This window comes from Marmota monax, unplaced genomic scaffold, assembly GCF_021218885.2.
Source record: "Marmota monax isolate L192 unplaced genomic scaffold, Marmota_monax_Labrador192_F-V1.1 WCK01_AAM20220418_F8-fsc00015, whole genome shotgun sequence".
Classification (NCBI taxonomy): Eukaryota; Metazoa; Chordata; class Mammalia; order Rodentia; family Sciuridae; genus Marmota; species Marmota monax.
Genome location: NW_026692194.1, coordinates 7,494,337 through 7,566,425, shown reverse-complemented (window position 1 = coordinate 7,566,425; position 72,089 = coordinate 7,494,337). Strand labels below are relative to the sequence as shown.

At 37.7% G+C, this 72,089-nt stretch overlaps 1 protein-coding gene across 1 annotated transcript; it reads left to right on the top strand.

Moving 5' to 3' along the window:
• The first annotated feature begins 25,206 nt into the window (after positions 1 to 25,206).
• Positions 25,207 to 62,424, top strand: Papolg (poly(A) polymerase gamma). Its single transcript, XM_046423493.2, has 22 exons — positions 25,207 to 25,453; positions 29,017 to 29,178; positions 30,558 to 30,624; positions 34,038 to 34,119; positions 35,068 to 35,177; positions 36,044 to 36,097; positions 38,146 to 38,257; positions 40,491 to 40,580; positions 44,278 to 44,416; positions 45,883 to 45,955; positions 46,870 to 46,990; positions 47,303 to 47,387; positions 47,794 to 47,847; positions 49,900 to 50,019; positions 51,058 to 51,167; positions 52,885 to 53,006; positions 53,251 to 53,426; positions 53,962 to 54,050; positions 54,129 to 54,349; positions 54,862 to 54,927; positions 55,252 to 55,308; positions 58,339 to 62,424. The coding sequence occupies exons 1-22, from the start codon at positions 25,437 to 25,439 to the stop codon at positions 58,435 to 58,437; spliced, it is 2,226 nt and encodes a 741-aa protein (XP_046279449.1). The 5' UTR covers positions 25,207 to 25,436; the 3' UTR covers positions 58,438 to 62,424.
• Positions 62,425 to 72,089: the final 9,665 nt, after the last annotated feature.

Below are 72,089 nucleotides of genomic sequence, written 5' to 3'. Positions count from 1 at the left end.
AATTCACTGATTGGGTTAAGACTCTTACAATCCAACCATTTCTCCTCTGAACCTTCTTACAATCCAATGAACTTTTACAATCCAATGAACTCCTCTGAACTCTTACAATCCAATCATTTCTCTTCTGAACCTTCTTACAATCCAATGAACTCTTACAATCCAATGAACTCCTCTGAACTCTTACAATCCAATCATTTCTCCTCTGAACTGTCTCATCCATGAACTTTTTGGGAACCCCTCACATCCAAAGCATAACACTGTATTACTTTTTAAAACTTCTTACATTTAGAGTTTTATTTTCCAGAGTTCTAATTTTTATATGACGTGGTGCAGAATTCAGATTTTTTTTTTCCTTAAGGGTATCTAGTCATACCAGTACTATTTATTAAAAAAAAGTAATCTTTCCCCACTGCCCTGAAGTGACCATATAAATCAAGTGTCCGTGTGTGTATCTGTTGCTAATTATTGTATTCTGTCCAACTTGTCTATGTCTCTAAACTTAAATATAGGGCTTTAAGCTTTGATATTCCTAGCAAGTCCTTCTATTTCCTTTTTTCCCCCAAGACTCTCATAACTATTTTTGATCATTTTCTTTTCCACAAAAAAATTCAAATAAACTTGTCAAAACCTACAAAAACAAGCAAACAGAAAGCTTTCTAAAATTTTTATTGGGGCTGCATTAGATGTACAGATCAATTTAAGGAGAATTGTATTCCAGTCCATGAGCATGGTATTTTCCTCCATTTAAACTTTTGGAGGAAATTGCAGACATAATGCTGTAACAGTGGTATACTTTATGCTTTGAATATAGTCCTTGCTGCCCACAACTTATTTTTAAAATGGACATGTTCCTTTCTCTTCCTCTCTCCCTGATCCTTGGAAACAGTATTACTTTTCTTCTCCATTATTAGGCAGATTACTCTGTCCTTGAGTACACACTCATCATAGGAACAAAGTAATCCATACTTTGGGGATGGCACCAGAAGATCTCAGAAATGACTATATCCCAAATTAACAAGTGAATTACAACTCCGGGGAACGTAGCCTTTGAGTCACCTCTTTAAAAGCCCCCTGTTCCTATCTAAGGGCAGAATCACAACCTTTGGGACAGGAGTCCCCTGTGTTTCTCCTTTGCTAAGACAGCAATAAATCTTCTTTTTCCTTTTCTCAAAGCTGTGTCCTCATTATTGGGTTGGCATTGGTAACTAGAACTGAGCTTTCAGCAACAGTGTCACTTTCCTTCTAAATATTTCTTTCTTTTTTTTTTGGAAAAGCAATGTTATGACCACAGTACACTTATTAAAACCAGGAAACTAACATTGATATAGTATGATGATCTAATTTGTACACCTTATTTAAATCTCATCTATTCCAATCCCATTAATTCAATCTCACTAACGTTCCCTGTGGCAAAAGGAAAAAAGTTTGTTTTTCTGGTTCAAGATCCAATCCAAAATCACATATTACATTTTCTTGTCAAATGTGAAAGGAAAAAACAAACAACTTTTTAATCTCACAATCAATATAGAATACCTTTGTGATCCTTGGATTTCTCCCCATCAAACAATCCTTCAGTGATTTTCTTAGCAGAGTGTCTTATAATTCAATTCTGATGCAATCTATCTGGAGATGGTGTTAGATCTCACAGGTTGTGAACTAATTTCTACAAAACTACCCACTTCCGATAAGAAACACAAACCCAGGCCACAGGTTCTTCTAAATGAATGGCTACAACCAGTTTCCTGCAGCCTCCTCTTTGAGTTCCAATCACTTGCTAGAATGACACAGAAATATTTACTTACATTTGTCAGTTTATTATAAAAGATATTATAGAAGATACAAACAACCCCAGGAAGAGACAGATTTTGTAAGGCACCAGGAACCCACGCCCTCTCTGGGACTGCCACCCCCCTAGCACCTCCACCTGTTCAACAAGCCAGAAGCTCATTCTTGTTTAACAATTTACAGAGCTTGATCATGCACCCCAGGCCCTGTCCAGCAGTTGGTGGTTGGTGCAGAAAGTTTCAACCCTCTTAAGTCTAATCACTTGGTCTTTCCAGTAGCTGGTCCTCTCCAGAGGCTTTGTAAGGGCCCCACCCTAAGTCATTCCATTAGCATAAAGGGACCATTGAAAGGGACCATTGTTATTAATAAAAAATGTTTAACACTCAGGAATTCCCAGGGTTTTTAAGAAACAGGACAAAAATCAAATATATTTCATATTAAACCTCATCATGACTTGTTTAGTCATCTTTAGTCCAGAATAGTTTTCCAGACTATCTTTTTTTTTTTAAAGAGAATTTTTTAATATTTATTTTTTAGTTTTTGGCGGACACAACATCTTTGTTTGTATGTGGTGCTGAGGATCGAACCTGGCCCGCACGCATGCCAGGCAGCGCGCTACCGCTTGAGTCACATCCCCAGCCCCAGACTTTCTTTATCTTGACATTCTTTTAAAATATAGGACAGCCAGTTCAGTTGCACAAACCTGTAATCCCAGGGACCCAGGAGGCTGAGGCAGGAGGTGTTGGCAGCAGGTCCACCCTGGCCCCTGGAGCCCTACCTCCACTAGTTTGTTCTGCATGCCAGTGTGGCCAGCTCACAAGGCCATGGCGAACTTGCGGTTTTTCTGTTCCTGCTTGTCCGTCTGAGACATATGTATCCCACGGGAATGCCTTGACCTTTTCTGGTCTGATGGACTTATTGTTAAGGGAGGTTTCGGTACCTGACAATAATAGATGTTGAAACTAAATTTCTCCCCCCTCCCTCCTGCTTTTGGGTAGTTTTCCACTTCTGCTGCTTGGGGTATAAAAAAAGGCATGTTAGCAATAAAGATTATTATTGACTCCTGGATGAAGAACCTTGGTGTCCTGTGTGTCTTTTAACCTCGCCGTCCCTCGCCGGACTCGGCTCCTTTGGCTGGACGCGGCAATTGGAGGTTCCCACCGAGATCCAGAAAGCAGGGGTAAGCGGACGGGGCTCACCTTCTAAGAAAGAAGGGGGAGGATTGGTTTAAAGATAATTTAAAGAGACAGGGTATGTACCATGGGTAACTCAATAGCGAAGGTTCGTCTGGCCAACGAACTGAAAGAGCTGTTAAATACACAAGGAACAGGAATAAAAACTAAGACTGCAACCGAATTCGTTGAAATTATTGCCCAGGCTTGTCCTTGGTTTCTGACAGGAGGATTTCTTAATAATAGTGACTGGGACCTGGTGAGGCATGACCTTCAGAAATTATTGAGGGACCGGGGCTCGGACAGTGTCCCAGTTGCCACCTTTTCCTTATGGAGGTTGGTAAAGGATGCTTTATTAACAGATAAAGTAAAGATCAAGGATCAGCTTGCTGAATGTGAACAGGCCCTTAATCAGGTGCAGGAAGAGCAAATGGCAGAATCCTTAAAGGATGAGGGTCCTCTTGAGGACTCGGGCTCAGGGGGTAAGAAACGCCTCCAGATTTCTAAGCCCAAAAATGATCCTGAGGACCTCAGTTCTCTCTCTGAGGAAGAGGAGGGATTAGAGAGGGAGATAGAGGAACTAGAACATCGCCTTAAAAGGGCAAATGTGAGGGTGCCTAGGGCCCCCTCAATTGCCGCACCTCCTCCCTATAATCCTGATTGGAATGAGGACGCCCCTACTAGACGGGCGGGGGTCCACTGGGGTTCTAGAGCGGCTCAGGTTTTTCCAATGATTGAAAACGCCGATGCTGATGGACAGCCGGCCAGAGCCCATGTGCCCCTAGCCTTCAAGGACATAAAACAGCTTAAGGAGGCGGTCATTAATTATGGACCTCATGCCCCTTTCACATTGACCCTCTTCGAGTCTTTCTCAGCCAGTCAACTAATACCCAATGATTGGCAGCAACTTTGCAGGGCTGTGTGTTATCTGGAGGGGATTTCTTATTGTGGAAAAGTGAATATCATGAAAGGTGCCGCGAGCTGGCTCAGATTAACCTGAATGCGGGCCATCAACAGCGAAATGCCGAAATGTTGACAGGAACTGGGCAGTATGCCACCATAGGCCAACAAATTAATTACGACCCAGGTGTTTATGCTCAAATAGCCTCAGCTGCAGTTCATGCCTGGAAAGCCCTGCCCGTTTCTAAGACTGAAGCAAAAATTTCCAAGATCTCTCAAGGACCCTCTGAACCTTATTCGGACTTTATAGCCCGCCTAATGCAGGCTGCTGGAAAAATATTCCCTAATCTAGAACAGGCTATGCCACTTATTAGACAACTGGCATATGAAAACGCTAACACTTACTGCCAAAATGCTATTAAGTCCTCCCGGGCCAAAAGTATAGATGACATGATTCGAGCATGCAAAGATATAGATGGGCCTCATATTACTGGTCAGGTTTTGGCTGCTGCCCTTAAGACTGGAATGCAAAAAGCTGATAACAGGGGAACCCGCTCTAAGGGGTGTTTTAAGTGTGGGAAAGAGGGACATATAAAGAGAAACTGCCAGGAAAGGAGTGAGGGTGCTGGCAGAGGGATGCCTGGAATTTGTCCTAGATGTCATAAAGGAAATCATTGGAGCAGTGAGTGCAGGTCAAAATTTGACATCCAGGGTAACCCAATACCGTCGGGAAACGGGAGCAGGGGCCCGCCCCGGGCCCCGGAAGCCAAAGTGTACGGGGCAGTGCAGGGACAGAACAGTGCCCCAGGGAGTGGGCATCTCCGCCGCCTCCCACTGACCAACCCCTTTCTATCTGGGAACTCCCCAGGGGAACACCAGGAAGCGCAGGACTGGACCTCAGTTCCACCTCCCGAGCGGTATTAACTCCCCAAATGGGACCCCGGACGCTGCCTACTGGGGTTTTTGGACCCCTGCCAGAGGGGACGGTGGGACTAGTGTTGGGACGAGGTAGCGCAACTCAGTGGGGCTTGAAGATTCTTACGGGGGTTGTTGATGCTGATTATCAGGGAGAAATAAAGATAGTAGTAGAAGCTACCCAAGGAATTGTTATTCTTCCCCCCGGGGAGCGTATAGCTCAATTGCTGCTGCTACCTTTAGCTTCCATTCCTGGGCACACCCTCCGTGGGTCCCGGGCAACGTCAGCTTTGGCTCCACTGGAACTCCCCAGGCCTTTTGTGTAGCTCATTTGGATTCGTGTCCCAACCTGACCATTGAGATACAGGACAAGGCTTTCAAGGGAATACTAGATACAGGGGCGGATGTCTCTGTCATTTCTGAAAAACAATGGCCACCTGCCTGGCCCCTCCAGAGTCCCTCAGCCATATTACAGGGGATAGGACAGACCCAACCAAAAAGAAGTGCCTCCTTTTTAAAATGGAGAGATGGTGAAGGACATAGTGGCCATTTCCAGCCCTATGTAGTGACTGGACTCCCCACGAACCTTTGGGGGAGGGACTTGCTTCATCAAATGGGGGCTATTCTCACTACCCAGACTTTGAAAGGAAATAATGACTTTGTTAATGATGCAATGCTAGACATGGGATGGATCCCTGGAAGGGGACTAGGAAAGAGACATGAGGGCAGAATATCACCCGTGGATCCAGCAGAACAGGTTACCTGGCGGGGAAGAGACCGGAGAGGACTGGGAAATTTATCCTAGGGGCCACTGAAGTGCGGCCACCTCCACTGTCCATTACTTGGTTATCAGATGACCCTGTGTGGGTAGAACAGTGGCCCCTAACTAAGGACAAATTACAGGCCGCTTCCCTATTAGTTCAAGACCAGCTTAAGTTAGGACACGTGGTGCCCTCTACCTCCCATTGGAATACCCCTATTTTTGTTATACAAAAGGGGTCTGGGAAGTGGAGACTTCTTCAGGACCTACGAGCTATTAATAAAACTATGCAACCCATGGGACCCTTACAACCAGGGCTACCCTTTCCTACTGCGATCCCAAAGGATTGGCATCTTATTGTCATAGATTTAAAAGATTGTTTCTTCTCTATCCCCTTAGACCCACGAGACCGAAAGCGTTTTGCTTTTTCCTTGCCTTCCACAAACTTTAGGGAACCTTACCAACGGTATGAATGGACCGTCCTACCTCAAGGGATGACTAATAGTCCTACAATGTGCCAATATTTTGTAGCTGAGGTTTTACGACCCTTTCGACAGCAGTTCCCACAGCTCTACCTCATTCATTATATGGATGACATCTTACTGGCAGGGCCCAAGAAAGAAAGGCTTCTTCAATCTTATGAAGTCCTCCAATCCCTTCTAAAAGGGGCAGGGCTGGTCATAGCACCCGAAAAGGTGCAGTTTCAACACCCTTACAATTATTTGGGATACATCATTAATAACATAGAAATCTTTCCCCAGAGACCCCAGTTCCAGATAAATCAGCTCAAAACTTTACATCAGTGGCAGACATTCCTCGGAGAAATACAGTGGCTGCGCCCGTCCTTTCATATTCCAACTGGAGAGCTCAAACCCCTGTATGACCTCTTGCGAGGAGATCCTTCTCCTACGTCGTATAGAGTACCTACACCAGAAGCCTTACGAGCACTGAGGCTAATAGAAGAGGCTCTACAGGACATGCAGATTACGCAGATAGATTATTCTCTGCCCTTGTCATTTATAGTTCTACCTTCTAAAATTACTCCCACAGGAGTGTTCTGGCAAACGGGTCCCATTTATTGGGTCCACTTGCCGGCTTCTAACCCCCGGGTATTGACTCCCTTTTATGAGCTAGTTATTAACTTAATTTGGAAGGCTAAATATTTGGGTGATGCATTGTTTGGAAAAACCTTTGACATACTTATTCAACCTTACACTCAAGATATGATACACAAGTTACAACAAAAACATGACCTTTGGTGTCTTTTCCTGTGCAACTTCAAGGGTCAGATTGATAATCACTTCCCTAAACATAGACTTTTGGAGGGCTTTAAAAGGTGTCCCATTATCTTCCCAAAGATTATGAAAAGGAAACCTATTCCAAAGGCCCAAACTGTATATACAGATGGGGCCAAAAATGGATTTGCCGTCATTTTTGATGGATCTCAAATTCTCCGACAACCTGTGTCAGGTCAGTCGGCCCAAAAGACAAAAGTTGAAGCTTTAATCATAGCTCTCAAAGTCTATAGTTCTATTCCTCTTAATGTATATACTGACAGCTTATATGTAGCCAATCTGGCTCTAGTCATAGAAACAACATCATATATTGGAAAGCAATCCACCATCACAGAACAACTACAGGTAGTTCAGCTTCTCATTTGGGCTAGACGAGATCCTTTATACATTGGCCACATCCGAAGCCATTCAGGGCTCCCTGGACCTTTGTCAGAGGGCAACGCAAAAGCAGACGCTGCTACTCATGCTGTTGGCCTTTCCTGTGTGACGACCAAATATGATAAGGCCTTACAATTCCATAACAAATTTCATTTAAATGCACAGTCTTTACGCTTCCACACAGGATGTTCACGAGACCAAGCTTTACAGATTGTCTCATTATGTCCAACCTGTGCACCATTTATTCATTCTCCTTCCCTTGGGGTTAATCCAAGAGGACTACAACCTAATGATGTCTGGCAAACTGATGTTACACACTTCCCTAGCTTTGGTAAGCTCTCCTTTATACATGTTTCCACTGACACATATTCTGGCTTCATTTTTGCCACCTTACATACTGGAGAGAAGGCTAAGGATGTAATCAGTCATCTTCTAAAAGCCTTTTCCTCCATGGGCACCCCACGATGCCTCAAAACCGATAATGGTCCCGCATATGTAAGCCAGGCGGTTCAACGGTTTTGCACCCAATGGGAAATTAATCATAAGACTGGAATCCCTTATAATCCACAGGGACAAGCTATCGTGGAACGAGCCCATCAACATTTAAAAACTTATTTACAAAAAACAGAAGAGGGGGAGATATACCGGAATTGTCAGGGACCACAAGCACTTCTAAGCATAACCCTATTTACTTTAAATTTTTTACTCACTGACACTGGAGGGCGCACGGCTGCACAACGCCACTTTTCCCCTCCCACTGTACAAGATGCTCAAATAAGGTGGAAAGATTTATCCACCGGAAAGTGGCAACCCCCGGCTCCACTCTTAGCTAGAGTGAGGGGAGCTGTATGTGTTTTTCCCCCAGGAACTGAGAAGCCCATTTGGATCCCGGAGCGCTGCACCAAACCGGTGAATGAAAATTCAAGACAAAATGAAGTTCCCAAGATGGCTGATCCTGCCGCTGTTGTTCTCACCCCTTCAAGTGAGTGCCGAGACACATCTCATGAGCTGGACCCCGCTTGTGGCATTCCTTCTGGACAGGTTTGCTGAAGGAGGGCTTGACCCCCCACCTGGGAATATTCATGAATATCTTTTTGGAGCCCCTTGTGAGTGTAAGGGAGGGCCCCGGCACTCGGCCCCCTCTGGTTATATCCAGAGCATTGATTGTGAGACTAAAGTAGCCTACATGGCGGCTGAACTCAATGAAAACATCGGAGGATTTAAGCAACCAAAATGGGTATGTGTTAATAAGCCCGGACTTGTTGTCCCTAATCCGACCGAGACTCTTGGAAGCTGTCCCGCCACTTGTCATTACACCCCGGCAATGCACATCTCCTGTTATACATCGGCCTCAATTTGTGTTAATAATCAAGGAAAACAGTATTTTGAGGCCATCCTAACTAACACCCGTGGAGAATGGGAGACCACTTATAATTATATTCCTTTTCTTGGTGACCGGGGAGGGGAAGGCATCACGACTCGGTTAATGGAGGCGGGATGTGAGGGCGTCGTGGGTAAACCTTCCTGCTGGCCCATGCAGGCCCCCATCAGAGTCTCTGATGGAGGGGGACCCACTGATGCTATCAAACACCTTCAGGTGATTAAGCTTTTAAAGCCGGAGATCCCTAAGCCTACATACCACCCCTTGATATTGCCCAAATCCCAGTTTCCTGATTTAGATGCCAATACATTAGATATCCTAGAAACTACCTTTTCTTTACTTAACAGTTCCAACCCTACCCTTGCTGGTGATTGCTGGCTCTGCATGATGGCAGGTGCAGTCATGCCATTGGCGGTTCCCATCAATTATACCATTGATGATGACAACACATGTCAATCTGGGCTACCCTTTAAGGTGCAGCCTCTAGGTGGTTTTATGTCATGCCTTCTGAGCATGATGCAAAATAATACCTATGATGTTGATGTTGGAATCTCTTCCTTTGGAAACTGCTCATTAGTAAAGAATTACTCCTCACCTACTCCGCCCATTTGTCCCCCTAATGGTACAGTTTTTATGTGTGGTGGAAATTTAGCTTTTCCCAGGCTCCCAGCAAATTGGACTGGTGGTTGCGTTCTGGCATTACTGCTTCCTGATATCACGATTATCTCAGGAGATGAACCCCTACCCATTCCTAGCCTAGACATCTTAGTTAGAAGACACAAGAGAGCTGTGCAGGCCTTACCACTCCTTGTTGGCCTTGGAATAACCGCTGCTGTGGGTACAGGCACGGCAGGATTGGGTACGGCTATACATTCTTACCGCCGCCTATCTCAACAGCTTATAGATGATGTGCAAACCCTGTCGGGAACCATTAAAGACTTACAAGACCAGATAGACTCTCTAGCAGAAGTAGTTCTTCAGAACAGGCGGGGTTTAGACTTGCTTACTGCCAATCAAGGGGGAATTTGTTTAGCCCTTGGGGAGAGGTGCTGTTTTTATGCTAACAAATCTGGCATAGTTCGCACAAAAATTAAACAACTCCAAGAAGACCTAGAAAAAAGGAGGAGGGAATTATTTGAGAACCGTCTCTGGACTGGACTTAATGGATTTTTGCCTTATCTTCTTCCCTTATTGGGACCATTGTTAGGCCTCCTTCTAGTAGTGGCAATAGGACCCTGCATTGTAAATAAGATAGTACAATTCATTAAGGATCAAATTAATATCTTAGCCTCTAAGCCAATACAGGTTCACTATCAACGCTTGAAGATGGATGATCACCCCTCTGAGATATACTTCAGACCTATCCGAAGATGAGTGTCCTCCTTAAAAGAAAAACTCCTGCCATATCTTTTCTCTATGCATACCTCTCCCTCTTGCCTTCCTGTACTAGGATCTTTGCTGTCTAATCTCTCGGTCCAATCACATCTGCCATTCGGCGGTGACGGTCATGGGTCCCGTAGGTGGAGACGGTTAAGCGTTTACCGCAATAGTGTCTTGATAGGTCATAACACCTTGAGCTGATCTTGTAGTACCCAGTGACGGGCAACTTTCACGCTTGCTGTGCGACCTAAGCCAGGGAATCGGGGCCTTCCCAGAGACGGGTAAGCATCGCAAGGGCTGTGAACGACCTAAGACAGGGGCTACTTGATTCCCACTGGCATGCAAAAAACAAAAGAGGGGGACTTGTTGGCAACAGGTCCACCCTGGCCCCTGGAGCCCTACCTCCACTAGTTTGTTCTGCATGCCAGTGTGGCCAGCTCACAAGGCCATGGCGAACTTGCGGTTTTTCTGTTCCTGCTTGTCCGTCTGAGACATATGTATCCCACGGGAATGCCTTGACCTTTTCTGGTCTGATGGACTTATTGTTAAGGGAGGTTTCGGTACCTGACAATAATAGATGTTGAAACTAAATTTCTCCCCCCTCCCTCCTGCTTTTGGGTAGTTTTCCACTTCTGCTGCTTGGGGTATAAAAAAAGGCATGTTAGCAATAAAGATTATTATTGACTCCTGGATGAAGAACCTTGGTGTCCTGTGTGTCTTTTAACCTCGCCGTCCCTCGCCGGACTCGGCTCCTTTGGCTGGACGCGGCAAGGAGGATCACAAATTCAAGGTGGGCCTCAGCAATTTAGCAAGACCCTGTCTCCAAATAAAATTATAAAGAGCTGGGCAGGGGGTTGGGGATTCAGTGACAGAGACTTGCCTAGCATGCACAAGGCCCTGAGTTTGGGCCTCAGCCCTGGGGGGAAAAAATTAGTTGGGCATGTGGCTCAGTGGTAAAGCACCCCTAGTTCAATCCCCAGTACCACAAAATAAATAAATACATACTAAAATTACAGGCCAGATATATCAAAGTATTCCTTGATTTGGGTTTATCTGACATTTTCTCATCATTAAATATAGTTTATGCAATTTGAACAGGAAAGAACTATAGAACTGACATTTTCCTTTTTTTAAACAGAAAATTTTTAATAATATTAAAAAAATTTTTTGTATTTGTAGATGGCAGAATACCTTTATTTTATTTGTTTATTTTTATGTGATGCTAAGGATCAAACCCAGTGACTCATACATACTAGGCAAGTGCTCTGCCACTGAGTTACAGCCCAGCCCTCTTTTTCCTGATGTACCATATTAGGATATACATAATGTCAATTATTCCCTTTACTGGTAATATTTGATAACTTGATTAAGGTAGGATTTTCCAGGTTTCTCAACTACAAAATTATTTTCCCAATATGAAATGGTTTGGGGTTTTTGTTGTTGTGGGTTTGTTTTTTGGTTTTGATGCTATTGATTAAGTTAAATTTTATAATTGTTAATGATGTGTAGAAATTCGGTTAATGACAGTAGACTAACCTGTTATCCAACAACTTTGCTAGATTCTAATTTCTCTATATTTTTAGTATTTTAACTATTTTAAAATTCTTGTCACTCAATAATTTATTTATAGATTATTTTGAATTTTCTGGTTATACATGTTAATTCTATATAACGAAAGCATTTCTTTTTAACTTCTGTTTTAAACCTGTTGCTTTTTAAGCTGGGGACATAGCTCAGTTGGTAGAGTGTTTGCCTTGCATGTACAAGGCCCTGGGTTCAATCCCCAGCACCCCCCCAAAAAAAAAAACGAAACCCAACCTGATACATTTTATTTATTTTGTTTTCTTGCCTTTTGTACTTTCTAAGACAGTATTAAATTGAAATGGTAACAGCAGAACTGGGTGTCAGTGGTAATCCCAAGTAGTTGTGAGGCTGAAGAAGTTGGATCACAGGGTTCAAGGGGCTGGGGTTGTAGCTCAGTGGTAGAGCGGTTGCCTCACATGCATGAAGTACTGGGTTTGATTCTCAGCACCGCATATAAATAAATGAAGGTCCATTAATAACTAGTAAAATATTTTTGAAAAAAGTTCAAGGCTAGGGTCACTTTGGAGACTCTGTCTCAAAATTTTAAAAAATAATAATAAATAAAAACTAAAAAGGGCTGGGGATATAGCTCAGTGGTCAAGTGGCCCTGGGTTCAAGCCCCAGTAATAAGAAGAAGGAGAAGGAGAAAAGGGAGGAGAGAAAGAGAGAAAAAAGAAAAAGGAAATAAAAAGGAAAATGAAATTATGATAGTGAATATCTTTCTCTTGTTCCCAACTTTAGTGGGGAAAAATTTGGTGGTAGGTGGGTACCAGGGATTGAACTCAGGGGTGCTTGACCACTGAGCAACATGCCCAGCCCTATTTTGTATTTTATTTAGAGACAGGGTCTCACTGAGTTGCTTAGCGCCTCACTGTTGCTGAAGCTGACTTTGATCTTGTGATCCTCCTGACTCCCAAGCCACTTTGCTTCCAGGCATGTGCCACCATGCCTGGCTTTAATGGGGAAATTTTTGATATTTTACTATTTAGTATGTATCTGATATAGATTTTTTTGTAGAACCATTTAGCAAGTTTGTGAAAATTTTTTCTTACCATTGACACTTGACTTTTTAAAATCATAGGTATATATAGAATTTTACTAAATATTTACTTAATTGTAAATATATTATAATACAAAATAAATATTTTATTTCTATTCTGTATATATAGTTAATTACATTAACTTTTTAATGTTAAACTAACCTTGCATTTCTGAAATAAACCCAACCTATTCATAAATAATTGCCTTGGTATTTTCTAGATTCATATTTTTAAGACTAAATTGCAGTTCCTACCAAATGATTTTTTTTAGTCCCAGCTATAATTTGATTTAATTTATGGCCCAGGATACTTTTCGGCCCTCTTTTCCCTTTTCCAGACACTATAACTGTTAGATATGGAAAATGATAAACCCCAAAATAGTGTGGCCTGGGAAGAGGGAGTGGGAAGAAGGCAACACATTGAAAACATTGATCCTTTCCCAATACATTCTTTCCCAATGACAAGCCAAGCCCCAGGGAGGAGATATTCATCACCCCTAGAATGACAATCTCTGGGAAGAAGTCACAGCATTGATCCTTCCCAAAACAAATCCTTTCCCAGATACTGAGTATTGACCCCAGACCTTCCATCTTTCTAGTAAAAGCAGATCTCAGATTCCTGAGTGCCCAAACTGACACGCTCTGTCATTAATTAAGTCACCTATCAGTGTAACCTATATAAGCACAGACTTCCCCTTTGGCTGGTGGCTCATTTTCTACCAGGAAAGTAGGTCCATCAGAGGGGTGACTTCACCACTGAATAAAGGCTCTGCTAATCCATGAAGTTTGTACCTAGCTGGGTACTTTTGTGCTAACTAACAATAACTATGAAACAAATAATGGTTTGGGACAACAATGATCATTTTTCTCTCATGGTTTCTATGTGATAAAAATTCCAAAGTTATTCAGCTAGGCAGTTCTACTCAAAGTCTCTCAAGAGGTTGCAGTCAGATAAGTTGGGGTTAGTTTATCTCAAAGGCTTCTTATATACCAGCTACCTAAACTAGAGAGATGCCAACAGCTGGGTGCTCCTCAAGCATTCCCACTCTAACTGTATAGTATTTCTAGCATGACAGCTTCAGGGTAGATGGATTGTGTAGCAGCTCAGGGTTCCAAAGGCAAGTGTCCCAAAAATGAAAGAATGGGGCAGAAACTGGATTACATTTTAAGACCTTAGAAGTCACATAGCAACATTCCACCATGATTCCACTCACCATTTTGGTTGAGACAGTTAAAAGCCTACTCAGGTTCCAGAATTGAGAACACAAACCTAGCTCTCAATGGAGGAGTATCACATCACGTTGTAAGGAGAATACATGGGATCAGAAGGATCAGTACTATAAAGCAATGCTTCAGTTAAAGATGGACTACACATGATGGTGGTTCCATAAGACCACATACAGTACTTAATGACATTGTAGCCATCTTAGTTTGTGTAAGTACATTCTATGATATTCACACATGGATTTGCTTAATGATTTATTTCTCAGAACACATCTAAGGTTTCAGTCCATGGTGGTTTGGCCCTGTTGCTTTGGGCCTGGGGCTGCACAGTATATCATGGTGGGATCACATGGTAGAGGAGGGTTGTTTACCTCAGGGCAGCCAGGGTGCAGAGAAAGAAGGGTGTTAGAGTCTGTAAACAAGTCAAAAATAACACCTGGCATTTTGCCAGGGGAATGTTAGAGTTCGTAAACAAGTCTGAATGGTGCCTGGCAAAATGCCAGAGGGAGTGGTTTGAGAAGTAACAAAAGCGAGCTATTAAGTGTGGAGATTCCTTATTGGTTGACTGATGTATCTAGTTTATGCTAATAAGATAAGCTGTGTGGAATGTATAAATACTGCTCCTGTCCTGCAATAAACGGCTCCTACTCCTGCTGTATCAACGTACACAAGTTATTCGTCACCCCCCGGTTATTTTGCTGCAGCCAGCCGGACTGCGGCAGATGGTGGCCCGTTACGGGGAGCCCCGGGACACTCGGGGGTAAGTGACGAAAAATGCTGCCCATCCATAGATAGGACGGGAGCAAATCTGCTCGTCCCTAGGCAGATAGGGCAAGAGGAAAAAATGACCATTTCGAGAAAATGGAGAAGATTGATACAGTATGTTTGTGTCTTGTTTTGTCTCAGTGTATTGTATTGTCTTTGTGATGAAAATATGGAAGGGGTGAAAAGTAAATTACTAAGGGAAGAAGGCACCCCAGTGGAACCAAGAATAGTTAGGGCATGTGTTGATAAGAGCCCAGGAACTCTAGTCAGAAAGAAAAAGAAAGTTCAGAAGAAGAAGGATTATCAGGAAAAAAGTTGCAGCAAAAGGCTATTACTAAATACTTTTCGTTACCGGAGGGTGCGTGAAGTGGAGAGGCGGCTGCCGAGTGTGCAAGCCGGTCACAGCGCAGCAAGGATTTTCCAAGAGGCGGCCGCGACTGGCCCTTCCCCGCCTCCTGGCCGGGGAGCTGGCTCTTCCACTGCCGCGAGCCCAAATCTAGACCTGACCTGGAGGCACAGGCTCTTGCTCCCTGTGCCCAGTAGCAGTTTGAGTCCGGGACACTCCCCAGGGCCATCTGGGGCTGCCCAGGACGCTACAGCTGATGTTTGGTCATTTTCAATGCCAATTAACTACAATGGTTCTCCCACACCTGGAAGCTAATGAGTAATAAGCACTATTAAGGCTTATTTCAAATGTAAAAATCTTGAGATAATGTACTAAATTGTTCAGAAGGTTGTTTTCTTAGCAGAATGCTATAGGATTTTCTTTAGCCATCCGGAGTTCCTGCCTTCGTCCCAGTGCCGGTAAAGACCAAGGTGGAAGAATTTCCAGTGTTGCTGAGAACCGGACTGAGATTTCAGCTGAGAACCGGACGAGACTTCGGATCAAGCTAGCTGCCTGCAGAACTTACCTGGACTGTGATTTAAGCTAGCTGCCTGCAGAACTTACCTGGACTGTGATTTAAGCTAGCTGCCTGCAGAACTTACCTGGACTGTGATTTACCGGGACTGTGAGTTAATCTATTGAGACACTGCTTTACCTGGACTGAGACAACAAACTGTAATCTATAACAAATTGTAATTCGGTATCTTTGCTAACAGTGTCATTGCTGGTATAATTTTTCCAAGGGCTTCTTGCATGGAGCCATCAATTGGCTTGGTATTGTGACATTTTGTATCCTCCCTTTCTGTTTGTAGCAGGTTACTTATGGTGTTTCTGTAAAAACCACTATGGTCGTTATTTAAATTAAACAAAAGGGGGAAATGTTAGAGTCTGTAAACAAGTCAAAAATAACACCTGGCATTTTGCCAGGGGAATGTTAGAGTTCGTAAACAAGTCTGAATGGTGCCTGGCAAAATGCCAGAGGGAGTGGTTTGAGAAGTAACAAAAGCGAGCTATTAAGTGTGGAGATTCCTTATTGGTTGACTGATGTATCTAGTTTATGCTAATAAGATAAGCTGTGTGGAATGTATAAATACTGCTCCTGTCCTGCAATAAACGGCTCCTACTCCTGCTGTATCAACGTACACAAGTTATTCGTCACCCCCCGGCTAGTTTGCTGCAGCCAGACTGCGGCAGAAGGGGCCAGGGTCTTAAGATCCTCTTTGAGGGTACACTCCCAATGACCTAATTTCTTTCCATCAGGCCTGACTTTCTAAAGGTTTTACTACCTTCTGACAGTGCTACAGGCTGGGGATCAAGCCTCCAATACCTGGGCCTCTGGCAACAGTCAAGATCCAAACTATAACAAATGTTAAAACAAGAAGTATCATGATCAGTTTTGTGCTTTAGAAAGACTGTGTTAAAGCAAAGTTCTCCTTGTCTCTTACATTCAGGAACAATGCATATTCAGTTGTAATATGTGTGTAAAATTTCTATTACAATGTATGAGACCTGAAGGGGATTTCTTTGATCTAAAGTCTCTTTTGAGAGAGAATCCCCATGGCCTTACTGGTTTATGTACAAACCCGAAGGCAAACACTGAAGTAACCCTGCTACGGAATGGAGTTTGTTTTCCTCACTTCAGAAGCATCAGGAGTTGATGTGGCAACAAATTCCTGCTTCCAAGGAATTTATTTCAAATTCTCAATTAATTTTCACCGTTGCAGCAGATATCGGCTAATTTGATTTCCTCAGTATGAAAAACAGGCATAGCAACATCCTTTATTAGATGCTTCAGATATGTTTATTTAGAATGCCAGGAGCCAGGCATGGTGGCTTACTTCCTGTGATCCCAACAATTTGGGAGCCAAAGGGGATGGTAAGTTCAAAGTTAGCCTCAGCAACTTAGTAAGACCCCGTCTTACTAATAAAAAAACAAAAAGGGCTGGAGATGTAACTCAGTGGTGGAGTGTCTCTGGGGTCAATCCCTACATAGCATGGCAAACAAACAAATTATGCCATCAACAAAGTCCTCCTATGAAAACCTGCAAAGGTGCCAAAGTATTTTCACAATCGCCTTCCACGGAATCCAGAGCAGCTGCAGTCATTCCTGGTAGGACTGTCTTTTCCCTGCACCATAACCTATATTGAACAAAGAAACTGTATACCTGATTGATTCAGGAAATCAAAGTAATAAAACTGCCAGCCACAATGCGGCCCAGCGATTAGAAGAAGCCTGGTTGAAAATTTAAACACCCTTTTTACTCAATAATCTCCAACTGCTAAAGACAAACAAAAAGCAAAATTAACATGATTGTAAACTAAGCACTTGTGTCCCGTGGCAACCATTTGGGGCCTGCTGAGAAAGAATGAGTTGATCAAAGCAAGTAAGTCTGTGAACTGTGGGACCAGCACTGCTTCAGGGAGCGCACAGCCAGGACCCATTACCTGGCCTGTTTCAGGAACAGGTGAATCTCGTAATTAATCTTGGCTTCAATTTGGAGGGAAGTAGAAAACTTACCTCCCTGTCCACTGAGTTTATATATTAATCCCCTGAGTTTTAGGGAAAAGTTTTAAATTGGTGTAAAGATTTTTTTTTTTCCCTTCTGAATGTGTAGAGAACAAACAGTTAGAAGGGAATGCTGAGTTCCCTAACTTCAGGCTGTCAAGACAACTCCTAGGAAAGCAGTTGATTGCTACCTTACTTGATTTGACACATCTCAGCACACAGGGCAAAGGCTCTTCCAATGAAGCTAGCAGGGTTTTAATGCAAGAAAACACTATGAGACCTAGGGAGCCTCATCCCACAATCACATACCATGAAAATCCACAGACTTGAAATTGTAAATGTTCTCAAAATCAAACTCTTTAAATCAATGGGCTTGTGAATTGTTCAAAGCATGTCCGGGGTTTCACATATTGTTCTAAATGTAGGAAAAATGAATAGGAACTTGGATTGCCCCTCTTTTGCACCAAATTAATATATATTTTTTTAAAAGTAACAAATTGTGCATATTAAACACAGTCATCCCTTGGTTTCCTTGGGAGGTTGGTTCTAGGATCCCCACCTCCCACCCCACAGATCCCAAACCTCACATATACTCAAATCCCTTCGACAAAATGGTGTAGTATCTGCACATAGCTTATGTAATCTTCTCATATACTTCAAATCATCTCTAGATTACTTATAATACATAATACAATGTGAATACTATGTACATAGTTTAGGAAATAATGATGAGGGAATATCTGTACATATATGTTCAGTACACAGTTTTATTTTGGATATTTTTGATTGATCTGAAGTTGGTTGAATCTGTGGATGTGGAGAGCCAACTGTATCTTCCCCAGCAACAGAAATTTCAAATTAGATACAGCAATTTCTACTAAATTCAAGGTTAAATTAACTAAGTAGCAAAATAAAACCAAATCACAGAAGGTACTCTTTCCTCTGTGAGGAGACAACAAATGATGGTGTAAATGGGAAATGCTAGACACTGAGTGGTCCAAGCCACCCTGTTGCGGGTGTTAAAAGAAGGTGGGTTGAAAAGCTTCTCAGAAACCACAACACTTGGGTGTTCCTCCCTCTTCTGACACCCTCAGTTGCAGGCTGAGGTCTCAACAAGGCAGAATTAACCATGCAAGCATAAAACCTCAAAGAGTAGGGTCCTTTTCCCTCTACCACATTAGGGCTTCAGCTATAACTCCACCTCCCTCATCCCATCTGCTCCTCCCCCACAATTTTATAGCAACATGTTATTATACTTTTTTTTCCATTTAAATTTGTATTTTTTTTACATTTTCATTGGCGCATTATAGTTGTACCTATTGATGGGATTTGTTGTTACATATTTTTACATGCACACAATTTAACAACATAATTTTGCCAGTATCATTCCCCAGCATTTCCCTCTCCCTCCCTATCTCTCACCCCTTGGTCCCTTTCCTCTACTGACCTTCCCTTTGATTTTTTTTTTTGGAAATCCACCCCAATTTTTGTTTTCCTTTTTCCTCTCTAGCTGCTACATATGAAAGGAACCATAAGACCCTTAACTTTATGATAACCTTATGAGTTTGACTTATTTCACTGAACATGATGGATTCTAGTTCCATCCGTTTTCCTGCAAATGCCATAATTTCATTTCTTTTTATGGCTCAATAAAACTCCATTGTGTACATATACCACATTTTCTTTATCCATTCATTCATTGATGGACACCTAGGCTGGTTTCATAGTTTGGCTATTGTGAATTGTGCTGCTATAAACATGGGTATGCACATATCACTACAGTATGATGAATTTAATTTATCATCAGGGTAAATAATGAGTAATGGTATAGCTGGATCGTGTTGTGGTTCCATTCCTAGTCTTTTGAGAAGCCTCCATATTGATTTCCATAGTGGTTGTACAGTCCCACCAACAACATATGTTACTATACTTCCAAAGCGTCTTTACTGTCAGCTTTTTTTCTGTCTTATTTCCTCTGATAATCTGTTAAAAATGTGGTTGGGGATCCAATCAATTTCTGACAACATTCAACTAGCTCCTATTTGTTCAAATCAACTAATCAAAACTAAATCCCATCCCCTGATGGGATTAACTGAGTGGTGACTGAAGGGGGGTAGGGTATGGCTGAAGGAGGTGAGAATTGAAGGTGTACCTTTTTTATCTGGTTATATTTTTATCTGATACATTTTTTTATCTGGCAAGTGGAGTCTCTTTCTGCTTCCCTTTGCCACACTCTTCCACCATGATATTCAGCCTACCTTAAGCCCCAAGGAATGGAGCTGGCTATCTGTTAGCCAAAAAAGACCAGGACAAACACCAACCTCACCAATCAGCTCAGTTTTGTTTGTTTGTTTGTTTTTATTCAGGAATGAAATTTTACATAGGAACAGGGTAAGCAGGGACAAAGGGACACAGTGGGACCCACTTTCCTGGTGGAAAATGAGCCCCTGAACAAAGAAGGAGACTGGGCTTATATAGGTTGTGAGTGATTTAGTGAGCATGTCAGTTTGGGCACTCAGGAATTTGAGTTGGGGGTCGGTGGTCAGCACCTGAAGACGAGTTGTCTTGGAAGAGATAGTATTTCCTAGAAACTATCACTTCTAGATTTGATGAGCCAATTTTTTTCCCTGCCTGTGGCCAGCATCTGGGAAGGTTTTATCTTGGGAGAGAAGAAAGCCATCAATGCACTGCTTTCTTTTCTATTTCCTCCTCCCAGGCCTCACTATTTTGGGGTCCTTTATTTTTCGTATCCAATACTGTCTATGGACCGAGACCTCTGAAACCTTGAGCTCCCAAATAAACTTTTCCTCCTCTAAAATTATTCTTGTCAGGTCTTTTAGTCATAGTAGTGAACAAGCTGACTAAAACAAGCCTTTAATGCGGGAAACATACAAGTCAAGGATCAACGAGAGAAACGAAAGATGCTAAGGCTAGGTGCTATATGTGTTCTGGTGAAGGGATATTTCCTGCCTGAGAAGACACTTTCTTAGGGCAAAATTGTGAGAAAACAGCCTTATCAGAATGTGGGACAAAGAAACTAGAGCCAGGGTGACTGAGTTTAAGAACCAGCTGTTACAGGACTTGTGTGGGAAAGTCAACTTCCTAGCACCTGGAGATCTTTAGGAATTTTTTGCCCCATCTGCTAGGGACAGAAAGCCATCTTGTGAGATGCTAAGTTTGGCAATGCCCCTGCTGCTGATAATTGGGGAGACCTTTGTCCCAGCTGGCACAATATGTAGGCAACCCCAGCATTAGCTCCAAAGATCATTTTTGGATCATCCTATCTGAGGAACCACACTTATCTTCATTTTTTAAAAAGTGATAGTCCTGGTTAGGCATGTAGCTCAGTGGTAGAGTATGAGCATCTAGCATGCACAACCCCCCCCCCCAAAATTCTTTTCCTTAAGTGCTCGTAATAAACCAGTGTAATGACCTGGTACAACAATCTGCCAGAAAAAAGCTCTCTGAGTTAATGTAAGGTTTTCCAGATACATAAAGTAATTTAGAATACATAAAGAACTCAAAAACTTCACACTAAAAAACCCAAATAACCCAACTGATAAGTGTGCAAATGAATTAGACACTTCTCCAGAGAAGAAATACAAATGAAACATATGAAAAAATATTCAACATCATTAGCAGTTAGGGAAATGCAAATCAAAACTACATGGAGATTTTATGTCACACCAGTCAGAATGAGGGTCATCAGGAATACAAATAATATAAATAAATGCTGAAGAGGATGTGGAGAAAAAGTAACACTTCTACACTGTTGGTGGGATTGTAAATTAGTAAAACTGCTATCGAAATTAGTTTAGAGGCTCCTCAAAAGACTAGGAATGGAACCACCACATGATTCAGCTATACTTACACATTATTATGACAATGCATTATGTATTACCTATGACAAAGAATACTGTTGATATAAAAAAAGAACCAAAAAAATGCTATTAAGAAAAAAAGAACAAAGTAGATATATTGGTAAGCTTTTTGACACAGTGACCAAAATACCTGACAAAAACAACTTAAAGGAGGAAAATTTTATTTTGGCTCATGATTTCAGAGGTTTCAGTCTGTGGTTGGCCATTGCTTTGCTTTGGGCCTGAGGCAAGACAGAACATCATGGGAGAAGGGTGTGGCTAAGGAAAGCTATTCAGCTCCTGACAGCCAGGATGGAGAAATAATGAGAAAGAGAGAAAGGGAAAGGGACAGGGACAAGATGAAGTCCCCAAAGGCATGCGCCCAAAGATCCACATCTTTCAACTTGGTCCCTCCTCCTGGTTTCCATCACTTCCAACAGTCCATTCAGTTATCAGTAGATTAATTTATTAAAGCCCTCATGATCCAATCACTTCCCAAAAGTCCTACTTCTGAACATTACTTCACTGGGGAAAAGCCTTTAACATATGAAACATTCCAGATCCAAATTATAGTACTTCTCCATTCATCTGTGTCTAAATTTATTCTGACTAGGACACCAATCATGTTGTAGGATCCACACTAGTGACTTCATTTTAACTAAATTACTCTTTAAAGACTCTGTCTCCAAATACAGTCACATTCTGAGGTTCCATGAGTTAGGGCTTCAGCACATGAAATTTTGGAGAACACTTGTGTACATGTACTAATATTTAACAACAGATCCCACCATTATGTACAATAATGCACCGAAGTAAAAATGTAGAGAAAAAGAAATTACAGAGAACACTATTCAACCCATAACATTTTCTAACATGGAAAGATGCCCATAATTTTGAGTTAAAAAAAAAAGTAAGGAGCAGAATATGTATGATGTGATTCCATTGTTTCCAAAATTAAAAAACAATACATCAAAATCACTGGTACATATTTATATGTGATTTGGGGTGCTAGAAAGATAAATACAGAGTTGGGGATGTGGCTCAAACAGTAGCGCGCTCGCCTGGCATGCGCGGCGCTGCTGGGTTCATTCCTCAGTACCACATAAAAATAAAATAAAGATGTGTCCACCGAAAACTAAAAAAAAAAAAATAATAATATTTAAAAATTATCTCTCTCTCCCTAAAAAAAAAAAGAAAGATAAATACACAGCTGTTAATAATGGTTCCCCTGGGAAAGGGGGAGGGACACATATCCACTCTCTTTTTATGAACATGGGTTACTTTTATAATTTGAAAAACTTTAATTTAGCTTAACAAGTACATCTATAATGTATACTGCAAAGGAGAAAATGTCCTTATTTAAATAGAATTCAATCCTAGGCAGATTATCAAAGACATAAACATGGGGGAGAGGGCAATTATACAGTGCCAAACTACAAATTATATAAAGAGGAAAATTAAAATGTATTGTTCTGATGTTGACTTTGATTATTTAAATATAGTTTAAAAGTTATCTTAGAAACACCTAAGATTTCACTGAATTAATAAGATTAAAAGGAGAATTCACCTTCTTTCCAAATTGCTCTAACAGACGATGGCAAACACATTATTCTCTTCATATAAAGTTAAGAATCAGAAAAAAATAAAAAGGAAAAGAAATATTTAAAAAACAAATATATGACAGAATAACTGAAATTGCCAGACTCAGCAATTTAGTGAGCATCTTAACAACTTAGTGAGATCCTGCCTCAAATTTTTAAAAAGTAAAAAGGGACTGGGGGTGTAGCTCAAGGGTAAAAGCACCCCTGGTTTCAATTTCCCATACCAAAAAAGAAAGAAAATTTAATTTATTGAATTCGTATGAGCCTGGCACTGTGCTAAGTGCTCTACACTATTTAGATAGCAGAGTTAAACCCTGCAAGTCTGCCTGACGTTTGTATTTGAAACAAGGCAAAGCCCTGAAGAGAACTCCACATCTTGGTTAGAAAACTTGAGGAAAGGAGGCTTTCTAACAACACATCTTGGTTAGAAAACTTGAGGAAAGGAGGCTTTCTGTCTCCTAGAGTGGCAAGATACACTAACCTGTGGAGGAGATGGGAAGACTTGTTATCTCTGTGGTACTCTGGGCTGAGACCACAGGTCCTTACCATGAGCCCCAGACACCACCCAGATGCATTAGAAAACCTCCAGGCCCAGATGCCCACAGTACAGGAAAGTGGCCCAGGAGCAGACATTTATAATCTGCCCTATATCTAAAAGCCCCTTGGTACTATCCCAAGAAAGGGGAATAGAGGGAAAACATGATCAACATTGCCTTGTATGCTAGCTCAGAAGACTGAGGGGATCAGAGTCAAAACTTAAATTTTTGAAAATAAAGTGCTAATTGTTGCAAGTCTGGATTTTTGGATTGAGATTCATACTGGTCATACATACTCTTCTCATTTGATTCTCATTTATTCTACAGATGAGGAAAAAGTTTTTCTTTTTCAAGGTTAACTTAAAAGTTTGTTTTGTTGTTGTCACAAAACCAGTCAACAGCAAACCTAGGACTCAATTTTAGGTCTACCTTGCATTTACCCATGCTAGCTCCTACTCTGTGTTTCCAGGAATAGGTTTTGCCTTCTTCCTACCATCTACATCCAATCCACTATTGACACATTCCAAATTTAGATGATAAGTCCCTTATCACCCAGATCCCATCTGTATCATAGACCATACTGTATTTTAATGACTTGTGTATATGTTTTCCTCCCCTAGGGCATGACTTCTTTTATTTATTTATTTACTTACTTACTTACTTACTTATTTATGTGGTGCTGAGGATGGAACCCAGTGCCTCACCCATGTTAGGCACAAGCACTCTACCACTGAACTACAACTCCAGCCCAGGACATGATTTCTTGTAGGCAGAAATTAAGTTTCTCCACATAATATGTGCTTTAGTTTTACAACAATAAAAAGTATCACTCATATCTGATAGTGTTTTCTACTAAACTCTGAGCTTGAAAAGATCAAAGGATACATCTGGTTTTACATACCAGTAAGTCCTGGAGCATAAAACAATGCCTAATGCAGACTGGATTTTCAATAAATATTTTGAATTAATAAATGAATAAGTCAATAAGTAATCTCTTCTATTTAACTGTGACTCTGAGTCATATTCCAAGAATAAGCAGCTTCTTGACATCCTTTCTTTGTAATGGGTTAGTATTTGAAATTTTAAATAAATTTAACATTTTTAAATCAGTCATTATTTTCCCATTTTCATCCTTACAATCACATAGAACATGATCTTCATCATTTTAAAGTGTGAGATTTTGATTCACCCTTGGATTTATCCTGTTGCAAACTGCTAGCAATTACTTTCAGCCTCTCTGAGCTAAATGCCAGAATGTCATGAATCAGGGGGTGGCACTTAGAGGTGAAGTGAACAGTTAGCCTCCAATTTACAAGCTTGCTTTCCCCTGGGATAATTGCGTTAAAGTCGCACGTTCCTGGGTGTGACCTTCTCCCAACACAATCTCCTTGACAAGTGGATTGATTACGTTTGACTACGCTTAATTAAATTAAAGATGTGGGAAAATTGAAGAGTTAAAATAGTATTTGTTAGGCAAGCATGTGATATTTAAAAAATACATACATGCTTTCAACGGAGAAACAAGAAAAACGTATTTCCAAATTACATTCCAAGAGGTGTGATTGGATTGACAGCCCCATGGACAAAGGAGAGGATCAAAAGCTTTTTTCCCTGTCTGCGTTCGGAGTGAAAGCGCTCACCGCCCCCGTGGGCGGGGCCAACGCAGCCCGAAGGCAGAGCGGGCGTGGTCGAGGGCGGGCTCGGGAACCAAGGGGGCGGGGCTGCAGAGGACGAGAGGCAGTCTGGGAAGCGGCGCCATATTGGCGTCGTCCGCGCTGTATTGTCATAAATAGAGCCGGTTTTGTGGTGTTTTCACTACTCGTTTGGATGCCTCGGCGGTAGTAAGTGGGGAAGTGAAAGAGCGAGCGAGCTGCAAGTGACTGCAGGAAAGTGGATACAGGGAGAAGGGAGCGACAAGAACAGGACTCCAGAGCGAAAGACACTCGCTGAAGAGGGAGACGCAGGAAGCGATGAAAGAGATGTCTGCGTAAGTGGTGGGGGGCGGCGGTTGAGGGCGAGGTGGGGAGAGGTGAGCTGAGGTGGTCATCCCGGGGCTTCGTTTCCCTTCCCTGACCCTAGTACTCTGCCCGCACCTTGCCTCAGTGATCTCCTTCCCCGTTCCCAGCCAGTCCGCAGTGGCACCTCCCCTATACCCGGTGGCTTACCTACCACCTCTGCCTGGACTCGGAGACTCAGGAGTCCCTGTCTACCCCCGCTGTCCCGCCTCTGAGGACGCCCCCAGACACTGATGAGGAGGGAGAGAAGTGCTTGTGTCCGTGGGGAGAAATTGTCGGTCACTCTCCTGTCCTCAGTACTGTCTGAGCCCGTCTGCTTCTGTCTGCATTGGCGCAAATATCATCCCCCTGCCTCCCCCTCCTCCCTGCCGGAGTGGCTGTCTTCAGGTCTTCAGGAGTGAATGACCTATTCCAGCCCAGGGGTTTCTGTTTGATAAAGGCCGAGGCCTTTTCGCCACTGACGCCCCCTCCTCGGGCCTCCCCACCTACCCACAATATCTACCGGTCTGTATCTCCTGCTCACACTTTGATAAGTCAGAAACAGTTTCTTTGCTTGCCAAGATTTTGTTAGAGCTTCTTTCGGTTTATTGGGAAATAATTTAAATATTCATATAAAAAAATGCAGAGAATAGCTGAAACACCGCTTGTGCCACCACCCATTTCTCCCAAAGAATAACACGCCAGTGTGTGTGTGTGTGTGTGTGTGTGTGTGTGGTGTCTGCATTTATTTATTTAAAAGAAGTCAGACGTTCCAGATACATCTGAAGGATTCTCATTCCCCCTTCTCTGGTCTCATTCACGCTCCTCTTCAGAGATCCCCACAGTTCTGAATTGGGTGTTTATTGTTGATGCATCTTTTTTATGCTTTATATACGTTCGTGTCTATAATAGCTGTAATTGTTTTACTTATTTTTAAACTTTATCTATAACTTAGTGTCACTTGTCATTCTGCAGCTTGTTTCTTTAGAGGAACATGATACCTCTCAGCTGTCCATGTTAATAGTTTCAGTTTTAATTAATTTACATTAACTAATGTGTTGTATTCCATCGTGGGGATACGACCAAATTTAGTCTTTTTCCTCTTAGTGACTGTTTAGGATATTTTAAGTTTTTAATGTTACAGTGTGGCAGGGAGCATTCTTTTACATGTCTTCTTGTCCACTTGTACTAGATTTTCTCTATGGTTTTTGCCTATAAGTGAAATTGATGGATTGAAGGGAATGTGCAATATACTGTTTACATTCCCCACCCCTTCCTGTTTAGATGAGGGAGGTTCAAAACCCTAGAATTGAGATTTTTATGATCAGTAGGGATCTCAATAGCCAACATTTTGAGAATACAGATAAGAAACTGAGACCTGGGACTATAGTGTCAGAAGTAGTTATGGAAGAGAAAATAGAATGGTGGGAAAAGGTTTTGGAGTTCAGATTCTGGCTCTTTTTCTCTCTTTGAACCTCAGGTGCTTTTCTGGAAAATAGCACTTATTCAAGACCTGCCTCTTGGTTATTGAGATTAATTGAATGGTAATATTTAATCAGTCTGTCCCATGTCTATCATATACACGTAAGCAAACACAAACAATACCAAAACACCTCTGTAGTTCACTGAAGATAAAAAGCCAAATTTTTAAAAGGAAATACAACTTGAGCAAGGTGCAGTGGTGCATACCTATAATCCCAGCAACTCAGGAGGCTGAGGCAGGAGGATCTCAAGTTCAAATATAGCCTTAGCAATTTAGCAAGGCCCTAAGCAACTTGGTGAGACTCTGTTTCAAAATAAAAAGGCCTGGAAATGTAGCTCACTGGCTAATCACTTCTGGGTTCAATCCCTGGTGCCCCCCCCCAAAAAAAAGTGTGTGTGTGTGTGTACATGTACACACACACACACACACACACATATATATATATATATATATATATATATATATATATATATATATATATATGAGAGACTTGAAATAACTAATAAACATTTACAAAATCAATGTTGAAGACAATTAAACTGGTATGTTTCTTGGAGTTTCTTGGTATGTTTCTTCTATTTGATTCTCCCCTCCCTCCCTGTGAAATCTGTAGCTAAAGAACATGCCTTATTTTGTAGGTTTAATAATAGTGGTGATAAGCCAATGTTTTGACTAGTTAAGTTTCAAAATAATTACTGTTGTATTTTTGTGATTTTAAATTTTATTTTTTTTGTAGTGAGTATTGAACTCAAGTGCCCACTGACCCACATCCCCAGTCCTATTTTGTATTTTATTTAGAGACAGGTCTCACTGAGTTGCTTAGTGCCTCGCCATTGCTGACGGCTGGCTTTGAACTCACCATCCTCTTGCCTCAGCCTCCCTAGTTGCTGGGATTACAGGCATGTGCCTGGCTGTGATTTTAAAATTTTGACACAGTAATTGTACATATTTATGGGGTACAGTATGATAGTTCAATTCATGTATATGATATATAATGATCAGAGTAGGGCAGTTACATGCTTTACCTTACACATTTGTTGGAAACATTCAAATTCACCACTATTTTGAAATGTGCAATAAATTGTTGTCAATCACAGTTGTCCTACTGTGCTGTTCATTTTCCTTTTCAACTGCAACCTTGTACCCATTAACATGCCTCTCAGGATTCTTCTGTGTCTTATTTTTATAAGACTATTTTATTCAAGTTAAAAGACTGCTTTTTATTTTGAGAGTATTTTCTTATTATTACTTGGTATTGATGACCCTTAGTGAAAGCATGGTGAAGATGGGTGGTAAGGTTAGTTGGTTAGTGTGTGTGTGTGCTTTTACTTTATTTTCACAGCAAAATAAGATGTTATAACCTTATTGGGTCCAAAATTTATTTTGAAGTCATTGGTCCATGTAAACCCCAAATCTCAGAAATCTATTGTATCTTATTCAAGAATGTAATTTCCTGATGGCTAGGGTCTGTGGAAGATCACTTGTATCCAGTAAAAAAGGTTGACATTTAGTATAAAGAATTGGGTAATTATTCAGTGTGAAATATTATTAGTGCCAATCCAAAATGAAGAGTTAAGAGTAACAAATGTTAGGATTATAAACTCTGATTCAAACAAAGGGTGTTGAATTTCCCAAGGAGAAATCTAATTGTGATTTCATTTAAAAGCCAGATTATTTCACAAGGACTTTCTGATGGTATGTTTTTGTTTGTTTCTTAGGAGGAAAAGCCCAATGGTTTTTACCAAGAAAGTTCTTTCTTTCAAGCATTTGCATTTCAAAGATTCTAGAAAGTAGATGGTACTTGACTTTAAATCTGCAGGGTGTAGTGGAGGTAGCCTTGGCACAGATCTCATTTAGGTTTTTTGCATTCAAAGTAAGTGGTGTTATGCCAACACATGCTGCTTTTGGCTTGAAAAGTCCCCATTTTTCCTTTAAAAAAAGTGCCTGCCCAAACTGTTAGTACTAAATTAATTTCTAAGGTAGCTCAGTTAACATGAGTGGATTGAGAGGGTGAATGTATCAGTATGATATGATACTTTAAATTTTTTCTACTGTTTCCTTTTTCTTCAATAGAAACACCATGCTGGACAGCCAGCGTCAACAAAAGCATTATGGAATTACCTCTCCAATTAGTTTGGCATGTCCTAAAGAAATTGATCATATTTATACACAGAAATTAATTGATGCCATGAAGCCATTTGGAGTATTTGAAGATGAGGAAGAACTGAACCACAGGTATGTCATTGAAAACTGTAAAATATTTTATTGTATCTTATTTAATCATTAATTCCAAAAACATATATTGAATGCCCACTATATCCCTACCTAGAGATACAGACATGACAAAAAGAAAATTTTTGGCCCACCCTACAGCTTACATTTTAGGTGGAGTTTAGAAGAGACTAACAGTCAAATAAGTAAGATAAATACAGTATTACACATAAGTGCTACTGAGAAAGATAAAGCTGGGAGTAGAGGTTTTCAGAGAAGGCCTCATTGAGAAAATGACATTTAGAGGAAAATATGAATATGGGTGAGAAGGTGGATATTTGAGGGGAAAACATTCTGGATAGAAAGCCTGAGGTGAGAGTGTACCTGGTAGGTTTGAGTAGTACATAGTAAGTTCAGATCTGCTGAGTATCTGAAGCAGAGCAAGTAAGCAGGGAAATTGTAGCTTTAAGAAAGTGAGGTGGGAAGGGACTTGGACTTTGGACCTTGTAATGCATTTTCAAGATTTTGGTTTATTCTGAATGAAAGGTAAAGCTATTAGGGCTTTGAGGAGAAGATTAACATGATCTGACTAATGTTTTTTAATACAGTCACTCTGGCTGCTATATTGGGAATAGTCTGAAGAGGGGTGCAAGGGCAGAAGCAGAAAGATTATTTAAAAGGCCATTATAATAACCCCAGGAGGAAATTATGGTACTTGGAACCAGAGGATGGCAGTGGAGGTGATAAATAGTAGAATTTGGGATACATTGTTAAGGTAGGGTTATTTAATGACTGTGGAATATGAGAAAGACAATGCCAAGGTTTTCAGTCTCAGCACCTTGAAGGATGGAGGAAAAGCAAATTCATTTTCTCATGTTATCTTTTATATCCCAAACCTTCTTTTTTTTTAATGTTGATTTATTTGTGGCATTGACTGCAAATTTGTTTTAATAATACCAGACTGCTCTTATTAAATAATATACTTCACAAAAATTAGCCAGTAATTAATTTGCCCATTTTAATTACTCAAAGACTTATTACTGGCAGTGAGCAAATGCTAGCCTCTAGTACCACATTGAGTTTATCTAATTATTACACAATAAAGCAAAGAAAATTGACAATTCTGTTGGCCTCTGCAATTCACAGAAGATAACTTTGTGATTTTTACTAGATTTTTTTCAATTTTGAAAATAGTTCAGAGACCAAAATACTGTCATCACATTTATCATCTCTTTGGCACTCTTAGGGATCTAAGAATGGCAAAAATTTGCTGTGTATCAACAGATGTGATAGTATTAGCATATATACAATGTGTTTTTACTCAAACACCAACACAGAGATACTGTCTATATGTTTGTTTCTTTAATATTTTTTTAAAGTTTTAATGTTACTTTTTATTATAGGTTGGTTGTTCTTGGTAAATTGAATAATTTAGTAAAAGAATGGATATCCGATGTCAGTGAGAGTAAGGTAAGATTCTATCCTACATGGAATTCTTTGTTTCATTATGTCCTGGTCTTTTGTCCTAGTAGTAAGATGCAAAAGTTGAGAATTATCTGAAACACATTATAACTTAGCTCTGGTGGTATACAGGGGATAAATTAGTCTAGATAATTTAATTTCTAAGTAGGTGAGGATTTACCCCAGAGGTGGCAAATTATAGCTGCAAGTTCACATAATTTTTTTTTGATCCATATGTAGTAGGCCAAAATTTAAATATGAGGAGATTTTATTTAAAAAACTAGATTTCAGACTTATTATGAAACATCAGATCTGGCAACACTGGGCCTGTTTTCGTACTCAGCAGAAAGGCTTGAATGGGACTGGGTTCCTGCTCTCTAGTACTCAGTACTTCCTGCTGCCACTATTCCCTGTTCTTTCTGACAAGGCAAGTGCCATTCATCAGATTCTGTATTTCTCATGTGGGAGTTCCTTATTTGCATACCTGCTTGGCCTCTAAGACGTAGGAATTTGTAAACACAAATTTATAGTTATGCAAGTAGCTTAACTGTTTTTCCTCTGAATTATATATTTTTCTTTTTTAGAATATTTTGAATATAATTGAATTTTCATTATTGTCTCATAATCACTGTGAATATTATTTTAATGGCTGGACTATAATTAAATGGGGCATGTTCAATTGGGAGTTAACTATTTTAGTTAGCAGGTAGCATTTCATCACTAAAAAAATTGTTAAGACAGACTCTATGAAAAAAGAACATTTAGTTAGTTTGTAATTTTGGAAGTTTGAGTCCAAAATTAGGCGACCCTTTTGCTTTGGACCTTTGGTGAGGATAGTGAATGGCAGTAGTAAGAGTTTATGTCAGAACCAGTAGCACATCCCCATCCAGGAAATAGAACCAGTGGAGTTTCACAGTTCCTTTTGTAGTTAGTTACGAATTACCGCCTTACCTCTTAAAAGTCCATACCACCTCCCAATACTGTCACCCTAGAGACCAGTCCTTTAACATATAAACCTTTGGAGGACAAGTGGTCTGCTCACATTCAGACCACTTGTCCTTCATCAGGTAACTCAAACTATTATATTATAAACTTGGTTTGTTTTTTAAATAATAATTCCATCCCTTCCCATAGTAGCAATTGAAAGTTCATGTCTGCCAACTGGTATCTATAAAGTCCCTTTATGCCCCTTAGTCTGCATGGGTTTAGAAATTAGATAAACATATCATACAATTATTTCTTTTACAACTTTTATTATTTATTTCTATACCTATGATAAATATGTAGATTTGATTCTTATAAACAATGACTCAAGTAAGGTTAGGATTCTCCTAAGACTTTAGTCATTGAGTTTAACAGTCTTTATGCTATTTACTATTTACTCTTATTGCCAAAAGGCTATCTGGCTCATTTCTAAGCTCTCAGCAAGGTTATCAACAGTGGAGTGATATGTCAGATTCTGAGCATGTGAAATCCTTGTTACTAGTAATCAGAAAGGAAGTTTTGACATTTTTCACTGAGTCGATAAGGTCATTTGCTATGTCAATTGTAATTCTTTGGTTTATGCATGTTTTAATTTGGAAAATAACTGAAGGGTTTGTGTTAGAAACTCTAAATGGTCTAGAACACCAATTCTGATTATTTCAGCTAAATGATTATGTTTTAAAACATTTTACCAGACTGGTGTTGTGGCTCAGCAGTAGAGCACTCACCCAGCATGTGTGAGGCCCTGGGTTCGATCCTTAGCACCACATAAAAATAAATAAAGGTATATAAAAAAAATATTTTACTTATGATTCAGTGTATTGCTTTCTCACAAATCATGCAAGGTTTTTAAATTTCAAAGTAGAAAGGTAAACTAAAAGATTTTTCAATGTTTGGCTTATCTTTTGATTCATGTTAGTTATTAATAAATTTACCAACTCCTTTCTAGCTATAAAATTGTGATACTCTTGAAACATTAATATTCATTAAACAGAAGAAGTAACAAGCATATTCTTCTATACAGATAGTTCTATTCAGGTTAATGAACAGATGTAACTTGTACTAGGTATTATAGGAAAATACAGAGAAGTAATAGATACAATTCTCACCTTTGAGGATTTAAATATGGTTGGAGAGGAGACATTTATGGGTCAATAAGTGTAGTATAAAGATTTTAATAGTGGAGGAGCACAGAGGAAAAAGAGCTTGTTAACTGAATAAGAATAGTCAGGGAAGGAAGTCTTTACGGAAGAGGTAGAAATTGAAATGAATTGTGAAAAAAGTATTAAAGATACTCAGAGAGGCATGCATTTGAAGCAGGTGCAATGACAAATGCAGTAGAAAGGAGATTGGGTTATGGAGTAACTTCAGAAAGGAAGTTCCATAAGAGCACAGTGTGGAGATCTTCAGGCCCAAGAATCTTTACCTCAGTAGTCCAGGAAGATTGCACTGTAAAGTTTTGAGCAGAAGTAGTATGTAATGGAATAATTTAGGAACATAGAATAAGAGAAAAGAAAGACTAAGGGCAAGATTATATAGCTTAGGATAACTATTAAATAGCCTGAAGTTAGGGGAAGAGTAGTTGATTAGAATGGTAGCAGCAAATTTAAGAGATATGAACTAAGAATTAGCCAAAAAGAATAATAATGATTAGTTTAGGCAGTATGGATAATAAGAAGTAGCTTGCTTTTTTTTTTTTTTTTTTTTTAAGTTGTAGTTGGACACAATACCTTTATTTTATTTATTTATTTTTATGTGGTACTGAAAATCGAACCCAGGACCTCACACATGCTAGGCGAGTGCTCTACCGCTGAACCAAAACCCCAGCCCCAAAGTAGCTTTTTAATTATGGTACAATCATAGAAATATTAATTGAAGTTATTAGATTAGCTCTCATGAAGATATCATATTAAGAATGACCTCACTTTCCTGAGAAAGCTTGCAGAAATAGAGTCAAGAAATTAAACATACTTTAAGGGGAAATGGGATAGGCTGAGAATATCATGTTGTAAATAGCTGAAAGCTCATTAATTTGTAGTTAAGAGTTCCCTGGTGACTGTTAAAAGTGATCAAGCCAAAAGACAGGGATTTGGAAAAGTCAGGTAGAGTCAAGTGATGAAAAAAAGTTTATATTTAAGAGAGAGATGTAGAGATGTGGGGCATGTGTAGTAGACATGAATGTTTTGTCCTCCCTCTGGAAATACCCTCTTTATTTCATGTCACAACCAAAAGACCCCTGAAGTGCTTTAACAAATCCCATTTTACCAAGGCTGTAAATGTACTGTGTAACATATGCTGAATAAAATGTAGTAAGCATTTAGACACTTTAAAATTTTTTTTTTTATTCTTTTAAGCTATACATGACAGTAGAATGTAAAGATGTTTTTTGTACAAAATAACTTGAACTATTGAATGTCTTTTGTGTGATTTTATTTTAGAATCTCCCACCTTCTGTTGTGGCTACGGTTGGTGGTAAAATTTTCACATTTGGATCCTATAGGCTTGGAGTACACACCAAAGGTAACTGGTTTGGGTTATATTCTAGTGATAAGAACTTTGAGTACATGCTTATTTGTTCATAGAAAATATAAAAGCAAAAAATTCCCACTATCACCACTCAGAACTAATCTTTATTTATTTATATATTTATACATATAAATATATATATATATAAATACACAGTGGAATGCATTATAATTCTTATTACACATATAGAGCACAATTTTTCATATCTCTAGTTGTATACATAGTATATTCACACCAATTCGTGTCTTCATACCTGTACTTTGGATAATAATGATCATCACATTCCACCATCATTAATAACCCCATGTCCCCTCCTTTCCTCTTCAACTCCTCTGCCCTATCTAATGTTTGTCTATTCCTCCCATGCTCCCGCTCCCTATCCTACTATGAATCAGCCTCCTTATATCACAGAAAACATTTGGCATTTGGTTTTTTGGGACTGGCTAACTTCACTTAGCATTATCTTCTCTAACTCCATCCATTTACCTGCAAATACCATGATTTTATTCTCTTTTATTGCTGAGTAATATTCCATTGTGTATATGTGCCGCATTTTTTTTATCCATTCATCTACTGAAAGGCATCTAGGTTGGTTCCACAGTTCAGCTATTGTGAATTGTGCTGCTATAAAAATTGATGTGGCTGTGTCCCTGTAGTATGCTGTTTTTAAATCCTTTGGGTATAGGCTAAGGAGAGGGATAGCTGGGTCAAATGGTGGTTCCATTCCCAATTTTCCAAGAAATCTCCATACTGCTTTCCAGATTGGTTGCACCAATTTGCAGTCCCACCAGCACTGTAAGGGTGTACCTTTTTCTCCACATCTTTTCAACTAACATTTTTCTTATACACACCTTCCATACTTTGTTCTGTACATATGTTTGCATGAACTTTAATGAAAATACATAGTATGCTTTTCTTCATAAGAAATACTTTGATTTGTAGGAGCTGACATCGATGCACTTTGTGTAGCTCCAAGACATGTAGAAAGATCTGATTTTTTTCAGTCTTTTTTTGAAAAATTGAAACATCAAGATGGCATTAGAAACTTAAGAGTAAGTATCCTTTCGCATTTGATATTTTGAAATTAGTAACCTAGTTATCCTAGGTCTTAGGATTATTGAAATGCCTCATAAGAAGTTGCTGTTTTGTTAAACTAACACATAAAGAGTAAGAACACAGGCTTTATAATTATACAAACCTGGGTTTTCAACTGGAATACCACTTTTAGCTCTTAGACCTTAGTTGTTACCTACTCTCTCTGAGCCTATATTTTATATTTTATTTTTATTTATTTATTTTTATTTTATATTTTATCTTTATTTTAAAGATATGGTGATAACATTTTTATAAGATTTTTTTACGGATTGGTGAGATAAGTTATATAAACCATTTACTGTAGTATCTGATAAATGGTTGATACATAATCAAATTGTGTGTGCTATTGAGTGAAGGTTCAGTTAGTAACTATATATCTAGCTATTCATTCAACAAATAAAATTTTAATAGCAATAATTTGCAGTTACTGGCCTTATTCCTACAAATATAATTTTTTATTGGTCAAGAGTTTTGATTATTTTAAAATTTCTAACACTAGTGCTGTTTCTAAATAATCAGTTTTCACTTCAGACCCAAGAAACAGTAAGTATCCAACTGACAACATTTCTGCTTTCCAGTTTCTGACAAAAATTTTTAGGAGGATAATAAATTTAATATTTATTGTCATAGGCATTTTGTTTATCTTAAGTAACACAGGTCACAAAGTAGAAGTCCTTAACCTGAATATAAGATGAAGAACATTTTTTATTTTTTCTGTTGAGTTAAAATACAAATTGGAAACAAAGAGATTTACGTTACTGGCACTTAGGAAGTATAGAGAGAGGATTAACCTGTGTGTTATAATTGTTTTCCTCTTTTGTAGGCTGTAGAAGACGCTTTTGTACCTGTTATAAAATTTGAATTTGATGGTATTGAAGTAAGTGTTTATATTCTTCTGACTTGATAAATGAACTGTTTAACCAATAAGATTTTTTGTTGGGGGAAAAAAAAGATTTTTGTTTTGTTTTATAATCCCTCAGTGCAGGAGAATGATACCCAGGGGTGCTATATTATTGAGCTTCATCCCTATCCCCTTTATTTTTTATTTTGAGACAGAATCTCATTAAGTTGCATAGGCTGACCTCAAACTTGTGATCCTCCTACCTCAGCTTCCCAAGTAGCTAGTATTACAGGCATGTGCCTCATCTAATGTAGGCACGTATCTTAAAAGAATTAAATAGTAATCTTTAAATAGCCCCTCACCTTCCTCTTTCTTATTTCTGTTGGCTTCTCACCATGGAAAATGAACAAACCTCCCTCTCTACCCCCATGGTTTTTAGATATATCTTTCTTTTTCTCATAATTTAAAATAATTGTATTATTATAATTTTAGTTGGAGCAGTATTCTGTGTTTACATTATTATGATCTTACAAGCATATTCAGAGCTGAGCACTAAACATCCTAGATTACCATTCTTTGCTATGTGATATTTTATTTTCTTAGATGTAAATAATTGTTTGGGGTTTGTCATCTTGGAAAAAAACTGAGACTTTTCACCTGTTCCAATCTAAGCTGATTGTTTTTTGTGAATAGTATACAGCTGTCATCCTGGCATCTTCCTTTGCCAATATCTTGTAATTTCCTTTTGCTTCTCTCTAGAATTTTTTTCTTTCTGTTTACTCTCGTTTTTAATGGAGCTCATCCACTGACTTACTGAAAAAGTATATTGTTCAATATCTTGCATGTTTAAAAAGTGCATTCATGGGGCTGGGGATGTGGCTCAAGCGATAACGCGCTCACCTAGCATGCGCGGGGTGCTGGATTCGATCCTCAGCACCACATAAAAATAAAATAAAGATGTTGTGTCCACCAAAAACTAAAAAAAAAAAAAAAACTCATTCCATTCTTATACTAAATTGATAATTTGGTTGGTTATAGCATTCTAGGTAGGAGATTATTTTTCTCAGAATTTTGAAGGCTTTTCTTTATTGTCTTCTAGCTTTCATACTGCATTGAAACATGTATTGCCATTTTGATTCCTCATTCTTTGTATATGCCAAGTTTATCTTTTGGAAGTTTGTTTTTTTTTTTTTTTTTTTTGCTTTTGTTTCCATAGTTGTAAAATTCATGGTGATGTACTTGGGCTAGTGTCATTTCAGCCAGTGTTCTAGGCAGTCAGTCATTCTCTTTCAATTTGGAAATTTCATCCTTTAGTTTTTGGAACTTTTATTGAATTCTATGGTGTTTCCTGCCTTTGTCTGCTTTCCATCCGCCACCCTCACCCCCACCCCACCCCACCCCCGCCAAATTTTTATTTTGGATCTCCAGAACAGCCTGCTTTAATCACATCATTTTAATTTTGTTCTGGGTTTTTTTTGGGGGGGGGGGGTTAATCTTTCGAACTTGCTTTTTTTCATTTGTACCGTCCTATTTTTAATTTCTAAAAATAATTTTATTTTCTAAATGTTCCTTTTTATTTATGATGTGCTTACAGTTGTCTGTCCTTAGTTCCTGAATGTATTTTCTATCTGTTTTGCTAGGTCTACTGGAACTGTTATCACTTGTTCATCTGCTTTTTAGCTTTCATAGTTCTTTCTGTCTCTTTCTATCTCTTTGTCCTAGTGGATTATGGCTTTAAATTCAAATTAACCAAACAGAATTTATCTGATATTTTAGTTGGGTTTCAAGAAGGAGTGAATGTAAATGTGTGTTGGATCTTCCATCTTTATTTAGAAATCCACTCAAACGATTTTTTTTTTTAAAACACTTGGCATATATGTTAAAAGTCACAATATTTGCCAAAACCAGAAATTTTAATTATTGTAAAACTTCACTCACATGAGATTACCTGCATACATCCTTCAGGTTTTGATAGAATTTAACAATTAATAATTAGAACTTTTTACATTTTGATGTGGGATGGGGGAGGCTGAGCTGGAAGAAGAAAAAGTAATATTTTTTCTTTTTTTTGCCTCTTTCCAAAGATTGATCTAGTCTTTGCAAGACTGGCAATACAAACCATATCAGATAATTTAGATCTAAGAGACGACTCTCGCCTGAGAAGCCTTGATATAAGGTGTATTCGCAGCTTAAATGGTAAGCTTCTAAAAAGAAATCTCAGATACTACTTGAAAACAGACAAGTAGAGCTCTTTTTGTAGAAATATTAATGGCCTTTTTAGGGATTGGACTAACTCTGTTATTTATAAGTTAAGTTGGATGGGAGTGTAGCTCAGTGGTAAAGCACATGCTTAGCATGTGAAAGACCCTGGGCTCAATCCCCAGCATATACACACATGCAAAGATGATGTAATTTTATTTGTGTAGATAATATATAGATACCATGACCATCCTGTAAACCACAAATTAAATTCGAAAGGTTGTTTATGTTTTTAGTTATAGTTCACAAACTTATTGGTCTCAGGACCATTAAATCTTAAGATTTATTGAAAACTACAAAGTGCTTTTGTTTATGTGAATTATATAAGTCAGTATTTACCATATTAGAAATAAAATCAAAATTATAAATAATTATTAGTTCATTTAGAAATAATAGTAATAAATCCATTATAAGTTAATGTAAATAAATTTTATGTGTAAAGAATGACTTAAATTTTTCAAATCTCTTTACTCTTTGACTTAACAAAAGTCAGCTAAATTATTCTATCTGCTTCTGTAGTCAACTTCTTAAAATATATTGTTTTTGTTAAAATATAAGAAGAAAATCTTGCCTTTCACTATAAAGTTGAGAAGGGGGAATGTTTTAATAACCTTTTCAGATAATTGCAATTATTCTTATTTGATAGTACACCAAAACTTGACCAGTGACAGTTTTTTTTTCTTTTCAACAGCTTTTTGAGATATAATTACATACCATAAAATTTATCCTTTTCAAGTGTACAGTTCTATGTTTTAGTGTGTTCACAGAGTTGTACACCATGATCTAATTTTAGAACATTTCATCATTCTCAAAAGATCCCTCATACCCATTTGCAGTCATTTTCCCTTCCAACCCCTGCCCCCCATCTCAGGCAACCACTAATCCTCTTTCTGTCTCTATAGTTTGCCTCTTCTCACATTTCATATAATTGAATTATGTAATATGTGGTCTTTGTGTCTGACTTCTTTCACTTAGTATAATGTTTGTGAGTTTCATTCATGTTTGTAGTTTGTTACTTTTTTATTGATGAATAAAGGTGGTAATTTCTAAAAGGTTAATTACAATATTGAATCTAAAATCACATCAATGAAATTTTGTACTCTCACATGAAAATTTGCTGTTTTATCCTTTGAATGGATCTTATGGATCCTTTCCTCATGTGTGGTTTTATACTATATCATGCCTTGGTCATTTGGAAAATACCGATTCAGAGTTATTTGTATTTTCCAAATGTTAACACATTTCAGTATAAAATATTTTCTAGATTGCATTCATTATTATCACCACCAATTTTGTTAGAAGTCTGCCAGGATCACAGTAGCAGATAAACGTTATCCAATGTTCTAATTTAACAAAGTTTGCATTTTATTATTGGCAATAAATTGTGTCATTTGTTTTCCTCGTGTCATTTGTTTTCCTTGAAGTGAGGAGCTTACTTAGGTCAATTTTTAGTAACTGACTGTGAATAACCATAGTTTATCTGTCAATCATACTTTCAAGTAAAATTGATGTTCCTTGAAAAAAAAAAAAACAAACAAGTAGTTCAGCCTACAGTGCAAACTCTCATACTCATTTTTCCTTTATTTAACTGTGTATGTTAGTAAACCATGTATTATATTCTAGTACACTTTGTTGCCATTGCCTTGATTACTTGCTAAAGTATTAACAGGGATGCTTTTGTACCAACAGTGCAAATGTTAATACAGTAAGTAGGACAAAGAAAGCTTTGGTACTATTATAAAAATGGTTTTAACCTCACGTATTCTAGAGGGTCCAAAGTCTGTACTTTGAGAACCATTGGTTTTAAGTATCTTGCTTAATTTGTTATACTTTCAGAATGTAACAATAAATCACATTATTTGTGAATAAGGTTTGTGTTGAAGCAAGAACAGTTTTACAACTTACATGCATTTAACAAAGTCAAATAAAGAAAAAACTAAAAAGATACTTAGAACCACATCTACTTTAATACTGGATTTCATTGCCCATACACTTTTAATTCTTCAAAAGCAGAGTACTTATATGTGAATGCTAAATTTCAAATACATATATAAAATAAACCCTGACATATATCTTTCATTTTTAACATTTGGGAATCTGGAGGTTAGGAGGAGGGTATTTTAATTCAGTTTTGTTGCATAGTGGAAAATGAATGTTTTGTCTTTTTCAGGATGTAGAGTTACCGATGAAATTTTGCATTTAGTGCCAAATAAAGAAACTTTTAGACTCACCCTAAGAGCAGTCAAATTATGGGCAAAACGTACGTATCCAAGTCTTTTATGTTTACGTTATAAAATTCCAGTATTCTGTTGCCAGTGATAGAAGCACATATGGAAATTCTAAGCCTATTGATAACTATTAAGGATTGGGGCTAGCAGACTTAGAAACAGCTATTTGTTTTCCAATTATAATGATTATGATATTGTAATATGTGACTCTGCTTCCACCTTCCTTGGGTTAAAACTAAAAGCCCCTTAACCTTCCATCTTGGATTTCAGCCAGGCGCTCACAACTTGAGAGGCCCTTTACCTAGTCCTCATTCCGTATTATTTGTAACTTCAGTTACATGTCTCTTAACAATGGTGATACATTCTGTGAAATGCATTGTTAGATGATTTTATTGTTGTGTGGAAATCAGAGAATGTACTTACATAAACCTAGATGATAAAACCTACTATACACCTAGGCTATGTGATACAACTGTTGCTCCTTGGTTGCAAACCTATGTCGCATGTTATTGTACTGAATACTGTAGGAAGTTGTGACACAACGTAAGTATTTGTATATCTAAAGATATGGGTGGGTCAGTGAACAAGCAGTGAGTGAATGTAAAAACCTTGGTCATAGGGGCTGGGAGTTGTGGCTCAGTGGTAGAGCACTTGCCTAGCACTGGTGAGGCCCTGGGTTCTATCCTAAACACCACATAAAAAACAACAATAAATAAAATAAAGGTTAAGTTCTTTTTTTAAAAAGTATTTTTAAAAAATAAAAAACCTCAGTCATTACTGTACACTACTGTAGACTATAAACATTGTATGCTTAAGCTACACTAAATTTATAAACAAGTTTTTTTCTTTCTTTAGTTATAAATTAATCTTAGTTTACTGTGACTTTTTTACTTTACAAACTTTCCTTTTTTTTTTTTTTAACTTTTGGACTCTTGTAATATCATTTAGCTTAAAACATAGACCGCAGTAGTACTTGGGTGATTAATGCAGGAGGATGGCTTGAGCTCAGAAGTTCAAGGACATCCTGGGCAATATAGCAAGATCCTGTCGCTTAAAAGAAAACAAAACAAAAACATATTGTACAGCTTTACAAAGAAAAAGAATTTGAGGGAGTACTGGGAATTGAACCCAGGAGTTCTTTATCACTGAGCCACATCCCCAGACCCAGATCTTTTTTAAGAAAGTGTTGTTGAGGCTGCCCCAAACTTGTGATCCTCCTGCCTCAGCCTCCCCAGTCACTGAGAATGATGGGTGTATGCCATCACACCTAGCCAAAAATATTTTTTCTTTATATCCTTATTATATAAGCTTTTTAAAATTTAAAATATATACTTTTAAGTTTTGCTTTAATACTCTTTTAAGTAATTAAGACATAGGCCTACATAGGATTAGGATCATTATTATTACTGTCTTCCATCTTCACATCTTGTTCCATTAGGCCTCACAGCCAGTATGCATGAGCTGTCATCACCTGTAATAACAGTGCCTTTTTCTGGAATACCTCTCTCAGGACCTGCCTCAAGCTTTTCTTGGGGAAATATATTACTCTTTTCAGAAATATGTCCATATGCTTGTTTTGTTTCATGTTTTCATCATTGATTTACTTATAAGCAGATAATGCACCATGAATTCCTTTCTCTTAATGAAAATCCTTTCTGTGTTGGAGGTCCCTGTTTTCAGTTTTTTGTTTTATTTTGTTTCGTTTCGTTTAGTAGTGGGGATTGAACCCAAAGCCTCATACATGCCAAACAACCTCCGTACCACTGAACCATATCCATATTCCTTGTTTTCAGACTTTTTAGAGAGCTTGTTAAGGTTTGCATTAGCTTCTGCTATACCCTTCAATGTGAATTTTCTTGGTGGTGGTGGTTCTTTTTTTTCTGCAGTTTCCTTTTTTCTTGCCTTTTCTTCAGCTATGTATTCATGAGGAGGTGGGAGTTTATTGTCTCCATTGTAGTCTTAAGGGAACACCATCATATATGGTCTGTCATTGACTGAAATGTTGTTATGCAGCTCATGACTGCACGTTTAAAAGATTTTTACACTTCTGGCTCCATATTTTACATAGTTTAAAACAACACTCCAACAAAGTTTTGTGCAATTACAGAAATGTTTTCTTATCTGTGTTGTCAAATACAGTAACCTTATGACTATAGAGCTCTTGAAATGTGCAACTGGAGAACTGAATTTTAAATTTGTATTTCATTTCAGTGAATTTAAAGCTAAATAGTTCCCAAAGGAAGTGAAAACATATACACTAATTCTTGTATGAAAATGTCTCCAGCACAATTATTGATAATAGCCAAAAAGTAGAAGTCATATGTTCATAAATTGACGAATGAATAAACAAAAGGTGATATATCTACACTAAAATAGTATTTAGCAGTAAAAAGAAATGCAGTACTGATACATGATACCACATACATGAAGCTTGAAACCGTTTTGTTACGTGAAAGAAGCTCGTCATAAAAGACTGTATAGTGTATGATTCCATTTATATGAAGTGACCTTCATAAGTATTTCTGGAGAAACATAAAAGTGTATTAATGGCTACCCACCTCTGGGAGAATTGAGGGGGAAGAGTCGAAGTGTCACTGTTAGAGGTTTCTCTTTGGGGTGATGCAAATGTTTAGAAGTGACTATAGTGGTAATTGCAAAACTCTTTGAGTATACCAAAAACCATTGAATTGTTTAAAATGGATGAGTCTTATGGTACGTGAATTTACATCAGTAAAACTGTTCACCAAAAAACAAAAAGAAAAAAGAAATAGCCACATGTGGCTTGTGGCTACCATATTGAACAATGCACTTTGTCCTCAGATTCAAGTACATTTTGCAGTGAAAGAATAAGGTGAACAATTTGCTATGTGTGTGTGTTTTATTGAGCCCATGGCCTTGTACATGCTAGATAAGTACTTTACCACTAAACTATATCCCCAACCTTTTTATTTTAGGTTGAGGCAGAGTCTTTGCTAAGTTGCCCAGATTGGCCTTTAACTTGCTATCCTCCTGCCTCAGCCTCCTAAGTAACAACAATTTGTTTTTCCTTACAGATTAAATATCATATTTTTTCAATTCTTAGATGCATATTTTTTACATTGAACATGTCCAAAATTGGCATTTTATAGTTGAATTTTTTCCACCTGTTCCTTAATGGGACATAAAATAATGTTATATAATTGAGAGCATCTTAGGTTTGGTGAAACAAGGTAATAATAATGTTTTATAGATTGCTGTAAGAAACAGTTTTATAATAGATGAGTATATCAATGGTGTATTATACTTTATGGAGTGGTACCAGATTCTGTGAGATACTGAAGTTTATTGCCAATTTTACACTTGATTTTCAAATACTACCCATGAGTGTGATTATTTATGAAATGTTCATTCTTCCCCATTTATAGATCCTCCAGATGCCTTTACTGATTACTTTTTTCTCTAAATCACAAATATTAAATGATGAGAAATTTCAATGTAATTTCAGTAGAGCCCAGCTGTAGAGTTGGAACTAAGGCAGGGAACTGAGGTGTCTGTATTGGAAGGCAAAATAGACGTAGTAAGAGGAGCAATTTATGGTTGACTGTGGGCCTAGCATGAAGTGTTGCTTGTCAGTTTTAATGTGTCAATAAGGGAAAACATTCTAAACAGGTCTTAAGGATGAAGTTATACTATTGAATGTCAAGGATAGTTGATCTAAACAATAATTAACAAATGTAATTAATTTTCTAGGACGTGGTATTTATTCCAACATGCTGGGATTTCTTGGTGGTGTCTCCTGGGCAATGCTAGTTGCAAGGACTTGCCAATTGTATCCAAATGCTGCGGCTTCTACTTTAGTTCATAAGTTTTTTTTAGTTTTTTCCAAGTGGTAAGTATTCATATGTGTGTATGTATATGTATTTTGATGTTTACTAACTTCTGCCTATATGTAATTTTATTTGGAAATTTAAGACCTGTACATAGATTTTTTTTTCTGTTTTACATTCCTTAAATTAAAAGTTTAAAAACATCAAATTGGTGGGAGGCAATAGTGGGACGTCCAGACCAGAAAGCATTTTTTTTTTAACTTTTAAAATTGAAACAAAAATTGTACACATTTATAGAGTACCATAATATATTGTTATGATAAATGTATACGTTGTATACTATTCAAATAGGGTAAACATATCTACTCAGACTTTTTTTTTTTTTTTCATTGAAAATGTTCAAACTCTTTTTTGGTAGCATTATCTATAGTATGTGTTCACTAGAATGTACTTATTTTACAAACTGTAACTTAGTACCCATTGACTAGCATGTCCCCATACCTCTATCTGACCTACTTTTCCAACCTCTGGTAACCACTAATCTGCTTTTAACTTCTATATCAACTTATGTGAAATCAGTATTTTTTAAATTCTACATATGAATGAGATGATGCAGTGTTCGTCTTTCTGTGCCTGGCTTATTTCATTTAACATAATGACCTCCATTTCCATCCATTTTGTCACAAATGATTGGATTTCTGGATTTCACCCCCCCCCTCTGTGTGTGTGTGTGGGGGGGGGGGGAGATTCCACTCAAGGATTCAAGCATGCTAGCCAAGCACTTTACCACTGAACTATATCTCTAGCCCCCCTTTGTTTTTTTCTGATACTGGGTCATAGCAAATTTCCCAGGCTGGCCTTACACTTAGGATTCTCCTACAACCTCCAGAGTAGCTGGGATTACAGGCATATACTATCCTAACTCATTTCTTTTTTTGTGAATGAATACACTATGGCACAATAATTGTAAATGTGGATTTTTAGCTTGCAAGAATGGTTACAATACATTTGACTCTGCACATTACCAACTACGCAGAAGTGGTAAACTCTTCTCATCTGTACAATAGAGATAATAATCATAGCTACCATATTGGTAGTATTTTCAGTAAATGTTAGTTATTGCTGTTATTAAATTACCAAATTTAAATCTATGAAAGCAAATGAGAAGAAATGAAAAGATTCAGGTACCAATTAGTTAAGATTCAGGTATCAATTATTTATAACTAATAAACAACTGTTTGCCCATTTAAAAAACACTGCTTCAAAATAGTTTTCCTTTGTATATTTTCCCCTTACCTCTTTCTTTTCTTTTTTCTTTTTTCTTTTCCTTTCCTTTCCCTCTCCTCCCTAACCTCCCTATCCCCTCCCCTGTTTCTTCCTTCCTTCCTTCCTTCCTTCCCTTCTTTCAAAGTTACCCAAAATATCTGCTGTATAAAGGTTGGAACAGTCTAATGATTTTAGTTCTTAATATTTCATATAGTATCTGAAATGAGAGTCTATGTAAGTTAATATGCTTCATTCGTGTTAGGGAATGGCCAAATCCTGTGCTATTGAAGCAACCAGAAGAAAGCAATTTGAATTTACCCGTCTGGGATCCTCGGGTATGTGATTTATTGTGGAATTTCATTAAACCTTATAGTCTAAAGATAATTCCTCTTGTTCCCATTCTTCTCCCTTCTGTATAGCTGTGCTCCTTTCATTCCCTTCGCTGTGTTTTTTGGCATGGATGATTTGAATCTAATGCTGATCCAAATGTTATTTCATTAAAAATTGCCTATGTAAGATTAGATGAGTGGGACTAGGGCTGGAGCTCAGCGGTACAGCACTCATCTAGCATGTGCAAGGCACTGGGTTCTATCCTCAGTACCACATAAAAAGTAAATAAACTAATATAAACAAATAAATAAAGGCATTGTGTTCAACTACAACTAAAAAAATATTTTAAAAGACTAGATGAGTGTGTATATCAACCACAATATCATAATCCATGGTGAAAAACTGTCTCACAAGTAATTAGTTACTAAAAATAAAGTACCGAGATATATTAGAAAACTTACATTGCAGTACAATTTAAACCACATTTCTGTTTCCAAGATAGCATAATTTTTGTGTACTTTGCATTTTAATTTGTTTTTAGCTTGAGTGCTCCTTCGTCTTATAACTAAGGGGAAGTCATCAATTGAGTGGGTGCATTGAAAACCATTGGACCAGATAATGCTTTTTATGATTATGATACTCTAATTTCCTTGGTTCTAAATGACTATTATTTGGAAGGTGCACCATTGATTTAACAGTTTTTCTGAAGAAAAATAAACTGCAAAAGGGTCCTTTGACTTTGATTATTAGACACATCTAACTTCAGAAAGAATTGTAGTTGGGGAGGGGAAATGTGCTTCTTAGAATTGGGGGAAACAGTATTAAATTTATATTTCATATTCTTCAGACTTTTGGGGAAATGAAGTGAGGACAACTGAAATAGGAGAATAGATCAATTATTCTGCTTCTAATTTCACAGGTAAATCCATCAGATAGGTATCATCTCATGCCCATAATCACCCCTGCCTACCCACAACAGAATTCTACGTATAATGTGTCCACATCAACTCGGACAGTAATGGTAGAAGAATTTAAACAAGGTAAACATGTTGGCCCTATTGCCCTTTACATATTCCCACAAGGTTGGTTGACAGTTTTGTTCTCTATTGCAGCTATGGATTGGCAATTAGAATTATGTAACACTCTTTCTAAAACTTCTTTCAAATATTTTCCAAAGTATATGATAATATTAAGACCAAAAATTGAGCTAGTCCAGTTATGGTTTAACTTAATTTTTGTGTTCTGAGAAACAATATATTTACATTTTGTAACAAAAGAATTTTGGGGGAGTGGAGTGATACAAGAAATCAGACTCTCTCTTTCTTCTTCCTTCCCTCCCTCCCTCTCTTTAGGTCTTGCAGTTACAGATGAAATTCTTCAAGGAAAATCAGATTGGTCCAAATTACTTGAACCACCAAATTTCTTTCAAAAGTATAGGTATTTGAAATTTTGCATTTTGTGTGTGTGTGTGTGCAATCACGAAGAATGATTTTAAATTTATTAAAGTTAATATATGGTATATTAATATTTGGTAAATGATAGCTGTTTTTTAGATTTCTTAAGCAAAGTAGAAAATAAGTTAATTAAACTCCTCTGTGTTAATAGAATTCCTTTATTCCAGTAGTAACTAATCCAGTATTAGTGATTTTTTTTATGTGAATTTTTTTAATTATAGGGCCTAGAATTAATTTTATGAAAATCAGAGCATACTTTAATTTTTATACACTGTGCTGATATTGCTCTTGTTCATTGGGAAAGAGAATAAAAAGGTAATAATGGAAAAGCAGACCCTAATAATGTTTCTGTCTTGTTTTTCTGATTGTTGCTGAAAAATTCTTCATAGACATTATATAGTATTAACTGCCAGTGCATCAACAGAAGAAAACCATCTAGAGTGGTAAGACTTATATTCAACTTCTCTACCTACTGTGTGGTGAAAATAATATATTTATATGGTGCTTTACCAATTATGAAATACTTTGATTTCCAAAATTATTAATCTCTCCCTTCTTTTTCTTCCACCCCTCAACTCTACTCACTACCCCTGCCCCAATTCCACTCATTACCCACCCCCCAATTCCCCCAGTACTAGGGATCAAACCCAGGACACTCTACCACTGAGCTACATCCCTGGCTCTTTTTTTTTTTTTTTTTTTTTTTGAGAGAAAATCTTGCTAAGTTGCTGAGGTTGGCCTAGAACTTGGCAGTATTCCTGCTCTAGACCCCCAGGTGACTAGGATTTTCATAGTTACTATATCTTATTGGTGGCTGGTGTATATGACCATAGAGCACCAGTGATTAAGAAATGCCACTAAGTTAATATTTCAGAATTGGGAGTGATATGAGATAAGAATATATATACAGATTATGCTCTTTGTTGTTTCTCAGAATCAGATTTGAATAAAAGTTTTTAGGTGGTTTGGATGAGTCTTTGCATCATGATTTCCTCCATCCAAACTCAAAGGAAAAGATAACATTATTTTAAAATTTAGGAGATGGTGGCATGGAAGGTCTCAGAATGTAAGTTTCTGTCAAGAGAGAAGAGATATGGAACATATATATTCTTTCTAGTGCATCTAAATTCATGCTCTCTGCCTCTAGTATATTCACATTCTTGACTCCATTGGGCAGAACTGTTGGGCCACCAGAGATGGTTGTACTTTCCTCATGTCTGACTTCTAGAAAAGCAAAACATAATACTATCTTATTGTTGCTTCAAGAGTTCAGTTTTATTTCATTGGTAATTAAAGAGACCCTGAAAATATTTGGAGCATCTTTGGGTCATTTTCAAAGTATTTTTCTAGATCAAGGTTCAGGAAATTATAGCCTGTGCCAAAGTCAGTCTGCCACCTATTCCTTAAGTTTCACTGGAGATAGAAAATGCTTGTTCACTCACTTATGTGAAACTTATGTCTGTGGCTCTTTGCATACTTGATAGCAAAGTTGAATAGTTGCAAAAGAGACTGTATGGCCCAAAAAGCCTAAAATATATTTTGTCCAGCTCTTCACAGAAAAGGTTTGCCAGCCTCTCAGATACTAGACCAAAGCAGATTTTTGTGCATCTACTGTTAAGGCATACACAAATATAATGTGCAAGGTTTTGTTGAAGATGTTTGAAAGATTTCTTTTTTAATGTTCTCATACTTGTTCTAATTTATAAAGTCACTAATAAATTAATATTTTGCTGGAGCTAGTCACATTTCTTTAAAAATTTTTTTTAGTTGTAGATAGACAAAATACATTTATTTGTTTGGTTGGTTACTTATTTGCTTTTATGTGGCTCCAAGGATCAAACCTAGTGCCTCACCCATGCTGGCTTGCTAGGCAAGCACTCTACCACTGAGCCACAACTTCAGCCCCCTCATCATATTTATTAAGTGAGATAGAAAATGAAGTTGCAGAAATCTGATGAAATTTTGTGTATTTTTCTAATATTTGATTTGAATTTAGTGACTTCTTATTAAAATGCAAGGTCTAGTATTAATTTTGTGAAAATCAGAGCATATTTATTTATAAATTATGGATCTGAATTAGCATCTTTGTTCACATTATTAAACATATCTTGGCGTTTGAGTTTAGACATAAGATTGAAAGTGGAAACAAAAATTAAAGACCAGCTTAATCAAGAGTTTTTGTTCATGCTCAGATTAGGACTATTTTATAGTCTTAACTAAGATGGGGTATTTTAGATTCAGAAATGCATTATATTGATCAATTCTTTTTTTGATCAATTCTTTTTGTTTAAAAGAAAACAAACTTTAAAAGATAGAATATACAGGAACTCATTAAATGTGTCATTCATCTGAATGGTAGCTTAAAGAGGCTGTACTATGTTGAACTACAGTTTTTAAATGAACATGTAAGGCTCCATAGCTAATATGCTGTGTGATTTACTTAAGTATAGTTTTCAAATTTGACATAGACATAAGAAAATTTTTACTTATTTTAGGGTTGGGTTAGTAGAATCTAAAATCCGTGTTCTTGTTGGAAACTTGGAACGGAATGAATTTATTACTCTTGCCCATGTGAATCCCCAGTCATTCCCAGGAAATAAAGAACATCATAAAGAGTAAGTTAACTGTTTATTTTTTTTTAAGTTAATTGTTTCTTAATATTACATTTCTTTTTTAAAAAAATATTTTTTTTTAGTTGTAGATGAACACAATATCTTTATTTTATTTGTTTTTATGTGGTGCTGAGGATCGAACCCAGTACCTCATGCATGCAAGGCAAGCGCTCTACCACTGAGCCACAACCCCAGCCCCTGTATTACATTTCTTAATGTCATTTTGCATATGCATTCAGATCAGTTCTAAGATTGTCATATAACAGGTATTGATGGGAAAGTGAGACATATGACTGAATATGAGTGACCATGGATTAAAAATAAGTACGTAATATTTTATGCAAAACAAGTCTCCTATCCCACTCTTCACTGGGTTTATATTTAATATTAGTATAATTAATAATATTTTGATAGCCCATATAGACGTCAGTAAATATTCCCATCAAAATATTTGGAGCGGGCTGGGGATGTGGCTCAAGCGGTAGCACGCTCGCCTGGCATGCGTGTGGCCTAGGTTCGATCCTCAGCACCACATACAAAGATGTTGTGTTCGCCGAAAACTAAAAAAAAAAAAAACAAATATTAAAAAAAATTCTTTCTCTCTCTCTCTCTCTCTCTCTCTCTCTCTTTTAAAGAGAGAGTGAGAGAGAGAAAGACAATTTCTTAATGTTTTTTATTTTTTAGTTTTCTGCGGACACAATTTCTTTGTTTGTATGTGGTGCTGAGGATTGAACCCGGGCCGCACGCATGCCAGACGAGCGCGCTACCTCTTGAGCCACATCCCCAGCCCTCTCTCTCTCTTTCTTTAAAAAAAATATATATATATATATTTGGAGCATCTTCATTTTCAAAGTGACTTAATTATTTCAGAACAACACAGGATAACTTCACCAGTGTTATGGATGTCAGTTTTAAGAACTTGGCCAACCCACTGAAATTGCTCTTTATGACATAGACACATAGAGATGAAGTTTTAATTCCAAATAGCTTCTGTAAAATTGTTTTTAAAACTAATGGAAATTCTTAAATTTTACTTTATAGCAACAATTACGTATCAATGTGGTTCCTCGGGATAATTTTTCGGAGAGTAGAAAATGCAGAAAGTGTTAACATAGACTTGACATATGATATACAGTCATTTACTGATACAGGTAAGACTTTGTCATTGTAGAGCTGTGATTCTCAACCTTGGCTGTGACTCATTATCATCTGTCTAGGATCTGCTGCCTGTAATTTTTTAAGTTCCACAGTTGGTTAAATTAAATAGTATATACATATTATAGAAATCTGCACTGTTATTTAAGAAGGGAAAAAATAATGAAGCAATTTTCAAGACATTAAGGAGGGGAGGGGGTTGCAGAAAAATATATATAGTTTGCATAAATAAAAATATATGTGTATTTTTGCTTACAAATCCATTTGAAAAGATATTTATTTGAGAAAAAGAAAAGAAGCAGCAGCAGATGTCAAAGGTTGTTGCTTCTAGGTAGGAGAACCAGTGTGTCTAGGGGGACAGTGATAAATCTCTGAGTACTCATAAATCCTTTGAGTTTTGGACCATGTACATTTGTTATCTGTTTTACAACAAAAAGAAAGCAAGCTAATTTTTACAGGTGGTTCTCTGTGTGCACAGCCAGGGTTCGTAACCACAGTCATAAAGATGACTTGATTTCTGTGTTTTTTTAGAAAAAATATCAGTCTTGCTGAATGTGTTTCAACATCAGTGAAAATAATGTCTTTCATATCTAGCCCCCAAATACACCTCTTTGAATATCTTAATATATTTGTTATAAATTTGAGTTGTTGAATCTGAAATAGTATACATGCTGTTATTATTCTTGACTTACCTGGTCTTCTGAATTCTTTTGAACTAGCCCTTTCATTTATATGATAATGTAGATTCCCATACTTCACCTAGAACCACCAAGTCACACTCTCTGGGGATGGAACCAGAAAATCTACAAATTATGAATTATGATTATGAATAAGCTCGCTAATAATTACATTATAAGCAGTTAGAAATGAAATAGCCACTGGGATGAAAACAGGTATAAATTATTCCATTCTAATTGAGGGTCAAATTCAAAAAGGAGAAGGTTGCGATGCTCTGTTTATTATAGATGTATAAAATGCTCCTTTCCAGATATGGAAACTTAAAGACCCAAGAGATTAAATAATTTACTACATTTTACAGTAGTTTCTGTGCAAAACAAGCCTCCCATCCCTCTCTTCACTGGGTTTATAATTTAATTGGCCATTCACAGTTAAAATACATTAAGTAATTTGTATGATCATTAATATATCTCATTATCTTAAAAGGTGTGAATAGCAGTAGAATGGGAATCTGAGCAGTATGTATTCTGGTCTTGTCCAAGTCTTCAGGGCTTTTGAGCCTAATTTCCCCACCTGTACAATACGGATGTATTTGTAGATAGTTTCTGAAGTCTGATGTTTTGTGATTATTGTGGGTTACAATAATAAAATAAGCCTATGGTAGAGGGGGATCTTGAATTGCATCTTGGATACTGGCATAAGAATTAGTTTAGACTGTGGGCAAGGAATTATGCAGAAAGATTGCCTTTTGGGAAAATAGCAAAAAACAATATTTGGAAAAAGTCTTTTTTCCATTTATTTTGTTAATGACACTTGATTATGAGAAAGTCTGAGAAGATAGACATGTAGAACTAGTCAATTCTTGGATAGGATTGTAGCACAATGCAAATATTCTAGAAATATTTAATCTGTAAGAGGTGTCTGCATATGTGTGTTTGTGTTTGGAAAATATTGAAGATATATGCATTGGGGAGAAAAAAACAGCTCCTAGTTCAGAAGGAAATTTCCACTTAACATGGTTAACATTGTTAACAGTTTACAGACAGGCAAACAATATAAATATGCTAAAGGAAGGAATGAAAATTGAAGCAACTCATGTAAAGAAAAAACAACTTCATCACTACCTTCCAGCAGAGATTCTTCAAAAGAAGAAAAAGGTGAGTCTGTAATCTTAATTCTCCAGTATGGCTCCACTCACATAAATGATCATGAAATCAAATTAGAATTTTAATGTCTCCCATACTGATTAAGAGAAGAAGAAACTGGTATAGACAATCAAGGACTAAAATCCTTACCTTCAGGAATTATAAAAGATGATTTGCTTTTATACCCTTCAAAATTGAAACCAGTCTTATATTCTCATTTGTTTTTTGAAATCCTAATAATTTTCCTCTGTTTCAGCAAAGTCTGTCTGATGTCAATCGATGTTCAGGTGGACCTCAGTCCAAAAGATCATCTCTGGACAGTAGTTGTCTGGATAGTTCCAGAGACACTGATAATGGAACGCCTTTTAATTCCCCAGTGTCTACAAACAAATCTTCCAAACCTGAAAGTCCTCCTGCAGGAGAAGCAGAAAGGTCTGTATATCAAAGTTGTCCTTTTAGTCTTCTGGTTTTTTGAGGATATTACGAATTTTTCAGTACCTTTGCTAAATATCTTTTTTTTTTATATTTATTTTTTAGTTTTCGGTGGACACAACATTTTTATTTTATTTATTTTTTATGTGGTGCTGAGGATCGAACCCAGCATCCCGTGCATGCCAGGCGAGCGTGTTACCGCTTGAGCCACATCCCCAGCCCAATATCTTTTAAAATTATTAAAAAGATTTAGATTTTTATAGCTACTGGTCAGTTTCTTGTTTAGAAATAGTCTACAATTTGTGGTAGTGCTGTGAGATATGGTATATAGGCTTAGAAACGTGGGAATCATTAAGTACACCAGAATATACAGATTTTTTGCTTAGATTTTTCTGTTAATTCTCACTGAGCCCTTTGCCTTTTTCTTCATTGAAATTTTAAAGTAGGAATATTTGAATGAATTCTGTTAAAATTAGAGTTTGGAAAATAAGCAATATTTAATAATGTAATGATGATAATTTAACATTTTTATTAGGAATAATGCTGAACCTGCTGCTGTAATTGTGGAAAAGCCACTGAGTGTTCCACCAGCTCAAGGATTATCTATTCCAGTCATCGGTGCAAGTAGGTGTCTAAAACTATATTACGAATGATTCTAATATATAGGTATTTAATTATTAAAGTTGTTTTTCTCTTTTTCAGAGGTTGACTCTACAGTGAAAACTGTATCATCCCCAGCTGTGTGCACTATTCCTACTGTGGTAGGGCGAAATGTCATTCCTAGAATCACAACACCCCACAACCCTGCCCAGGGACAACCACATCTAAATGGAATGTCAAATATAACTAAGAATGTTACACCCAAAAGATCCCATTCCCCATCTGTAGATGGGACTTCTAAAAGGTTGAAAGACATAGAGAAGGTAAAGTTACAACTTGAGTGGTGTTTTAGTATGTTATTAAAGTAAGGATAATACTAAAGAAATCCACAATTCTCCATAGCAATATTAGTTTTCAATTAGGAATTGAAAGTTTGAAAAGAATATTAGGAATTGACAGTTTGAAAAGAATATTTCAGACCCTAAAGGAACAATCTTCCTAAGTTCAAATTACTAATGTGTCTAAATTTATCCTTGACTTCTACAAGTCATTATTGGTAATTAGATTATTTCTTGTGTTCTGTTGATATTCTCTGCTTCCAGTAGGTGGTAGTAAAGCTTTATTTACTTGTTAGAGTCTTTATTGATTTAACCAAAAAGCTGTAAAAATGAAGGGTGGCAGTTGAATTCAGTCTAATTTAAATTTCCTTCCCTCACTACCCCATGTTTGTGGTAGTTTTTGATGAGCCTCATTATTTATTATTTTCTATTTATATGGATTTGTATGGTTTTTGCAGGTATGTATTAGCAACTCATTTTTAATGTTTATATTTTAGTTTATTCGACTCGAATCAGCATTTAAGGATTCCCATTCTGCTGAAGAGAGAAAAAGAAAATCAATGGTAAATATATTAATATGTTTCAGAATGTTTAGTTTTAAAGAGCAGTGTATCAGGAAAAAAATTATATAAGTAGGTCAGACTAGACTTGTCAGACTTTAGTTGTTTTATTTAAAAATTTTTTGGGAATTTTTTAAGTTGTAGATGGACATAATCCCTTTATTTTACTTTTATATGGTGCTAAGAATTAAACCCAGTGCTTCACACATGCTAGGCAAATGCTCAACCACTGAGCTATAACCACAGCCTCTTAAGTTTTATTTTAAGTAGGAATAAGTAATTGTACATGGCAAAGTTTTCACTTGTATATAATTCTTCTGTTTTTAGGATGCCATTGGAGGAGAATCTATGCCTATTCCAACTATTGATACATCTCGCAAAAAGGTAATAGATAGTCTTATTCACAGGTACAATACATAAGTAAAAATTCATAGATAATCTACACATACAAAAAGCTTATTAAGAGCTTAGCATTGGAGAGACCCAGCTTGGTAAGGATTAGTCCAGTGATTACATAAGAGTTGGGCACCATAAATTCTCTATATTTTGCCTCCCATGGCTACAATCCTACAATCCCAGTGGCTCAGGAGGCTGAGGCAGAAGAATCACAAGTTCAAGGCCAGCCTTAGTAACTGAGGCCCTGTCTCAAAATAAAGTATAAAACCAGGGGCTGGGTATAGCCCAATGGTTAAATGCCCCTGGGTTCAATCCCTGGTGCTAAAAAAAAAAACAAAAAAAAATCAACACTGGAAAATGGTAAGATTTTCCCCCTATTCTCAAAGACCAGCAGTCTAGTTAGGGTTAAAGATAGAAATAACATACAAAGTATATAGTTCTGACTGACTGTATATAACTCAGAAATCAAGAAAAGAGGGAGTAATTTAAGAAGATTTCATGATATTAATGTTAAGGTTTTGTTCATCCTTTGTTTTTTATTTATCTTTAAAGATATAGGAAGGGGATATATATGCTCAGTGGTAGAGCACTTGCCTAGCATGTGTAGCCCTGGGTTCAATACCCAGCACCACCAAAATAAAAAAGGGTGGTCATCCTAGGAATTACCAACACCTAAGAGTAGAGCTTTTTATTTTGTACCACTGCTTAATGTTAAAATTTAGGTTTGATAATTAGAAACTTTTTACATATTAATATTTTGAAGGAAACAAATACAGCAGTATACATAGTAAGTACCTTTATATAGAGCACGAACTAAAGAGTCCCTAAATCTTTTTTGTTTGTTTTTTTAGGTGTGGATAGACACAATACCTTTATTTTATTTTTTTCTTAATGTGGTGTTAAAGATCAAACCCAGTGCCTCACAGATGTGAGGCAGCCCCAAGAGCCCCTAAATCTTAATTCAAAGTTTAATCTTTGAAGAGTTACCTTTGAGACAAATAATATATAGTTAAGCATGATAAGCTAATAAACGGTGCTCAAAAAAAACTTGTAAATCACAGAAAGCCCTTGTCTGAGAAATTAGAGTGAACAAAATAGTTTATCTTTACCCCTCCCATTAAATGATAAAGTACTTCTCATTGCAGTCAGCTTGTCACTTGTGAGGTGTCTCAGGACATATTAGACATTAGAAAGCAAAGCAGTATCCTCACAGGCCATTAGTTGTATGATTTGGCAACACAAGACAAAGTTATAGGTGTATAATTATATTAAGTATGATAATGGAAGAAAAAAATTTTGAGGTGGATTTTTAAAGTATTAAAGAATGAAGTAATGTGTTCGGAGTTCTTAAATATTTTGAGTATAAAGGGTAAGTGGGTAAACCAGACGAATGTGGTAATTTTAATAATGCCTGAGTCTTCATTGACCTATCCTGTACTTTTATCTATGTCCAAAATTTTTCTTTTCTTTTTCTTTCTTTTTTTTTTTTTTTTTGTACCAGAGATACTCGACTGAGCCACATCCCTGGCCCTATTTTGTATTTTATTTAGAGACAGTGTCTCACTGAGTTGCTTATTAGCACCTCGCTGTTGGCGAGGCTGGCTTTGAACTGATTCTCCTGTCTCAGCCTCCCAAGCTGCTAGGATTACAGGCATGCCCCACCACACCCAGCCATAATTTTTTGATGGAAGTGAAAATAGAGAAATTTATTTAGCCAATGTACCACAGAGAATTTGACAAGAAACTTTATTATGCTATTTCTTTTCTTTTTATATATATATATATATATATATATATATATATATATATATATATATATATATATAACTTTATATATATATATATATAAAACTTTTTTTTGTTTTTTTTTGTTTTTGTGCCTTTCTGTCCTAATGTTGCATAGTTATCAGTGAGGATTAGTCCAATGATTACATAAGAGTTGGGCACCATAAATTCTCTATATTTTGTCTCCCATGGAGGCCTTCGAAATGAATCTTTATTAAAAATCAAAATAAAACCAGGATACTGGTTTATACAATATATATATATATATATATATATATATATATATATTAGTTGTAGATGGATACAATACCTTTATTTTATTTATTTATTTTTATGTGGTGCTTGACTCAAACCCAGTGCTTCACATAGGCTAGGCAAGTGCTCTACCACTGAGCTACAACCCCAGCCCCTATCATACTGTTTGCATCACACAGGTCTATATTTTTAGAAGTCTTTCTTTGCTTCTCAATTCCTTAGGTTCTTCATTATATAATAATCTTTAGCATCCTCCGAATACCTCACACAGATGTCCCTGAATTTCACTGTCATCAGTTACCTACCTAGGTTAAAAACTTCGGTTTTCCAGAAAAATTATGTATCTCACGATTGGAAGATTGATGAATGTATTACAGAAACTAGTTGAAGGATATAACTCAAATATCAGACTTTCTTCCATAACCCTCATTTTTCATTTCACACCCTAAGAGTTTCCTGTTTAGTTACAGTGTACTTCCTGTTTCTAGTATCATTGCCTGACTTCAGGGACTAGGTTCTTTATGCATTTTTGTTTGTTTGTTTGTTTAAACATTTAGTCATAGATGGATGGACACAGTACCTTTATTTTACTTATTTGTAGCAGTGCTTAGCATCTGTGTAGTATTTCTCAATCTGGAAGTAGCAATTGATTTAACATAGCCCTCTTCTCCTATACCTTCTCACCCTCATGCCAATTCTTCTCCTTTCCCTTGTTCCTCCACTTTTCAGTTCTGTGTTTTTTTTAAAAAAAAACTTCCAAAAGCAAGAAAGAAAATGAACAAACAATACCGGAAGGAAATATTCAACACATACCTGAGTAATTAGGAGCTTAAGGAATTTGGAGAGAAACAGTTGGATGCTTTATTTTATATATAGCTCTCTCTATATACAGATATCACATATATAATTCTTTATATATTTATATATATATATGTAAACATTTGCTTTTCCTTTTTTGTTTTTGTATCTTTCTAATAGAGACTACCAAGTAAAGAACTACCAGATTCATCATCCCCAGTTCCAGCAAATAACATCCGTGTCATCAAAAATTCCATTCGACTGACCCTTAATCGGTAAAAGCAGTGCCTCCTCACTTAAGTGAGCATGCAATCATATAGTGGCATAGATATAGCCACTCTTTTCAAAATAGAAGTGGCTGTTATACGTAAAATAGGTGAAAGTTACAGTCATCAGCCTAACGACCTTGAAGTGGTTTTTGAACTCTCACACTGACCTGCAGATGCTGTAGCATTCTCTCACTGATTGCTACATACACTCCTCTGAGGATCACCTGCTATCAAATTGTCATCTACACTATTATGGCTTCGCATTTGAAGGTTTTACTGCCTTAACTTTTGATGTTTGTTTCTCTTGTTATGGGAACCAGTTCTTGGCCACTTGGACACTGAAAACAAGTGCTAAACACTTTCTTTTTTCTTTTTTTAAGTCTTATGTTGTAATCATTGTATAGAACTGAAAAAGTTGAAAAAAAATTTTGTCTTGTAATTTTCCAAATGTTAATGCATTTATTTTAGTATCAGAGCCAGTTTCTGAAACCTGAGATGAATGAATGTGAGATATCTTTTCTGCTTCCTTCATTTGTGTAGATGTATTGTCTGTTCTGTTGGTTTAAATTATTTTTTTCTAGATGGCACATGGAATATTTAAACTTTTTTTTGTTTTTTTCTTTTTGTGCCTTTCTGTCCTAATGTTGCATAGTTACCAGGGAGGATTAGTCCAGTGATTACATAAGAGTTGGGCACCATAAATTCTCTATATTTTGCCTCCCATGGAGGCCTTTGAAATGCATCTTTATTAAAAATCAAAATAAATCCAGGATACTGAAAGTCAGTATATGAATGGTGAAATTGTTACGTATCCTACTATCTCATGCCATTCTTGTTAGTTGACCGGTATTTTTTACTGAGGATCAACTCATTTCACCATCAACAAGATACCTTTACATATGGCAAACTTGTATTTTTGAAGTGTAAAATTAACTCGGCATGATAATTCCTGACCATAATTTACCCCACAACTTCAAAATTTCTTCACGGACTAGGCATGCAGAAATAAGCAGTGGATTTTATTGAACTCTAAAGGCATTTTTGAATGACATTGTTAACAACCATTAATTGGCTCAGGACCTTTGTAATTTTTATTTAACTATATTAGTTGTCTTTTTTTACACTGCTTTTTTCAATGCACTTCTTAATATTTTTTAAGTTTCATGAATGCATGCTCAGTTTATTAAAATCCATAACCATGTAATTCTTGTAATATGTTGATTCAGTGTTTTGTAAATGAAGTCGTATGTATTTTCAGAGTATTTTTGTATGTACTGTAAGATACCATCTTTTCAAAGAGAAACCTTTAAAACCTTTACTGTCTCTCTTTAGTCTAATTTTTTAAATATGAATTATGCTTGAATTATTATATTTAAAATGAAAATGTGTAGATTGCACAGCCAGGAATGCCAGTATATGTTACAGTTCTTCAGCTTTCATACCACATTTAGTGGGCCAGTAGGAAAAACAGAATGGCACATTGAATAGTGAAGAAATACCTGGTTGTATATTTTATAGGACTCATGGGATGCCATCTTGTCAGTGGAGAAATAGCAGTCCATTTTCTCTTGCAAGCCCCTTTACTGTTGAGTTTAAATTCTTGAATTCAGATTGTCAGAGAGCAGTATCTCCCATCTCCCACTCCTGTTTCCCATCCTCTAGGTCTCTGAAATACAAATTCTAGTGTTTAGCTTGTACAAAGAAAAATGTGGCAAACTTCTAGAAGGAAAAATAATTGTTCCATTGTTAACTTTTTCCCTATCAGCAAAAGATAAGAATGAAATCCCATAACCAAGTTGTAGTTTCCATGGCAAAGTCATTCTCTTAGCTGACCCTTTTCCTGTATTCACGTATTTTTGGATTTGTTTTACAAATACTCTTATTTGGACAAAATTGAATGATTATGAAAGAATTGAATAACTGTCACTTGACTTCAAATTTTGAAAATTCTTTGGTAAGGGACTTAATTAAATTTTATATACTTGAAGTGTCTCTGTGTTTCTGTATTTCCTCTCCCCTGCTTTTATAAATCAGTCTTTAACATCTCTTTAGGAATTCCTTATAGGGCTGGGGATATAGCTCAGTTGGTAGAGTGCTTGCCTCGAATGTACAAGGCCCAGCACCACAAAAAAAAAAAAAAAAAAAAAAGAATTCCTTATATCTCCATGTTTACCCTGTTATAGAAACATATTCTTTGGAGTGGCCAGTGGAGTTTTTCTTTAACAAGAAAACAACAAATCTGACCCCCTACCATAATATAGTCATTTCTCTTAGATTAAAGATCCATTCTGCATGATGTTAAGCCATGGTCAATGGTTCAACATTAGAATCCTCAAGAATAGTATTCTTCAACTTGTTCAGTCATGGAGGTTGATAAGATGCTTTTGAGATGGTGGGTTTACTCAGAAGTGTATTTCTCATCCTGACAAGCAGGAAGGATTCGGTACATTTCGTGACCATAGCAGGAGCTTCCATTGTATTGGTTCCAAGGAAGTAAAAGGAGACAGTGTGGTCTAGGATTGTATGTTACGTTCAGAGGCACTACATGTATTCATTTTCAAGTGGAACTATACCTAGAAATACATTTCATAAAGTCCCATAACCTATTCTTCAGTATATAGACACATATTTATTTTCACACAGTATTAGATTTTAATATATTCATTTTTCAGTGACTAACTCTGGAGAATAGTATATATCAAAGGAAAATAGATGATGTTTAAACCTTAGGGACTTAGAGATAGTAACTGGCTGAAAACTTTGTAAAATTGGGGCAAAAGAATGAATTTTCCAAGTTTATTGGTGCTTAAAATAAGAACTTTATCTTAAGATGGTGTTAAGTGCTTATTTTATACTATAGTAGCAATTAAAGAAAATAGGCTAAAGTTATTTTCCACTATTATCCCACAGTTGTGAAATGAGAATTCCTAACTTGGGGATCATGAACCCTTTATATATGACATGTTTTTGTTTATATGCATTTTAGGGGGATGAGGGGTCATAACTTTCATAAGTTTCTCAAAGTGATTCATGACCTGAAAAAGGGAAAGGAGGTAGGAACCACTAGGATTGAACAATCCTAGAATATTTCAAATTTCCTCCATTTGATTTTGCTGTGGTGTATTTCTGAAAATGTACTGTGGCTCTTAACTAGTAAAGTATTGGTAGAGGATCTGGAACACTATTTCTAAAATTCTTTATATACTTCAGATGAAACATACCAACATGATAAAAACATACCGACATCAGATTATCATATGTCTTCATGTTAAATCCACTAACAGGGTCAAACCTTAGTTCTAACAAATTTAACCTAAGATCCATCTGAGTAAAATAGCTTAGAATGATCATTATAAGTGATATAGAATAGAAATAATCATCAAAGGTCCTAATCCTTTGCTTTCAGTAGCATTAAATTTTTCACTTTCTCCTCCATGTTTGTCATTCAGGCCAGAACACACTGAACAGACCAATAAATAGAAGTGTTTTAGTTAAAAATAAATATTTTTGTATAAAGTGTTTGTGTTTAAATAAACAACTGCCTAACAAATCATCCAAAGCTTAGAATCTAAATTGGTTGTGATGCTAATAACAAATAGTGCACAGATGGAAGAAAACCAGTCTCAATAATAACAAATTATTTCCTTTGAGGTTTTCTGAAGAATTGTACAACGTCATGTCCTTCCCAGATTCCCTAATTTTTTGAAATAATTTTATATTTAAAATCAGTTAAACATAAATTTATCAAGTTTGTTATAATTTTAAGCTATTACTGCATTTTAACAGACTGAAAGTACTTAGGCTGTCTTTGATGTAAATGGTGCTACATCATTTCACAGTATTCTATAAAATGAATGCAGCTGCTGTTCCTTTCTAGATGTTTGTGTGGTTCATATTAATTTTTCCTGCCTTTATTTGGATTGTTTTATTTCTTAGTTGTACATATGAGACTTATTTGTCTGGAATAAGTAATCAAATAAACTTGCTTTGATAAATAGGTGGTGGTTGAGTAATGTTATTTGGGAGCAACTCAAAAGTACCAGAAGTCTTTCCTTATTTTTCAAATTGATAGCCAATTTGGTCATTTTCACTCAGACTCTTTGGTAGATAGTGTTATCCTTTCTCACTTAATACGAAAGCAAAGCTCAGAATCAATTTGCCTCACACAGAATCACCTATTAAACATTTATTAGCAAGCAGTAACAGTTTGTACAATCTGCTCTGCATTCAAAGAAGTTTCAGCTTTCTGCCCTTTCGGGTGCTCTGACCACACTTTCATGAAAAGGTCACTTGAGCCATCTGTATCAAATAATGGAGGCAAAATTCTGTCATCTTTGAGGTCAGCATCAGGCAACCAGAGTCCTCTGTGCTAATGACTGAACAGAGGTGTGTGTAGCAATCAAACCTTAAATACTATACAGACAAGCATAGGTTACAAGGTACATTCTTGTAAGAACACAGTGGCTAGTCACAGCTAGTCTACATCCTGGTACTGGATTCACAAATTTGAGTTTCAAGGTTACTAGCAAGCCACATATGTCGCCAATGGGAACACACTGGATACTTATTAAGCTACAATCTCCTGTATTGACTGAAGTACAGACAATAGGACTTCTAGTAGTTACTTGTGAAGTGAGGGTTTCCCAATTGGTCAATCATCCCTGGACTGATTTTCTGATTGAAGCCACTTCCTATTCCTGGGATACGACTTATACAAATAGAATTGTCACACTGCTGAAATGTTTTAAAGTAAATTAACAAAACGGGTTACTTTGTGGATTCAAATGTGTTACAGAATTAAGAACAAAATAGATTATATTGCCTTTAAAGCTCATATTCTTGAAACTATCAAACTTTATGATCCAACCAAACTGTTTTACGGAAGAGTCTTTAAAAAAGACACACTGCCAAGTCCTTTCTTGCCAATCTTTGTTGACATATTTTACTTTTCTGAGCTGCATAGAGCCTTTTTTGCATTATTTGTAATGCAAATATTCTCACTCTATCTTCACAACACGTTACCTGTACCTTTTTAACATTTAAATTATTTTAATTTGCATAACTTTCAGTTTACCTGTTTGTTTCCCCTGAGAAACCTATAGGTTTCAAAGTAGTGACATTCATCCAAGATTTCTTATGTAGTGAGTGCCCAGAAAATATTGAAGAGGGAAACATGAGTCCTTGTTTCCTTGGGGTCTTTGATTTGTTTTATTTTCTTTTGTTTATAATTCAATAAGATTGATTATCTTAAAGAGAGACCGATAAACTAAAGTTCAAGAAGGCAAACAAAACTTAATGAAGATCCTAAAGATACCCTTTCCAAACTTTTCAACAGTAATCCTGCATAAGAAGTGCATCTTATATTGTTAAGTTAGCACATATATACATACTTGAATATGTGTATAGAAAGATGTATTATATATATGCACACATACAGTTAAAAGAAGTTCACAAAAACAATGTCTCCTTACTGTGTGTAACACAGGTATTTTATTTTGTTTCAATATTTTAGATGGCAGTTGTGATTTCACAATCAGTCTTGAGTTGTTACCTACACTTTGAATTACACTGCATTAAAAGCTCTCTTCCTCAAAGTTCTTCTCAAACCTGCATCATCTGTCTTTTCTCTGTTCTGTAATGCAAATATTCTTAGCAAATAGTTCAGGAAAGGATAGTAGGATGAAAGATGAGAAAGAAGTAGATCAAGTACAGATATTCCCTTTTCCCAAGAAAAGATTCTGACCCAAAAACCATAACACTTTGCATCAATCATTAATACAGCAAGAGTGTAAAACACAGCAAAAAGCACAAATTGGGACCTTTGGACAGAATTTAATATTGGTCAGTTGACTTCAGCTGGCCAACAGATGGCATCAACTTTCAGAAAGGGGCCTGGGATTAAATAGAAGAATGACAGGGATAGCTTATTAACCAAGATTTATTCAATTGAGAGGCAGAAATCACTCATGCAGAGAATTCTATTGAACACAGCTCTCTTAAGGCTCAATATGGCCAAGAAATGCAAGGATACTAGATACAAGGGAAGTTCTAAGCCATAAGTATGAAAGTGTTTCACATTCACTGAGCATTTTCTAATGTGCCCTTTAAAACATCATGGAACTTAATCTTTATGATGACCCTATGAAGTAGCACTATTACTCGTATTTTACAAATGAGGAAATTGAGGCTTAGGGAGATTACATAACCAGCTCCAAATTGCATAACCATTAAGTGGCAGATTCCGGAAGTATGATTCAAAGTCCAAGTGTTTAACCATATCTCTCAGTTAGGAAAGGACTTAGAGATATCCATCAAATCTCCACCACCCCATATCATCCCATGAGGTGTGGACTTTCCAGGGTATGCTGGCCAGTTGCAACGATGGTCATTTGTTCCAAGATGAAGGGGGCACTGCAGAGAGCTTCATTCTATCCTGGTTCTGTCACTTAGATCTATGGAAATTTAACTGATGCTTAAACACCCTATGCTTATTTTCTCCCATCTTAAAACATTTGCCCTTTAAACCTTTAGGTAGCTGTCATGAAAATATCCCCAAAGACCAGCAGGACTCCAAATAGAGGAGACAGGTAATCTCTTAGGATTCCTTAGCCATCAGACCAGAAAGAAAGGGATCCAGAAGGAATATCACCAAGAAAAAAAAATAAATAAATACCTGATATGCTTATGCACAGTGAGAAGATAACACTACTGTCACAGAGCTTGAGAAAAATCAAGTAAATTTCTTAAATGGCACATTTTCATTTTAGAGAACTCGAAAAGCCAAATAAAAAAAAAGAAATGGGACAACAGAACATTACATGGCTCAGCTGTGAATTCACATAGTCTTACTAATGTAGGTAGAGAATACTGAACTAGCCAAAAAATTTCTATTGAAAAGGATGTGAGAGTGAGGAAGACAGGACCTAAGAGGGTAAAATCCTCATCTTCAATAGTAATAAGTAGAAAATATCTAAAACTGACAAATCTAGTATAAGCATGTTATTTAGAAATATGTGACTAGGAGAAGGAAAGTCTTAAAATGTTGAAGATGGTTGCCTCTAGAGAAAAGAAATAAAAAATGAGGAAGAGGTAGGAAGGAGATGACCTTTTAAAAAAATAAAATAAAATGTGTAGAACGTTTTACTAGTCTATCCACTATCTAACCAGCATGGGGTAGGAGAATGATGCTTTGAAGCAGCTAGACCTAGAGAGCTACTTCCTGTGGGACTCTGAGCAAGTTGCTCAGCCTCTTTGAGTTCTAGGTAACTCATCTGTAAAGTGGGACTATTGATACTTATTTCACAGGAGAAGCACAAGGAAGTGCAGTCAGACTTCCTGGCTGTATTCCAGCTTGCCACTCACTTGTTGACCAAGAGGACTCATAGAAGTTACTTACTTCTGTGCCTGTTTTCTCTTCTTAAAAAAAAAAAAATGGTGATTATAATAACAGAACATACATCAAAGAGTTTCTAGATGGATTGAAAGAGAGATGATCCAAAATTTCTCAGCACATACTGCAGTTTAATAAATTGCTGAGGAATTATATGTTTCATGAAATACTATATGTCATGCTCTATGCATGGCGATGACCCACAATGGACAACCCTTCTCCTAAAAAAATACCCCACAAGAGTAAGGGAAGAAAGCCAATGTCTATCTCCCCAGATAGACTGAAATAATAGATTCCCCACCTCCCAGGCAATGTTGTGGAGATACATGACCCCTGCCCTGCCTCCAAGTCCTTCTCAAAACATAATTCTCAGAACAGTCATTTTCTTTGGAGAAATGTGTAGGAATTATTAAATTCTTTTTTTAGAAGCCAAACTGGATTTATAGCATAAAAAGCCTGGAGTGGGGATAAAAAAGTGCATCACAAGTTCAAGGCAGCCTGGGCAACTTAGCAAGACCATCTTAAAATAAAAAAGAACTGGGATGAAGCTCCATGGGAGAGTACCCTTGGGTTTAGTTTCCTGTACTACCCCCCCCAAAAAAAAAAAAAAACCAAGTCACTTCTTACTCAGGATGTAGCTCAATGGTAGAATATGTGCAAGGCCTTGGGTTAAATCTCCAGGACCAAAAAAGGAAAAAAAGAAAACAAAGTCACTCTAGTACTATGGAGTTCATAGGCTAGGATGGAGAAGAAACTCCGGGGAGGAGGTTTTTATAAGAGTTGGGGTAACAAAGGTGCCTAACATTGGGCAGATGCTACAAAAATTGAAAAGGAATGAATAGACCATTTGGAAGCAAAATTACCTGCACAGTGAATTAATTTTAGAAAGAGGGATAGAAGGCAGAGTGAAGAATGGTTCCTAGGTTTGTGATCTGCAGACTAGGTAGATGAAAGAAGTGGGATGTTAAGAGGAAGGTGGGAATCTTAAGTACCATACACTCACATCTTCTCTCCTCATTCATATGTATAGTGGACATTTTCTAAATGTTTTGCAAATTTTTAAGCAAAACACATCTATGTTCAGTATCCTCTTCCAATAGGATGAACATGCCAAGGCCTTCCTACTTCAGTTGGAATGTGGGCTGTCATTCTGTGTGAGAAACAAAGACTAGGATTATTAGGACAAGGTTGGGGTTTGATGAAGTCTGTCTATTTGGTACTGGGAATTAAATCTAGTGACCCCCCTACCATTTAGCTACATTCTTAACCCTTTTTAAATTGTTTATTTTGAGACAGGGTCTCCAGGCAGGCCTCCAACTTGGACTCCTCCTGCCTTGGCTTTCAGAGTAGCTGGAATTACAGGCATATACCACGGTGCCAAAAGCAGAGAAAATTTAATTTTATAATCATGTATAAGATTAAGTTCCAGAAATAATTTGTTTAGAATTATGACTAAGACTTTGTTAAACGAGCTCATTTAATAAATACTGAGTACTTACTGTATGTCAGATTTCTATTTTTGTGTCCTCACTTGTTGACCAAGAGGATTCATAGAAGTTACTTACTTCTGTGCCTGTTTTCTCTTCTTAAAAAAAAAAATGGTGATTATAATAACAAAACGTACATCAAAGAGTTGCTAGATGGATTGAAAGAGAGGTGATCCAAAATTTCTCGGCACATACTGCAGTCCAATAAATTGCTGAGGAATTATATGTTACATGAAATACTATATGTCATACTCTATGCATGGCGATGACCCACAATGGACAACCCTTCTCCTAAAAAAATACCCCACAAGAGTCAGGGAAGAAAGCCTCATTAAGTGGGGGAGAGGCAATAAACGCGTACGATTTCAAGTAGATAGAAGTATCAGAAAAAATAAAGAACGAGGGGATAGAGAGAAATTGGAAAGGTCAGGAGGTGGGCAGGATCCCTAAGCTATCTGAGGTTTTAAAGAAAGATCTCTTTAAAGAAAGATCCCTTTGACGGGTGATATATGAGCAGAAAGCTACAGTAAGGTAGAGGGCTATGCTGGTTTCCCATCCCGAGACATGGGTGAGAAGCAGCACACAGAAGACAGGCTAACTCTGGGATGGCCACTAGATGTGTAAATGGAGCCGTTGAGGAGGCAGGGGGATGTACCACCCTGGAGTTTAGAGAGAAGTTCGAGCTGGAATTTGGGAATTGCCAGGATCCCACTTCGACTTACTTTGATCAGAGCTCACCATTTTTCAGTGCTAGGGGATGGGAGTATGGAGATGTCAGAGCTATAACGAACAGAGGTCCTCAGATCTGGTTCTACTCTGGGCACTTCGGCGAGCACTGAGAGGGTAGTGAGTTGGGATGCCGGCCGAGAGGGGAACATTCCGGAAGAGGCTACAGCAGCCCAAGAAGCCGGGGCCAGGAGGGGGCGGAATTATTAAATTATTTTAAAGTTTCACTGAACTGTTCTTCTGTCCACTCAAAGATTACAACAGGTGAAGCCAAAATCAGAAAGTTTAATCAAGTCTGTCTTTGCCAGCCCAGGACTCACAGATGCCTTGGCCTAACAGATGCCCCACCAGAGAGTGACAGACACCTGACAGTGTAAACAGACATACTGATTTCATAGTCAAGTAGATCTGTAAAATGCCACACAAGGGAAGAGGACCCTAGGAATAATCTAAAGCCACACCCACACAAGATGCACCTGTACCTCACTCCTCCCACCTCTCCTGGGCAAGACTAGCTAACCCGTCCCAAGTCACTTCCTGCTAAGCTTCATAGCAGTTCAAAGAACTTCTAAGTGCAGGTTCTTTCCAAATAGATTGGTTTCTTGAAACTCACAAGAAGTCAAACACCAAAAAAGAGGGGATTTCTGAAACCACCCACTTGGATGGCAACTGGTACTTTCAAATATTAAGAAAAGAAAAAAAAAATCGACCTTGATTAGGCAGTATCTAATCTCCGTAAGCACAGGAAGTGAAGGCGATCATGTCTGATTTGCAGGAGGCCCTGAGGTTGCATGAAGCATCACTCCCCAGCAAGGCCCACTCACAGCCTGCAGAGACCGCCTGTTTTGCCTGCCTTCCAACTGAGCAACCCAGAGGGAAAGCACCATCAAATTCCCTATGAGCTCTGCAACCAATGAGCTGCATCAAAGTCACCAGGTGAGGGGAGGGGGAGAAGGAGGGAAGAAGTGAAGGAAGGATAAGATGGTTTGACAAGGCTCTATTGTTGGGGCCAGCAGTATGCGGTAGCCATAGATGTTTATCAAGTCCCTAACATCCATCAGGTATTGAGCTGGGAACCATAACCCAGACAGGAATCAAACACTCCCAACTCTGAAAGACTCTTGGACTGGTAGGAAATTGGCTAGCAAACATCGAGGTTATGCTGCACCATTGAGAGCAGAGCAGAGGGACCCCTTAATTCTACCTTGGTCAGGAATGGTGCTGGGTATAATTAATAACCGTGGAACTGAATATTGTAGATCTACTATAATAATCCAGTCTGAATGCACTTTGGAGAAAGGTGAAAGAGGATGAAAATGAGGCCAAGTCCTGCTTCCCATAGACCTTAGAAGGATCCCTAGGGGCAGGGAGACGGTGAGGAGGCTCCTGAGAGAGGAAACCAAGGCAGCCTGAAGGAACACGTGCAGAGTTTTAAGAAGTAGAAAGATGGCATCTGCTGACAAAATGGATAAGGGACAAAGTGGAGGGCAGAGTATACCTTCCTTGGGTTGGAAGGTAGACTGTACCATCCTTCCTCATCTCTGAGAACACCAGGGGAGTTTGGAAGAAGAGAGTTCTGACTTCAGATTCAGTGGTGTTGAATCAGAACAGCCTCAAGCCCACCCACCCACAGTAGAACCTGGCCAGTGCTGATCTGGAGCCGGGGAAAGCCTTTGCTGGAGGTCCAGGTTTCACAGTGAGGCAGTATCTTTACTGACGATTGTTAGGGGTTGTTGGGGTTCCCAGCCCCAAGAGATGGGTTCTCAGGCAGGAGGGACATTCCCACGTCTCCACCACTCAGTACCCCTAGCACAGAGGGCCGGTTATCTGATTGGTTCCTGGGGAGAAGGAACTGAGCATGTGCAGGCCCAGGGGTCTCTCTCATTAGATCCTAAACCCTTCCAGCCACAGACTCAGTGGTCTTGTTGCATGAGATGGTCTACAAAGCAAGATTGCTTGGAGCAGACCCAAAGCACCACAGTCTCCAATCAGTTGTACTGGTAATAAAGTAAATGTTTGAATGTACTATGACTCTAAAGGTGCTGCAATATACAAGGAAAAATAAAACTCTTTACAACCAGAAAAAAAAATGTTTTGATGTCTGTCTGGCAGTTCCTATGAATTCACATGAGAGAAGAGAGTGTAAATATATCTTGAAATTCACCAACAAAAGTAATTTATGGTTTATCTGTATTCCCAGAAGGTGGCGAGGCCTGTGGCTCTTCCTTTCCCCGGATGTTTCTGCAGGATGGAAACACAAATACTAGACATAGTCCCTGGCTGGGGGCTAGGAAAGCTGCAAGAAAAGAGAGATTTGTCCCTGGCACTGGGAGAGAGGAAATAGCGGCAGGTTCTTGAGGACTGGGATTTGGGTCCTGCTCTATATCATCTCACTGGGGAGGTGACAAGTCCTCAAAGAGGGCAGTTGATTGGCATAATTAGGAAGGCTAGACCCCAGGGCCAGGAATATTCACCTTGCCCCAAATTCCTTTGATGTAAAGCACAAGGCCATTGGACCTGAAGGAACCATACAAACAGAGCAGGGAACATCCAGCAGTTATTAATGAGAACCAAAGTCTTTGCCTAGCAGGGCTTGCAGGAGAAGCTGACCTTGACAGATACCTGGATGGAACAGGGAGGGGGTTAACTATTACTGCGATCATTTTCCTGCCAGGTCAGTAGAATAGGGGCTCAATGTCTGGTTGAAGTTGATTTAAAGTAGGCCAAAAAAAATATGTTATTTCCTTCACATCAAAGTTTGAAGAATAAGATTCAGAGCTACACCAGTTACAGAATGTAGAAGTGTTGAGAGTAGTGAAGGCAGAAAATCAGAGGGAGTGAAGCTAAGGAGTGAGGGCAAAGCCTGAGCAATCCTGGATTTAGGGGTAAGTGAAGACATAGGGGGCTCAGAAGCTGAAGTCAGTAGAACAGGACAGCTGAAGAGGAATTAGTGCTACATGCTGTAGAGAGGGCTGGGGGTGCAGCGTCCAATGGTAGAGTGCTGGACTAGCATGTGTAGAGCTTTGGTTTGATCCTCAGTATGAAAGAAAAAATGCAACAGAGGTCACCTTAGAGAAAGATGGAGAGGCAGTCACGTGACCTGGCATTTAGGAGGTCACTGATGACCTTAGCAGAGCTGTTCTGTGGAGGTGGAAGTGAACGTAGGGAATAAAGGTCACATTTTTGAAGAAGAGTAACGGGGGAGAACAGGAGACCAGAGGTCACAGATCAAGGTGGAGGGAAGGTTTGTTTTTAACTTGGGAGATTTCTGGACATATTTTAAGGTTGAAGAAAGAACCAATGAAATGATGGTGGATATTTTATAGAGCTAGAGCCAAAAGATAGGAACATTTGCACATGTTGAGGAACTAGCCCTAAAGAGGAGGAGGAATGGGGAAAGGAGGAGAGAAGTTGGGGTAGGAGTTTCCAGATGGCCCCAATGATCCGATCCTTGCTTCCTAGTGTTCCTGCCCTTGTGTTAGTCCTATTGAGTGGAATACAGACTTATTGACTCACTTCTTACAAACAGAATACTATACAAGTATGTCACTTCCGTTATTAGGTTATAAAAAGACTGTGGTTTCTAGACTGGGCACTTGTTCTCTTTTGGCTCACTCACCCTGGGGAAAGTCAGCTGCCATGTTCTAAGGCAGCCCCAGGTAAAGACCCTCATGAGTGATCTTAGAAAAGATGACTGCAGCTTCAGCCAGTAGCTTGATTGCAACTTGTAAGAGATGCTAAAGGAGAGGCACCCAATTAAACCACACCAAGAGGGTGGCCAGGCCTGTGGTAGGAAGATAATGAATGTTTGTTGTGTTGAGCCACAAATTTGGAGGGGTAATTTATTACACTGCAATAGACAATAAGTAGACAAATTTGCATGCAGGAAAGGCAAACATTTGAGGTTGCACAAGTCCAAAAGCCTGCTACTTTCTGTGCTGAGAACAAGTTGAGAAGAGGAACGAACATTTAATATGGCTACAAGGGAAGATGGGAAATACAGGCGACTAATGATGTATAAAAGAATGGACCCAATTAAGACTGAGGACAACTTTTAAG

What these genes read in the sequence shown, in the direction of transcription:
- Papolg (XM_046423493.2), top strand. An exon ending in GCTTGGAGTACACACCAAAG is followed by an intron (nt 34,120 to 35,067) that starts GTAACTGGTTTG and finishes TTTGATTTGTAG; the next exon opens with GAGCTGACATCGATGCACTT. An exon ending in GTGTATTCGCAGCTTAAATG is followed by an intron (nt 38,258 to 40,490) that starts GTAAGCTTCTAA and finishes TGTCTTTTTCAG; the next exon opens with GATGTAGAGTTACCGATGAA.